Here is a 72,089-nt window from a genome sequence, read left to right on the forward strand (position 1 = left end):
CGGCCTCCATATGACATGAGTTTGCCATTCCAGCAACTGAGTTTCTTCTCAAATCGATCCTCAATGCACTACCATTCTCTGTTTGTTAGCTTACGATGGTGAATTGGTATGCCCAAATAAGTGAAAGGCAAAGCCCCCAATTCGCATCCGAACAATTGCTTAGATGCCTCTTGTTCCTCATTGGCTCTTCCAAAATTGTATAATTCGCTCTTGTGGAAATTAATTTTTAGTCCGGTCAATTGTTCGAATAAGCATAACACCAGCTTCATATTTCTCGTTTTTGCCAAGTCATGGTCCATGAAAATGATAGTATCATCGGCGTACTGTAGGACAGACACACCTCCATCCACTGGATGAGGTACCACAGGAGAGCACGTGCGATAATTATATCATGCCACACGAGTACAAAGGATGAAGCATCTTAGACGTTTGGAATAGATTTGGGCATCACATACGATTTATTTTTCCAAAAACGTATGCATGATTGGGCTCTATCGCAGCCGGTTAACTTGCGTTGTGTGTGATGGACACCCTTTTCGCACACCTTCACACAGCGATGCATCAAAGGTACGTGAGCAAAAGGGGTTTTTAACCGTTTGTGTTGGACTTGCGTGCACTAGTGTGACATGCGTTACTTAACCTAGCTTTTGTTTAGTTTAGTTAAATTTCAAGTAGTTTTTTATGTAACTTGTTAAATTTTATCATATATGCATATATGTAATATATCGTACTAGGTTTATTTTCATTCGTAATTCATTTGAAATGTGTTCCGAACCGGGGGGGGGGGGTGGTAGTTAAATGCAGAAAAAACACCACAATAGCCATCTCATTAGCAAAAACAACCACTTTACAATTTGTGGCAAAAAGGACGACACGCAACAACGGACAGTGGCAAAAGAGCCGGTCGGGACCGGCTCTTTGGGTCCCACTCACCCACTCACTCTCTCACTCACCAGCTCTCGCTCACACTCGACGCCGGTGCCGCTCCTGCTTGACGCTGCCACACAATGCATTCATGGAATGACGAAGAGGAGAGCAGCAAGGATGCCCTCAAGTACAGCAGCATGGATATGGATTTGTGGGTAAGTTTCAGCGCTCAATAACTAGACGTTTGGATTAGGGTTAGTGTTTGGATTTGGGGATTTAGGGTTTGTGCTCGTTTCCAGCCTTATTGAAAGGATTTGTTAGCTAATTTAGATATTGTCAATGCAGGAGAACCCTGAGACCATTGTGAATTCATTTTACTATGGGACAGTGGCATTTTCGGCCATCAAATCCAAGCTTTACCAGGCAAGAGCCAAAAAATCTGTTGGTTTTGGTGACAGACACTAGGAGGAAACTTTATGGCTGCACTGCACAAGTACTCCCTCCGTCCTATATTAATTGAGCTAAAATGGATGTATCTAGTACATCTGGATACTTTCATTTCAACAACAATTAATATGGGACGGGGCAGTAATTTTAACTTGCCTTGCTGTTTCACCACTTTGCTCTGTAGCTGTTTGATTTCGCTGTGTAGTTATCTATGTAGTGACGAGTCATCAGAACTTAGTTGTATCTTGTTCATTTTGACTGGATTAAACTTAGTCTTGCTGCTATTAAAGGTTAGTCTGTAATTTAGTAAATCGAAATTTAACTGAATTTTGTTGTTCAAGTTCAGTATGTAGTTTAGTGAATCAGAATTTAACGGAATATTGTTTTTCAAGTCCAGTCTGTAGCTTGCTGAATATGTATTGTACTGATTGTTGCTACTCAAGTTCAGTATGTAGTTAAGTCAATCTAAATTGTAGTGTCATCATGTAGTAAAATAGGTAGTATATGTGAAAGAAATAGGCTTGATTTATTGTTGTGTAGTTTTGGAAACAATAAATTTTGAGATACTTTTGTCTGTCTGAACAATATGTCTCTAGTAGAAAACAGGGCTTTGGTTCGGCCAGAAAAGAGCATTAATCCCGGTTGCATTACGAACCGGGACTAATGTGAGCATTAGTCCCGGTTCGAGTGGCTAGGGCACCGTACAGGCATTAGTCCCGGTTGGTGCCACGAACCGGGACTAAAGGGTGCGATGCCCATTAGTACCGGTTCGTGGCACCAACCGGTACTAAAGGTTAGACCTTTAGTCCCGGTTCGAGCCACCAACCGGTACTAATGGGGTTTGAGGCATTAGTACCTGTTCATGGCACGAACCAGTACTAAAGGTCCCATTGTCAAACTCTACCCCCTACCCAGGATCGCCTTTTCAGTTTTGTAAAAAGCAAAGAAAATGATAAAAACTTCAAAAATTAAAATCCTTCCAGATGTATAGTTATGTTACTACATGTACTAGTTAGGAAAATTTAAAAACTTAAATTTGGACATGTTTTGCAAAAAGTGTAGGAAAAATGTAAAACGGCTATAACTTTTGCATACGATGTCAGAAAAAAAAGTATAATATATCAAAATGTTCAGCACGAAAATCCGAATCCGATTTTGACCGCATACGACCTGTTTCAAATTTTTAGAATCCTCAAATTCTAAAAGGAAAAAAAGTTATGCTCAAATTTCTGTTTTTTTTAATTTTTGTTAAATCTGGTCAAACTATGGTCAAACTACTTATTCAAGAAGTATTAATGTTAGTAAATAATTATTCAAGAATATTAGTGTTACTAAATAATTATTTCAGTTTTTTTGAATTTTCGTCAAATCTGGTCAAACTATGGTCAAACTAATTATTCAAGAAATATTAGTGTTACTAAATAATTATTTCAGTTGTTTTGAATTTTGGTCAAATCTGGTCAAACTGTGGTCAAACTGTGGTCGAACTATGGTCAAACTACTTATTCAAGAAATATTAGTGTTACTAAATAATTATTGTTTTTTAGAACAATAGTTTCAAACTCAAACAGTGAAATGTGTGACTTCATGCTCAAGCTAAGTTCCAGGGGGTTAATAGGATTGACATCTTACTATTGTCAGGAAAACAACAAGTGCATACTTGGAAACGAGGGAGAATAGAACCCGGAAGTTAAGCGTGCTCATGCTGGAGTAGTGAGAGGATGGGTGACCGTCCGGGAAGTTAGATGATGAGGGGTGATTAGGGGTGACAAGTTTTTGATTACTTGTCCGGTAAGTATACGAATTAGAAACCGAGTCGGTTTGGGATTGTGGTCGCGACACAATACCGCCTCTGGTCCTAATATATATACAGCTACCGGCTGCGGCCAGAGACACACCGAAAAACACCTAGGGTTTTGCCTCATCTCACAACCTGCGCCGCCATCGTAGTCTACTCCATCCCAAACGCCGGCGTGCATCGACGCGTGGGAGAGCAGGTCTCCGGAACCGTTCGTCTTTGCGATCCTTCACCGGGAGAGGACGAATTAGGTTTTTGGGAAGCGCTGTGGGCGACTGCTCAAATTCGTCATCACGGGTCGTCTTCCGTCCAAGTCGGGCGGTGCTACTCATCGTCGTATTCATCGCCGTCAGCAGCAGATCGTCGCCAACATCGTCATCAACACTGTCGCACCCATAATAGCTAACGATCAGTACGTCCGACATCCTCTGTTCATGTCTGCTTCTACAACTATTGTTACGTGTTTGCTGCTGTTATGCATGTCTTGCTGTTCTTCTAGTTTGCTAGATTATTGCATGCTAGTATCTCTTCTAGTCATGAATTATTTACTGGAATTAATCATGAACTTGCCTAATATTCCAACAATCCAAAAACCTAATTATAGGCAATTTCCTGAGTTAACTATGGCTAGATTCGCTGATGCACTGAGGCCGGATAAGTTTACCGGTGTGCACTTTAAGAGGTGGCAGGTGAAGACCACGCTCTGGCTTACTGCTCTGAAAGTTTTCCACGCTAGTGTTGGTGCTGCAGAGGGAATGACCGACGAAGATCGGAGAAAATTCCAGGAAGCCAATACTATGTTTGTGGGATGCATTCTGAGTGTTCTTGCTGACCGTCTGTGTGATGTGTACATGCACATAAATGACGGAAAGATTCTGTGGGATGCACTGAATGCAAAATTCGGTGCAACAGATGCAGGCAGTGAACTGTACATCATGGAGAGTTTTCATGACTACAAGATGGTGAATAACCGTTCTGTGGTTGAACAAGCTCATGAGATACAGTGCATTGTGAAGGAACTTGAACTCCTTAAATGTGTTCTACCCGACAAATTCGTGGCTGGGTGCATGATTGCAAAGTTGCCTCCTTCATGGAGGAATTTCGCCACAACTGTGAAGCATAAGAGACAGGAGATATCAGTTGAAAATCTGATTGCATCTCTTGATGTTGAAGAAAAAGCTTGGGCTAAAGATACTACTGAAAAAGGAGGTGAGGTTCAGCCTACTGCTAACATGGTGCAGAGGTACCCACAGAACAAGAACAAAGGGAAGAACAAACCTGTTTTCAACAAGCCTACCAAGACTACTACCTTCAAGAAGAAGAAGTTCAACAAGGCTGAGCTAGAGTGCTACGCCTGTGGGAAGCCTGGACACTTTTCCAAGGAATGCCCTGAACGTGCAGACCGCAGAGGGAAAACAAGCTCCAAGACTGTCAACATGGTGACCGCTAGCAATACTGATGGGTATGGTAAGTTACCTATTGTGCTTTCAGTATTTCAATCATCTTCGTGGTGGATTGATTCGGGTGCTAACATTCATGTGTGCTGACATCTCCCTATTTACTTCTTATCAGGTCGCAAGGGATTCTTCCGTCCTAATGGGGAATGGGTCACATGCTTCTGTTCGTGGCATTGGCACGGTAGATCTGAAGTTTACTTCGGGAAAGATCGTGCAACTAAGGAACGTGCAGCATGTCCCTACTATGAACAAGAATCTAGTTAGCGGCTCCCTTCTATGTCGAGATGGATTTAAGGTAGTTTTAGAGTCCAATAAAGTAATCGTGTCAAGATTTGGACAATTTATAGGAAAAGGCTATGAGTGCGGAGGCTTGTTCCACTTTTCTCTTTCAGATTTTTGCAATAAGTCAATAAACCAAATTTGTGCTAGTGATAATGATGATGCAAGTATTTGGCACTCTCGTTTATGTCATATTAATTTTGGTTTAATGTCTCGGCTATCCAGCATGAGTTTAATTCCGAACTTCACAGTTGCCAAAGGTTCTAAGTGCCATAGTTGTGTGCAATCTAAGCAACCTCGAAAGCCTCATAAGGCCGCCGAGGAGAGAAACTTGGCACCTCAAGAACTCATACATTCTGATCTTTGTGAGATGAATGGTGTGTTGACAAAAGGTGGAAAGAGATATTTCATGACTTTGATTGATGATGCGACTAGATTTTGCTATGTTTATTTGTTGCAAACTAAAGATGAAGCATTAGACTACTTTAAAATCTATAAAGCTGAAGTTGAAAATCAACTAGAGAGAAAGATCAAGCGTCTTAGGTCCGATCATGGTGGAGAGTATTTTCCAAAAGTTTTTGATGAATTTTGTGAGGAACATGGTATTATTCATGAGAGGACACCTCCCTATTCACCTCAATCAAATGGAGTGGCCGAGAGGAAAAACCGCACATTGACTGACTTGGTGAATGCCATGTTAGACACTGCTGGTTTATCTAAGGCATGGTGGGGGGAGGCTCTATTGACTTCATGTCATGTCCTGAATAGAGTTCCCAACAATAATAAGGAGAAAACCCCTTATGAGGAGTGGGTTGGGAGAAAACCATCACTTTCTTATTTGCGCACTTGGGGATGTTTGGCAAAGGTCAATATTCCTATTCCTAAGAAACGCAAACTTGGACCAAAGACAGTGGATTGTGTCTTTCTAGGGTATGCTCAACGGAGCATTGCTTATAGGGTTTTAGTGGTAAAATCTGAAGTTCCTGATATGCATGTTCATACTATAATGGAATCTCGTGATGCAACATTTTTTGAGAACATATTTCCTATGAAAGATATGCATAGCATTGCTAGATTTTCTTCTGAGATAATTCCTGAATCTAGTACAAATGATGAATATTTCGAACAATCACATGAGGAAGTCCTTGAGAAGGATAACAATGAAGTTCCTAGAAGGAACAAGAGACAAAGGATTGCAAAATCCTTTGGTGATGATTTCATTGTATACCTTGTGGACGACACACCCAAGACGATTGCAGAAGCATATGCATCTCCGGATGTAGATGATTGGAAAGAAGCTGTTCATAATGAGATGGACTCAATTCTTTCTAATGGAACTTGGGAACTAACTGATAGACCATATGGTTGTAAACCTGTGGGCTGTAAGTGGGTGTTCAAAAAGAAGCTAAAGCCTGATGGTACTATTGATAAGTACAAGGCGCGGCTAGTGGCCAAGGGCTACACTCAGAAAGAAGGCGAAGATTACTTTGACACCTATTCACCCGTTGCTAGAATGACCACCATTCGAGTGTTACTTTCCTTGGCTGCCTCTTATGGTCTTATCATTCATCAAATGGATGTAAAGATAGCTTTTCTCAATGGAGAGTTGGAAGAGGAGATCTATATGGATCAGCCTGGCGGGTTTGTGGTTAAGGGTGAAGAGAGAAAGGTGTGCAAGTTGTTAAAATCTTTGTATGGTCTGAAACAGGCACCTAAGCAATGGCATGAGAAGTTTGAAAGAACTCTGACTTCTGCAGGATTTGTCATTAACGAGGCTGATAGGTGTGTTTACTATCGCCATGGTGGGGGCAATAGTGTCATATTATGTTTGTATGTGGACGACATACTGATCTTTGGTACAAACATTAATGCAATTAACGAGGTCAAGTCTTTTCTATCAAACAGTTTTGACATGAAAGATCTGGGAGAAGCCGATGTAATTCTAAACATCAAACTTATTAAGGATGAGAGTGGGATTACATTAACGCAATCGCACTATGTTGAGAAGGTCTTGAACCAATTCGGTTTTATGGATAGCAAGCCTTCTCCAACACCTTATGATCCCAGCGTGACACTCAGAAAGAACAAGAAAGAAACGAGAGATCAATTAAGATACTCTCAAATTGTCGGTTCACTCATGTACTTAGCTAGCGCTACAAGACCAGATATCTCTTTTGCTGTGAGCAAACTGAGTAGGTTCATGTCCAACCCGGGTGATGATCATTGGCATGCACTAGAAAGGGTCTTGCGCTATCTGAGAGGTACTATGAGTTACGGAATTACTTATTCAGGGCATCCTGATGTGCTAGAAGGATATAGTGATTCAAATTGGATCTCCGATGTTGATGTAGTTTACGCAACAAGTGGGTATGTATTTACTCATGGTGGTGGCGCGGTGTCATGGAGGTCTTGCAAGCAAACCATATTGACGAGGTCAACTATGGAAGCAGAATTAACTGCTTTGGACACAGCTACTGTTGAGGCAGAATGGCTGCGTGAGCTCTTGATGGACTTGCCGGTTGTTGAAAAACCTGTACCGGCTATTCTTATGAATTGTGATAACCAAACGGTTATCGCTAAAGTGAACAATTCTAATGATAATGCAAAGTCATCAAGACACGTGAAAAGACGTTTGAAGTCTGTCAGGAAGTTGAGAAACTCCGGAGTAATAACTGTTACATATATACCAACAGACAAAAACCTGGCAGATCCCTTTACAAAGGGACTATCACGAAATGTGATAGATATTGCATCGAGGGAGATGGGTATGAGACCCATAGATGTTACACCATAGTAGTAACCCAACCTTTGTGATCGGAGATCCCGTGAATTAGGATCTGGGAAGAACAAGCTATTGGTTAACTGAGGAGAGTAATAACTTATGATCGTCTCCAAGTGAAGATGCAAAACTCTCAGAGCTGTAAAGCTCAGATCTGTAAGGCAGGTTGGCAACATGCCTTAATGTGGTTCTATTGGCTATAATTAGCAAAGATGCTGTCCTACAGAGCAGTCTTGAAAGAACACACCTATATGAGTTCTGACTGTAAACGTCGCAGTCTATGGGATTTGGGTGATCTCTAGTAAGCTCACGAAGAGACCAGGGAGTATGACGTATAAGCTCCAAACCGCGGGGTAGCCTACTGGCGGTCAAGTACTGGTTAAGACTTTGAGTGAAACCTGTTCACACAAAACTAGCAATTCAAGGCATAGTCCATTGTCAAGTTGTGAATGGATGTAGCTTAAAGTTCTAGGCAGAAGTTCAACTTAACAGTCTCTGCTGAAACACTGGTATATTAAACAAGTGGTGAGAGAAGGCAAATCTCTAAATGGGTATTTGAGATCTGGTGGGGGATTGTTAGATTTAATGGGCTAGGCCCATAGCAATTTCTGAAATCTCAAAGCCCATGTGTAAAATGGCAAGTGGTGGTGCTAAGTTTAGTCCCACCCCGGAAGTTGAAGAAGAGCTGGACCTCTTTATATAGTGGGTTCTCTCCACCACTCTAAGTTGTGTGTTAGAAGAGAAAGGGAAAACCACACGCGCGCGCTCGCTTGCCTCGCCTCGCCTCGCTGGGCCGGGCCGGGGCGTGGCGTGGCGTGGCGAGGCGAGGCGAGGCGAGGCCGCGCGTACATGCGACATGCGCGTGAATGGTCTGCCGAAATCCGGTCCGTCTCCTTGCAGGAGCGCAGCTTCCTTTTGCCGTTTTATTTTTATGTCTTGGCATACAAGTTTTTGATTACTTGTCCGGTAAGTATACGAATTAGAAACCGAGTCGGTTTGGGATTGTGGTCGCGACACAATACCGCCTCTGGTCCTAATATATATACAGCTACCGGCTGCGGCCAGAGACACACCGAAAAACACCTAGGGTTTTGCCTCATCTCACAACTTGCGCCGCCATCGTAGTCTACTCCATCCCAAACGCCGGCGTGCATCGGCGCGTGGGAGAGCAGGTCTCCGGAACCATTCGTCTTTGTGATCCTGCACCGGGAGAGGACGAATTAGGTTTTTGGGAAGCGCTGTGCGCGACTGCTCAAATTCGTCATCACGGGTCGTCTTCCGTCCAAGTCGGGCGGTGCTACTCATCGTCGTATTCATCGCCGTCAGCAGCAGATCGTCGCCAATATCGTCATCAACACTGTCGCACCCATATAGCTAACGATCATTACGTCCGACATCCTCTGTTCATGTCTGCTTCTACAGCTATTGTTACGTGTTTGCTGCTGTTATGCATGTCTTGCTGTTCTTCTAGTTTGCTAGATTATTGCATGCTAGTATCTCTTCTAGTCATGAATTATTTACTGGAATTAATCATGAACTTGCCTAATATTCCAACGGACGCAATAATTGTTCTCGGGATTTTGAATAAATCAGAAAATGATTTGTTTAATTCCGAAAATACTCCAAAATTTGGAAAATCATGGAAAATAATCTGTAACTCAGATGGAGATAATTTATATATGAAAAATTATCAGAAAAATATGAAGAATCTATTTATAGCATTTTCATGTATGTTTGAACAAGTTAAGTTTTCTGTATAAGACAATTTGAATAAATGTCATTTTAAATTCTTATGTGGAGTTTGAATTTGAACCTTTGGTTCAGACCAACTTTATTTAAATTGTTGCTAGTTGCATTAGTCCAAACACCAGCATGCCATGTCATGATCATGCATCATACTGCTGCATTGCATTGATTGTGTTCCCTCTCTGTTGCCGGTGTTTGTTCCTTCTCGATAGAAGACGATTCGGACGTTGTGATCATTGACACCGATGAAGAGCTACTATCTTCAAAGTGTCAGGCAAGCAAATCCCCTTTGAGCATTCTGATACAATCCCACTCTCTAACTCTTGCTCTCTTTTACTGCATTAGGACAACAATGATTCAACTGTTACATGTTGTGGTAGTTGAACCCATTCCTCTGCATGATCTGTCTTTGCCACAGTAAATAGTAAAACCCACTAGCATGAGTAGGAGTATTTTGAGCCATGATGTGCCTACTCATTCATGCTTGCTTGTTATACCTGCTATGCTTAGAGTTGTGTCAGGTTTGATTCATCTGGGTTGGCTTGGAATGGTGATGAACATGTCCTACTGCTGAGCTCTAAGTGTGTGAACACGATTTGGTAAAGGTAGCGATGAGAGGCAATGTAGGAGTACATGGTGGGTTGTCTCGTTGAAATCGTCCTTAGGAACTGAGTTCCGTGTTTGTGATCCAAGACAGTTACTACCACACATCGGGTTTTGATAACTTGACCCCTCTCGACTTACTAATCGCCTTGATCTCTATCTAGGAGTTGCAACTAGTTTCTGGTGTTTGTAGGATGTGCTGGGGGCTGTACCTAGCGCTGACCGGAGGGGTAGGCTTTGTTACGGTAGGCACCATGGCACGGTGTATCAAGCGCAGTACTATTGGTCGAGGTGGACATGGGAATCCTGCACACATCGTTTGACGCCGTGATGGAAACTTCGGCCGAACATCCGTTACGGGTCAGTTCTCAGATAGGCGATAAACCTAGACTAGAGTCTTGCGTGGTTAGTCAGGTTGTGTCTGACACCCTTGCTAGGCTTCCGCTTGAAGGTTTCCGAGATACATGACGTGTATATGGTGTTAAGTGGTGAGAGCGTGTGTGAAGAAATACACCCCTGCAGGGTAATATAATCTATTCGGATAGCCGCGTCCTCGGATATGGACTACTTGGAAAGCTTGTATGGTCCATAGATAACCTGAAGTGGATACTCTAAATGCGCAAAATAAGTGTGAGTGCTATGGATGGCCTTCTCATGGGGAGACGGGAGCGGATCCATAGTGGTGTATTGATATGGTGAATATGTGGACTCACGTGCGCTTTCTCACCTCAAAGAAGTTATTGGTAGTCATAGTACATGAAAGCCACTGAGTCAAAGCTGGCTTGCTGTAGTTAAACTCCACAACCCCATTGTTGATACTGATGCATAAGTAGATAGTTCTGATGTAAGTCTTGCTGAGTACATTTGTACTCACGTTTGCTTAATTTATGTTTTTGCAGAGGAGATTTCAATCTCGCTAGTAGTTTCACATGGGCTTTGACGGTTAGCTTGGGAATCCCAGACAGAGGTATGGCTCCTATGGAGGGTATTGTAGACAGACATGCTTCCTAGCCTTCTTTCTTTTCAGCTGTCTATATTCAGACAGGTTTATGCTTCCGCTTGTTGCTTGTATGACTTTGTATGTTGGGTCATGAGACCAATGTTCGTAATATCATGTTATGTGTGGCTCTTCAGAGCCTCTTAAATAAATACTTGAGTCGTAGAGTTATATTGTGACGAAATGTTGTATCCACACATATTTGCATGTTCTACATACATATGATGTGTGTTGCAATGTGTTGGGTCACGATAAATCTTCTATTGGATTGCTTGAATCTTTTGATCTTTTGGTCCAACAAAATTATACTGTAATAATTAGGTCCAACAGAACAAATCAGAAAACTTTGCTTGTACCAGACATGGTTAGGTCCAATAGAACAAATGAATCATCTCTTCTTGGAGGATTGTTTAACTTATCTTAGATGTACCAAAAATGATCATTGTGTTGGTCACCAGGAAGCATCACAAGATAATTTAACATCCAATATGAAAGAACATAGATCTCAATTCAAACATCATGTAGTAACTAACAGACTTCTCAAGTGTAAATGGAATCATCACCACTATAGCAGCTATATTTTGAACACCACGGAAACTCCAATTTGAAACTGCATCCTCATTAATAGAAACTGGAAATTAGCTTGTCTAGTTCCAGTTTGATTTGTTCATCAACTAAAGAGTTATAGTTTAAATGACAAATTTCACATCCAAACTACATATCACATCACAAATTTAGGGTAATTCATACATAGTATAAATATAGGTAGCATAGTACAGAAGATCAGTTCCCATCAATCAAATATAGCAATAGTCTTTGCAACAAAATATATAATATAGACTTTCTTCTTGAGCTCAGCCACTTAGATCAATGACATCATCCTCTTCAAAATTCCCTTTGATATTTTTCGGCTTGCCCTTGTGAATTTCCCCAATTTTAAGAAGCTCAGCTATGACATACTCTACCTTCTTAATATCTTTCCGGATAACATCCATGTCCTTCATCATAGTCTCGAGCTCATATATGTCCTTCTTCAGAACATCCCTCTTCTTCATCATTTCATCCGAAGGGAAAGCTAGCTCCTTCCTATCCTTTTTTAGGTCAAGGGTCTCCCTCATGATCAGAACCATCTCCTTCTTGAGCCCATCTTTGTCCACTTTCAGCTTATCATTATCCTTCCTAGTGTTCTTGGTCACTTCTTGCTGAACAACATGAATGGCCTTGAGATCACTGATTACATACTGCTTGTTCTCTAGCTGCTTCTGCAGGTCTATAGAGTCCTCTGACATCATTTTTGGTAATTCTCTTGCCACACCTTTTGGCATTGCCTGACCCAGTGCTTGTTCCCATCACTAGCAAACTCAGTGAATTGGAAGTCCAACTACTTAATCTTATCTTTGAGATTGAGCACTTCCTCTGCAGGATCAAGCCCTTCCTGGGTTCTAGCAACCCTACACTTTTCATATTTTTTCCAGAGCATGTGAAGTGCCTTTTTCAGGGCTTCAGGCCAGTCCTTCACTACTAGGGAAAACCTTATACACAGAGGTATAGCAGTAGCGCTGGTCAAAATATGGCGCTATTGCTACTTATTAGTTGCGCTTGTTACAAAAGCATGCTACAACCATTGTTGTAGCAGCAGCGCGTCTGCGTGGAAAAGCGCTACTACTATAATTCCCTCGTTGGTGCCGGTAGGCTAGGAATAGTAGTGGCGGTTCTTCCAGAAGCACGCTACTGCTAAAAACTTTGTAGCAGCGCGTTTATGCTGTAGAGCGCTACTGCTATGAAAAGGAAAATAAATAGAAAAATAAGTAGAAAAGTAAATGAAAATGAAAGAAATAGAAAAAGGAGAAATGAAAAAAAGAAAATGTAAAGAAAACAAAAGAAAAAGAAAAAGAAAACAGAAAGGAATAGCTGTAGCGCGTTTCGCTGGAAAACGCTATAGCTAACTTAGCTATAGCGTGTTTCGGTAAAACGCACTACTGCTAGTTTGACTTAACCCCCAGCCGCGCGGGCTCAAAATTTTGCTAAGTCCTTCCCCCTCCACTCCCCCCTCTCCCCCAACTGCTCCATCGCCGTTGTCGCCCTGCCGCCTTCAACCACACCGCCGCCGCCCAAGGCCGTCTTCGACCACACCGCCGCCGCCCGAGGCCGCCCTCGACTTCACCGCCGCCGCCCGAGCCAGAGCCTGCCCGAGCCGTCGACCGTAAAGCTCTGCCTCTCCTCTCCCCTACCCTCCTATCTCTCTTTGCTGGGGCAATTCATATATATGTTGACGTTGTGTTGATGTTCATATGAACCCTAGGTGTTCATATGAACCCTAGATTTGTTCAGGGCAGTAGGCATTTTTTGGCATTTAGGAAAAATGATTGGCAATTTTTTTAGGAAATTAGCTAGGGAAATTTTTTATGAAAATGCCTAAACAGTAATTCCATTTAGCTTTCAATTAATAGAGGGTATGTAAATAATAGTAGCATTTTGATTTAGATTAATAGAGGCTATAAACAAAAAACACTTAGATATAAAAATTTATTTGGACTATGGACTTGAATCTGTTCCAAATTTCATTCAAATGAAATTTGAATTATTTGGACTATGGACCTGAATCTGTTCCAAATTTCATTCAAATGAAATTTGAATTATTTGGACTATGGACCTGAATATTTCTGAAGAAATTGGGTTTTGGTACTAAGCTCTTGCTGTGGAATTTTTGGTGAGGTCAGAAGGGTTAGAGAAAATGGAGTTCCTAGACTTTTAGCTTTAGACAAAAAACAAAAGTATTTAGCTATAAATAAAAAACAGTAGCTATGGCATTTAGCTATAAACAAAAAACATAATTGTTTTTCTTTTCAAAAACTTGGTTAAACTAATCGTTGCTATGTAAACAAAAAACAAGATTTTTGTTATATCATATATGTCATTGATGTTCATTTGCACATTACATTATTGTTGATTATATCTTTTCATTGAAGTGGCTATGTTATATGCAAATTCCTCAATAGTGTTTGCTCATGTTATATCTTTTCATTGAAGTGGTTCGATTGTGCCCAAAGTGGCTTCGTTGTTTCCAGGGAATGAAGCCGAGTGGCCTATGTTTTTCCGGAATGTTGATTCATTTCCGTTCCGGCAAATTTCAGGCTCTCGATTTGTCCACTTTTTAGCAAAAGTCATGCCGAAATTTTCCGTAAATTTCGGCATGACTTGTGCTACAAACTAGGACATATCGAGTGCCCGGGATTTGCCGCACAGGGAAGGAGTCAACGTTCCTGCAGAGCATAGACCTTTTTTTATGTCATTATTCATTTTATTAGGTCTAGAATTAATTGACTAAATTTAATCGTAGGAAACATGGCTAGCAACGATGAAGGACAGGGTTCTGGTGACTGCGACAACGTCTACCTGGCAGCAGAAGAATTTTTTAGGGAAGATGACGATCAAGAGTTGATGTTGCTGGGTCCACCTGTCACATCGGAGATTGAGACCGACATCGAGACCGGCGCTGAGAGTGATACCGGCACTGAGAGTGAGACCGGCATCGAGACCGGCACTGAGACTGAGACCGGCGCCGAGACCGGCGCCGAGACTAGCGGAGCCGGTATAGACCCGAAAGCAAAGAGGCAACTGCTTCCTAACAAGCTCAGGTCTAATAGACTGGTGGTCACGGAGGTGGACGACGGCAATTTTGAACCAAACGCGCCCTAGGAAGCGCGCGCGTGCTACGACAATCAAATAGGATGCATCATACGGACAACCGCCACCATCAAAGATGAGAAACTAAAGAAGATAGATAATATGAGGCCCTCCCTCCTAAAGAAGCTGCACCTGATATTCTTGTTCCCGGGCCGGAATGAAAAGGATTATAAAGATCCAGAAAAGGACCTGGCAATGAAGAAGAAAAACAAACACGTCATGACCAAGTTTAGCGACGCGTTGGCCGCCTGGAAATCAAGGGTGAAATATCGGATCGTTGACAAAAAGGAACCCTACTCCGAGATTGTAAAGGATAATCCGACAACCATGGCAGAGCACTTTCAAATATTCAAGGCAGCTTGCGAGGCCGAAGCTGCCAAAAAATAGTCGAAGTACATGAAGGGGCTTCAATAGAGGAACATTGGGTGCCCCCACCTCGGAAGCCGTGGTTACGGCAGGAAGAGGTCCATATGGGCAATGGAGGACGCGGAAGCCGCGAGTCCGGGCATCCCAGACCCCTTGGCGGAGTTCACCGTCCCGCAGGAGCGTGACATCCTCAGGGCCCGGCACCGTTGGGATCCAGTGAAGAAGGTTTTCGAGACGAACGCGGTCACGGCGGAGTTCATGTGACTGCTGGCAATTTTAGTTTCTAATCAATTCGACTGCACATTAGTCATATTTGTAAACGATCCTTGTGCCATTTGCAGAGAGAGCAGCGCAGGATTGCGGCCGAAAGCGACTCGCCGTCTGAGGCGTTGGCGAGGCCCAAGTGGGACACTCCATTCAACCGGGCGTTGAACATATTGAAAGGACTCCCGGTGGAGACTCGACCGTCGTATGGACGCGTGCACGGTGTCGGAGACGGCGCCACGTGGAAGAAGTACTACCGTGGGACCACGGAGGAGAGAAAGGAAAGACGGAGGTTAACTGAAGAAAACATTGACAAGAAGGTTGAGATTGCGGTTGAGAAGAAATCATCTAAGACAGTCGCAATAGCGGTAGCTGCCGCAAAACAGGAGCTTGTACATATGTCTACTACCTTGGTTCCGACCGTTTTCAATTGGAGCAGGCAAAATCTAGAAAAAAATGCAGCGGACTTTCCCCTTGCTGACTTCTTTGGGAGCAGCTCGACTAGCGTTGCACCAGCACCCGCAGCTGCACATGCTCCCGCACCGGCTCCTGCACCTGCTCCCGCACCGGCTCGTGCACCTGCTCCCGCACCGGCTCCCGAACCTGCTCCAGCACCGGCTCCGGCACCGAACGTGCTCGGCGGTGCTTCGTCTTTGGCTGAGCTCGACGCCCTCACGGTGTCTGTCACACCGGCCCCCATCAATAAATGTATTATCTCCCGTTTTCGTTGCCTTTCGGATGTCTCACGTCGCAGACTTTTCTTTGCAGGCCGACGAAACCCCGTGCACCATATTGTACACCATCGGCGACAAGAAGGTGGACGTGGGGAAGGCGACGATAATGGAGCCGAAGGAACCATTGTTCCACAGCGGCCGATCCCCCAGGACGTCTTCAAGGTTTCCGTGGCCAGTGTCAAACCGGGCCACGAGAATTTGGCTCCTCTGGTACTAGTGGGGGATGACAACGAGACCCCGCGGCGGCTTGGTAATTGTTGCAATGGGTGGGTCCTGTTGTGGCCAAAGAGTCTGCTTCGTCTGGAGGTGGCCGGGAGCACACCCACGAGCACACAGTTAGGTATGAACATCAACACCTCACCTACCCAATTAGCGTCGGCTGTCGTGCTAGGTGATAGCGGAGGGGGTGAGGAAGAGGCTCCATTAGTCACTGGTGATGTCGGCATAGATGAGGATGAGGATGACGATGACACTCAACAGTATGTCAATACTGGTGCCTACTTAGGGTTTGAGCGTCATGAGTCGGTGCCTGAATTGCCGCCTCCGAAGTCTGAACGTATTATGGACAACCTTCCGGTAGTAAAGAAGTCTAGGAAGAGACCGAGGAAAGGCAAAAAAGCTGCTTCTATGATCCAGCCGCCTCAGCAGCCTCGGGTTCAAGACTGTATAGATATCCCCGGTGCGGCAAAATGGCATATCCATGGTCAACCAATCCTACCTAAAGCAGCGCTAGGGGCTAGATTCGGCGATTTAAGGAGACTTCATGACGATGTGCTGCGGATAGAGAAATGGCTCATCGCCTCAAAAAATCCAGGATACCCACTCTACATGGTTAACGTGCCGCGGCAATTCTCGTACGTCGACACATTCCCCGCGGAGAAGTTCTTCCTTCGATTCGATTACATCTTCGACATGTTTCACTTAAAGAAACTAGATTTTAGTTTTGTCCGCCTTTATGTCTTGCACATGAACTACCTCATCAGGGTTGAGCAGATACCTCGTATTTGTGTCGCTGGCCCGTACTTCATGCATGAGGGCTTCTTGGGAGTCTGCGCAGAGCACCGTGAATAAGCGAGGGAATACATCGCCAATTTCATGCTCACCAATAAGGACAAGGAGGCGATTCTCGTGCCTTATCATCCCCTGTAAGTCATCTGCGCGGATATCCTTCCTTTGATTTCAATCATTCATTTGCACAGTGGAGGCTAATTAATTTGAGGTGTACTTATTTTGCGCAGCGGCGGGCGCGTCGTCCTCATCATCCTCTACCCCCGATACTCCCACGCTCTTTACTTGGACTCGTCGAAGAACATTAACAAAAAGGATTACACCCACATGAAGTCTGTTCTCGACAGTGCTATGTTTTACTACGGCGCACGGGGTGGAGAGGTCAAGGACAAGAAGAAAAGGGACGGCAGGCCCGCCTTTGGCCATAAGACCGACTTCTGCTGCATCCACCAACCGAGTTATTCTCTTAATGATGGATTCTATGTCCTACACCACATGCTGGAGTACAGACGGGATCACCAGAACCTTCGCATGTCACCTAGATCCGGCAATGCCCATATTCTGCAATGGGCAAAGAACTTAGGAGATATCGAGGATCATCGACTTCGAGCTGAGTTCTATCACATCCAGCGCAAACTTGCCCAAATCATCATGAAGGAGGTCGTCGAAAAAACAGGGATTTTCTATGAAGAAGGACAAATGTCGCGGGAAGACATCCGAACACGCGTAGCGGCTCAGCTTCTCGACCTGAAGCCTTTCACTAAGCTTGGGGACTATCTCCCTGACTTGGATGCATGGCACGACATGTTGGAGTGATTGTCGATATATGACAATGTGTCTGTTTAGTCCATACTATCTGTATCACGAAACTTTGAGTTATGCATGACGAAACTTTATTTGTTATGTAATTAAACCGTCCTCCTCGACTAGTGAAGATCACTCTAGTTAGGGCTTTTTGGGTACGATGAATTTTGTTATATATGCTTATGGTATGTTGCTTCTATTTTTGCCAAGTCTGTCTCTTTCTGTTGCTCAACTATATATGTTGCATATCATCGACTCATGTGACGATGCAGGTGTATAGATCATCGATGGCGAAGAAGTGCTACGCCAGGAGTATACGACGAGTGGCCGGAATGTCAGGCCCAGGTGTACCGGTTTCCGGTTTCCGAGCGACAGCCAGTAGTTAGTTTAGGTTCACGCTAATGCGAGAGAGGGATACGAACTCATGTACTGCATAGTTCCGCTCTCACTCAAAGTGATAGCTCTTCTCGCGTATATCATTGTTTAGATGGATGACGATGTAGTTGCAAGTAATCGAGACTTGTATCGCTATTTTTGAGATGATGACGAGAGACCACTTGTTGTTGGATGATGATTATGATGATGGCATGATTTGATGAGACTATTTGTATGTATATGCTATGATTACATTTGTATGTGTATGATATGCTAAAGATTATTGTATAAAGCCTATTCAAATACAAAACAAATATGCATAAAAAAACAAAAACTAATAAAACTAGCAGTAGCGAGGGGAACAAAGTTAGCAGTAGCGCTCCCTTACCAGTAGCGCTTCGTGCTAAAAAGCGCTGCAGATATTAGCAGCAGCGCTCTGCACTAATGCGCGCTACTGCTAGCCATGTATAGCAGTAGCATGGGATGACAGGTGCTACTGCTACACGTTAGCTGTAGCGCCTTATCAGTAGCACGTCGTCCCGAGCTACTGATAGGCAAAATACCCGCGCTACTGCTAGGGTTTTCCGTAGTAGTGCTTGTCAACCCAATGAATAAATCTACCGTTTCCTAGTTGCAATAAGAAACAATTAGCATTTAATTAATGGACACACATTAGTCAATATATTTTGAAATGAGCAAAGTATAGCATAACTAGATGAAAACCAGATATAGCATAAGTGAGCTAGAATGTTCCACAAACACGACATGTCACAACTAAGTTACAATGTTCTACCAACACAGCTTAGCAGCCAAACAAAACATAGCTATAAGACATCCAAATATAGCACAATATAGTTGAATTGTTCCACAAAAGCTGTGCATGGGATAACTGAAATATACAATGGGTATTGTCACAGAACACTAACTCTAGTTTATACCATTTACATATACTTTTTCCAGACAACCATCACTTACTGAACAAGCATCCCATCATTAGAGTCTGAGAAGAAATGCAGCCTTCTCAGGGCGTCGAGATCTGGGCCGTTGGATTAAGCTTTCAAAAGAATTGCGACCATCAGATCTTCAGATGGATCGATCCGGGCCGTCGGATCATAGCAAACACTGCTACAGTGAATAGTGTTGTTTCTTTTTTATTTTGGTCTATTATTACTATCTCGCTGACTGATGGGCCACGCAGTAAGTGGTCCATTGCTGTTAGTGAGAGCAGAGCACTAAGCGATCGGTGCTGGTTCGTACAGGCTCAGGGGTCAGGCCAATGCCTGTGAAATTGGGTAGCCGCTGAGGGCAAATTCAACATTTCACGTCATCGCCCCTGCGTGACGCTCCGTGGATGGCTAGTCAGCAAGTAATGGCGAGGGAGCGACCCATTGGCTAGAAACCTAGCCGCCTCTTCCCCGTCGTGTTCCTATCTGTGTCGTTTGAGCTGCGGTCGCCATCGAGGACGTGTCACTCGCACCACCACTTCCCTGTCGAGCTCATGCGTCCACCAGCCACACCGTCTCTTTTCCATGCCTTCTCATCCTCCGTTCCTCTTCGATCACCGAGCTCGCCGTCGCTATCGTCGGGAGGTAGCGATTGGTGGACCTAGCCCACCGCCATCGACGGGTGGAGCGCAGGAACCCGCGATGCCCCTCCAGCGACCAGCACTTATCCCTCGCCCAGCGACGAGGCCCCATCGAACTCGCGTGTGGTCGCAGCTGGGAATCCTCCTGTCCGCTCCTTGCTCCCCGCCGAGAGCCTTGATTGGATCTAGATCCTGAGCTCTCCGTGCCCGCATCGCCCCACCATTCATGGTGCACCACCAGCACGAGCTGCACATCATCATGTCGTCAGAGGGAGAGCGAGAGGAAGTTGGCGCTGTTTATCCCCACGAGGTGTGCCGTCGACGGTAGGAAGCCAGGCAGGGCGACGGGGAAACACCGACGTAGTTCAAGCCGCATCAAAAGGAATTTCTGGCGCAGTTGCCAGGGAGACATCATCAACATCTATGAGGTTCCTAATCACAAATCCCATCTCCTTGCAATTTACATTATTTGCCATTTGCCTCTCTTTTTCATCTCCCCCACTTCACAAAAAATTGCCGTTTTATTCGCCCTCTTTTTCGTTTGCCTTTTTCTGGTTCGATCTTATGTTTGTTTGTGTCTCCATGTGCCTTCTATTTTGCTTGCATCTTTTCTTGCTAAAACCTATTGTTATGGATCCACTCAAAGTTTTGTACCTGGATCTTCTCGACCCATATGTGCTCGTGCTGAAACCCCAACTAGTTTAGTTGAGGGAAAATCATTAGATGAGCATGCTCTTTTTGCCCGTCATCGTTTGTCTGAAAAAGGGAAGCTCTTATGGAATCAAATAAATTGTTTGCTATGATATGCTTGGAATCATTATGAAATTTGTGATTTTACTTGTTGCTCTAAGAACCCCAAAAAACACTTCCCCTATCTATGTGAGTTTAATGACAATGAAGTCTTATCTTCTTATGCCAAGGAGGTTTATAGTTACTATGATATCGAACAAATTGAACAATTTGTTGCTTTTAAGGGTGCTTATGAAGTTGCTTATTTGATTGAAAAGTATGATATTACTCTCTACAAATCTGAAAATTTTGACATACTTAAATATTGCTATGAAAACTATGCTCATAATGCCTATGTTAAAGAATTTATTGAGAGAATGTCCTATGCTTTGAAAGAAAATAGTGATATGCATGAAGCTACGGATAATCATGATTCCGTTGATTTGATTGAATTATCCCCTCTTGATGAACACGTTGCTAGCTATTCTTGTGGCCATGATGCCAATATTAATGATGCTTATGAAGATGAACTTGCTATAGTTCTTTATGTTAAACATGAAATTATTGCTATTGCACGCACGCTGGATAGCTCCTTTAATGAAAAGCATGATTGCAATGATATTATTATAGATTCTATTAATCTCAAGTTTGTTAGTGATATGCAAAACCCCAAGCTTGGGGATGCTTGTTTTGTTATGTCCGCTACTTATTGCAATGATCATGATTGGGGTGATGATGACTTTTATGATCTTGATAGTCTATTTAAGCCTCATGATGAATATGTTTGCAATAATATTAAAAGTGGGTTTGGAAGAGTGTCAAATATTGATAAAAATAATCCCACAAATTTGGAGAGTGTTCAATCTTATGATTTTTTTTATAAAAGTGGGCTTGGAAAGGTCATGACTTTATTTTATGGTAATCCCACTATTTTGGAAGAGTGTCAACTTTGCATGCATGTGGATCATGTAGAGAATATGTTATGTGATATCTATATTATTGAATTTGAACATGATTCCACATGTAATTATTATGAGAGAGGGAAATATGGTTGTAGACATTTCTTGTTACTAAGTCGCCTCTCGTTATGTTGAATTGTCAAAGTTTTATTTGTTTCCTATGTATATGCTAGATATTTCTTGTTTTGATAATTTGTTTGCCTGTAAAATTCCTATGCATAGGAAATATGTTAGACTTAAATGTGTTTATCACATGTTTTATGATCCTCTCTTTGTGTTTCAATTATTATCTTTCATGTGAGCATCATTGAAATCGCAAAGCCTATCTTAATGGCTATAAAGAAAGAGCTTGTTGGGAGGCAACCCAACGAATAAATTTTATGTTTGCCTTTTTGTTTCTGTACAATTATGCCTCTGTTATGATTATGTTTTTTATGTTTTAATTAGTGTTTGTGCGAAGCAAAGCCTTTTAGGATCATGTTGGGTGATAGTTGATTTGATCTTGCTGAAAAACAGAAAATTATGAGTCCAGTAACACAATTATTAAAATTCACAGAAGCGTGATAAAATTCTGATTTTTTTACAGAAGATTAATACAAATAGCGTATGTTGTCCTAATTTTTCAGAATTTTTGGAGTTACATAAGTATACGAAGTTTTCAGATTGCTACAGACTATTCTGTTTTTGACAGATTATATTTTCTTTTTGTTGTGTGCTTATTTTGATGAATATATGGACTTTATTGGAGGGTATAAGCTATAGTAAAGTTCGAATACAGTACATATAATGCAAAAATAAAATATGAATGGGTTTGCAACAGTACTTAGACTAGTGATTTGCTTTGTTATACTAACGGATCTCACGATGGTTTTGTTGAGTTTTGTGTGATTGATGATTTTCAAGTTTTGGGTGAGATCATGATGGATGAAGGAATAAGGAGTATGAAGAGACTAATCTCGGGGAGGCCCATGGCACCCCAAGTTATTATCCAAAGAGGAACAAGCAACTAAGATTGGGGATGCCCCCGAATGGCATCCCCTCTTTCTTCTAATGACCATCGGTATTTTACTTGGAGCTATATTTTTATTCGTCACATATCATGAGTTTTGCTTGGAGCATCTTGTATATATGAGTCTTTGCTTATTTTGCTTTTTTATTTTGTGTCATCTATCCTTGCTGGACACACCTATTTGAGAGGGCCCAAATTATGCTATGGAATCTTTTTGCTTCACTTAAATCTTTTTGAGCTATGGAATTGATCTTTGTGCTTCACTTAAATCTTTTTGAGCTATGAAATTGCTCTAGTGCTTCACTTATATCTTTTTGAGAACGGTGTGCTTTGGTATTTTTGAAGAAATGCTCTCATACTTCACGTAGATTTATTTGAGAGTTAGTAAATTTTTTAAGAAATCCTCTCATGCTTCACATAAATTAATTTGAGAGAAGAAATTTTTTATGCTCGTGTTCTTCACTTAGATTTGTTTGAGCTATCAAAAGCAACATATGAAATTAGTCCCAAAGTGATAGATATTCAAGAGGGATATAATAAAAACTTTCATGAAGATCGTTAGACAAAATAAACTTGATTCTTTGTAATAGTTTTGCGGTATGACGATATAATATGTGAGTCATGTTGATGAGTTATTATGCTTTAGTGAGAATATTGATGTTAAGGTTTGTGATTCTCTATGTAAGCACGAAAGTCAATAGTTATGCAATGAAATTACATCCTACTTGTCGTGCATTATTCGGTGTTAGTTCTGCTTAATTCTTGCTTATGAGATTTTTTGTTTCTTGGTTGGATGCTTCTCAATATTTTGCTAGCCTTCAATTGTACTAAGTGGGATTACTACTTGTGCATCCAAAATCCTTGAACCCAGTTTTTGCCATATGAGTCCACTATACCTACCTATATGCGGTATTCATTTGCCGTTCTAAGAAAATTTGTATGTGCCATCTCTAATCTTCAAAATAACTTCCTTTTTGTGTGCTCGTACCGCTCATGAAACGGTAGGGGGTGGCTGATATTTTTCCATGCTAGATGTGTTATTCTCAAGATGAGTGTTTATTCACTTGTCACTGCACGAGAGTATGGCAAAGTTATTAGGGATGCCCAGTCCCGAAATGAAAAATGAATTTACTTTATGTTGTCAAATAATAAACTCCTTGGAAAGTGTTGGTATGGACGGTACCCGTGGATTCGGTTCGCCGTGGAATGTGAAAGTATGGTCGAAAAAGGAATAAACTTTATTTTCTGTTTGGGAACCACCTATGATATATCTAGCATGGAAAGTATTGGGAACTACTCGATCGTTTTCATTGACAGGAAAGGCATGCCACCCAAAATGTCTTATCTCTATCTTTTTCCGCATTTAGCTCTGGAACCTCTACAAATCCCTACTTCCCTCTGCGAAGGGCCTGTCTATTTACTTTGTGAAATTTTTATTTTTATTTCGAGTCTCCATCTTCTCTTACAAAGCACCAACTAAGGGGCACTACGATCGTACCATAGCATTGGGTGTAACTAATATGCGAGTGTGTTTCATGAATGGATCAATGATTGAGCATAATGGGCTAGGGATAAATTGCTTTAGTGTTGATATTTTGAAAGACATGGTTGTTTGTTGATATGCTTGAGTATTGAAGTCTTCATATCAACACTAGACTATTCCTTTGAATCATATAAAAGTCCAAATGTCCATGCTACAAAAGAAAAATAATATGTGATGAACATGATAGGCAACATTCCACATCAAAAATTCTGTTTTTATCATTTACCTACTCGAGGAGGAGCAGGAATTAAGCGTGGGGATGCTGATACGTCTCCAACGCATCTATAATTTTTCATTGTCCCATGTTGTTATATTATCATTTTTGGATGTTTTACAATCATTTTATAACAACTTTATATCTTTTTTGGGACTAGCCTATTGACATAGTGCCTAGTGCCAGTTGCTGTTTTTTGCTTGTTTTTACACTGCAGAAAATCAATACCAAATGGAGTCCAAATGCAGCGAAACATTTTGCAGAATTTATTTGGACCAGAAGACACACGATGGGCCAATAGAGTACTAGAGGGGGGCTCCGAGGGAAGCACAACCCACCTGGGCGCGCCCTGGTGGGTTGTGCACACATCGGCTCGCTATCGTGCCGCCTCTTTGCTCCATAAATACCCCGAAAATCCAAAAACCCTAGGAGTCGACGAACACAATTCCAGCTGCCGCAAGTTCCACAAAGCACAGATCCAATCTAAACACTGATACGTCTCCAATGTATCTATAAGTTTTTATTATTCCACGCTATTATATTATCTGTTTTGGATGTTTTATATGCATTAATATGCTATTTTATATTATTTTTGGGACTAACCTATTAACCTAGAACCCAGTGCTAGTTCCTGTTTTTTCTTGTTTTAGAGTTTCGCAGAAAAGGAATATCAAACAGAGTCCAAACGGAATGAAACTTTGGCGATGATTTATCTTTGACCAAACGATAACCAGAGGACTTGGAGTACACGTCAGGGAAACCACAAGGAATCCCAAGGGGGTAGGGCGGGCCCCCCACCCTTGCGGACCCCTAGTGACACCACCGACCAATTTCTTCCGCCTATATATTCTCAAATACCCCAAAACCTTCCAGGAGAGCCACGAAACCACTTTTCCACCGCTGCAACCTTCTGTACCCGTGAGATCCCATCTAGGGGCCTTTTCCGGCATCCTGCCAGACGGGGATTCGATCACAGAGCGCTCCTACATCAACATTGCCTCTCCGATTAAGCGTGCATATTTTACCACAAACCTACGGGTCCATAGCTAGTAGCTAGATGGCTTCTTCTCTCTCTTTGATTCTCAATACCATGTTCTCCTCGACGTTCTTGGAGATCTATTCGATGTAATACTTTTTTGCGGTGGGTTTGCCGAGATCCGATGAATTGTGTATTTATGATCAGCTTATCTATGAATATTATTTGAATCTCCTCTGAATTATTATATGCATGATTTGATATGTTTGCAAGTCTCTTCGAACTATCGATTTGGTTTTGCCACCTAGATTTGTTTTTCTTGCAATGGGAGAAGTGCTTAGCTTTGGGTCAATATTGCGGTGCTCGATCCTAGTGATAGAAGGGGAACCGACACGTATTGTATTGTTGCCAATGAGGATAACAAGATGGGGTTTTCATCATATTGCTTGAGTTTATCCCGCTACATCATGTCATCTTACTTAATGTGTTACTCTTTTATTCATGAACTTAATACTCTAGATGTAGGCAGGAGTCGGTCGATGTGTGGAGTAATAGTAGTAGATGCAGGAAGGAGTCGCTCTACTTGATACAGATGTGGTGCCTATATTCATGATCATTGCCTTAGATATCGTCATAACTTTGCGCTTTTCTATCAATTGCTCGGCACTAATTTTTTCACCCAACGTAATATTTTCTATCTTAAGAGAAGCCTCTAGTGAAACCTATGTTCCCGAGTCTATTTTCCATCATATAATCTTCTAATTTCCATCATATAAGTTTCCGATCTACAATTTTAGTTTCCTATTTACTTTCTTTGCAATATTTTGCATTCCGATCTATAAACCAAAAATACCAAAAATATTACTTTACCGTTTATCCATCTATATCAGATCTCACTTTGCAAATAATTGTGAAGGGATTGACAACCCGTTTATCGCGTTGGGTGCAAGTTGGTGTTTGTTTGTGCAGGTATTCGGTGGCTTGTACATTGTCTCCTACCAGATCGATACCTTGGTTCTCAAAACTGAGAGAAGTACTAGGAAGAATTTTTGGCGCCATTGCCGGGGAGATCTACGCCAAGCCGAGGCATACCAAGTACCCATCATAAACTCTCATCCCTCGCATTACATTATTTGCCATTCGCTTCTCGTTTTCCTCTCCCGCACCTCTCACTACTAGGAAAAGGGCTATAGACAATATGCACACTAATGGCGCACCAGACATGCGGTGCGCCACTACTATATAGCAGTGGCGCACCGTGTGCTGGTGCGCCATTAGTGTGATAGACACTAATGGCGCACCACAACCATGGTGCGCCACTACTAATAAATTTTCTTTTTCTTTTTAAAAAAATACTAATGGCGCACCGTGTGCTGGTGCGCCGTTAGTGTCTATCACACTAATGGCGCACCGCAACCATGGTGCGCCACTACTAATTTTTTTCCTTTTTTCCAAAAATACTTATGGCGCTACTTGGCACAGTGCGCCATTACTAGTTTTAACTAGTAATGGCGCACCAGTCACCCCATGCGCCACTACTATCATTTTTTTGCAAAACTACTAATGGCGCACCGCCAGCTGGTGCGCCATTAGTAACCAGGGTTACTAATGGCGCATTTGTTGGTGGTGCGCCATTAGTAACCTGGGACCAGCTAGATATTTTGGACAGCCACCTACACACTCACTTTCCCCACTTCATTCTCTCCACCTCCTCCTCCAAGCTTGTCTCGGCTGCCTCCTCCTCCTCACCTCATTTGCACCATAGATTCATCCAAATTAAGTGGTTAAATTACCTTTTTTGATAGGTAAGTAAGGGGAAAGCTTTCTTTATGTTGTAGATCTACTTTTTTCTCCCTCCAACAACGTGCACATGCACTTTTTATGGCCTAGCTAGATCTATGTATGTTTGTGGTGTTGCATATATGTTTGTGTTTGCACGTACCGGTATTTGAAATGCGATAGTTGCCAATATTTTGCCGGAATGTTGATTCATTTCCGTTTCGTCAAGAATTTTGGCACTATGCATTCTTTTTTGTCCTATTTTTAGGCAAAGTCATGCCAAATTTTTTCTTGGTTCTAAAATATCGTTTTGCTCTACCCTGCAGGCGACCATGGTCTGCATGATGACCGAAGGCATCGTGAATAGGTTTTTGAGCTCCGCGAAGGCCGAGATGCTTCAAAAGAACGAGACGGAGATAAGATGTCCGTGTCGAAGATGCAAGCTGAGTAGCCTTATGGACCCGGATTCCGTACAGGTGCGGGACCACCTGCTCTTGCGTGGTTTCATGGATGGCTATCGGTGGCAAGGTGATGAAGATGATTATGAAGTCGTCCATGGGGGACGGCCGGCAAGAAATGAGGAAGGGCAGCAAGACAACCGCGGCGAGGGCGGGCGAGAAGACGAAGAATCTCCAGGACATGATCACGAAGTAGATGCAGTACGCAGTCATCATGTAGAAGATGCCGGACATGATGATGAGGAAGATGCCGGAGCAGACGAAGGGCATGATCATGAAGATGAAGATGCCGGAGCGGACGACGATGGACCATCGATGGGCTGGGTGCAGGACCCTCATATTCAAGAGCTGCTTCTCAAGCAGACGGATAACGCAAGAGCTGCCGCCCGAGAGAAAGCCAAGCTGGATCAACTGGAGATAGACGCGGTTACTCCATTGTATGAAGGATGCAGGCCCGAGGATACCCGCCTGAAAGTAACGCTCATGGCTCTGGAGATGAAGGTAAAACACAAAATGACCGACGCATGCTTCGACGAGAACATGTCATTCTGGCACGAACGTCTTCCCAAGGGGAACAAGTGCCCGACCAGTTTTGAGGAGGCGAAGAAAATCGTGTGTCCTCTGGATTTACCGCACGTGAAATACCATGTGTGCATGAACAATTGCATCATTTATCGGGACGAGCATGCGGAGTCTACCATATGTCCGGTGTGCGGCGTCACTCGATACAAGAAGAGGAAGAAAGCTCCTCGAAAAGCGGTGTGGTACTTTCCGATCGCTCCTCGTGTGCAGCGGTATTTCGCGGACCCTAAGGTAGCAAAGCTCTTGCGTTGGCACGCGGATAGGGAGGAGAAGAAGCGAGAAGATGACGCAAATGATCCGGAGATAAATAAAAAAGACAAGATGCTGAGTCACCCTAAGGATGGGAGCCAGTGGCAAGCGTTGAACTTCGAACACCCAGAATTTGGGAACGATCCAAGGAACATCGTGCTGGGCGCGAGCACCGATGGAGTCAATCCGTTTGGCAGCCAGAGAAGCACACATAGCACCTGGCCTGTGTTTGTGGATGTACAACCTTCCCCGCTGGTTGTGCATGAAGAGGAAGTACATTCACATGAGTATGCTAATTGAAGGGCCGAAACAACCAGGGAACGACATCAATCTGTATCTGGGGCTGCTGAAAGAGGAGCTAGACACGCTGTGGAAAACGCCAGCCAATACGTGGGACGCCGCAGAGAAAGAATATTTCCCTATGAGAGCCGCACTGCTCACGACGGTGCACGACTATCTCGATTACGGATATGTCGCAGGGCAGGTGGTCCACGGATTTTCTGGATGCGTCAGGTGCATGGATGACACAACATATCGCCAGCTAGATAGAGATCTCAGGTCTTCGAAAACCGTGTTCATGGGACATCGAAGGTGGCTTCGCGACGATGACTTGTGGAGGAAACGCAAGGATCTGTTCGATGGTGAAACCGAAACCCGAAGACGCCCGCGTACGAGGAGCGACGAGGAAATAGACGAGTTGTTGAAAAATTGGAAAGATTGCCCACTGCCGGGAAAGAAGCAAAAGGCGCCAGAGCCGGGAAAGAAGCGAAAGGCGCAAGAGCCGCTGCTGAAGGTATGGAAAATGAGGTCTGTTTTCTGGGACTTGCTGTACTGGAAGATCCACCGTGTGCCTCACAGCCTTGATGTCATGCATATCACGAAGAACGTGTGCGAGAGTCTGCTTGGTACCCTGCTCAACATGCCGGAGAGGACCAAAGATGGGCCGAAAGCAAGGGCAGACTTGAAATCAATGGGCATCAGGGAGGAGCTTCACGCTAATGATGATGATGATGATGAGGCGAAGCAGGACACGGAAAGTCGTCGCAAAGGCAAAAAGGCCAAGAAGACCGAAAATGACTTCCCTCCCGCGTGCTTCACTCTAAGTCAGGAGGAGATCGATCAGTTTTTCACCTGCCTCGTAGGAGTAAAACTTCCTTACGGTTACGCGGGGAAGATAAGCAGATACCTAGACTCAGCGAAGCAGAAGTTCAGCGGGATGAAGTCTCATGACTGTCACGTGCTGATGACGCAAATACTTCCAGTTGCAATCCGTGGGATCATGGACGCGCACGTCCGTGAAACGCTATTTGGCCTATGCAACTTTTTCGACGTCATCTCTCGGAAGTCGGTTGGTGTGAGGCAACTCAGAAGGCTACATGAAGAGATCGTAGTGATACTATGCGAGCTTGAGATGTACTTCCCGCCCGCATTCTTCGACGTTATGGTGCATCTGCTGGTCCATATCGTGGAGGATATCATCCAACTCGGGCCGACGTTCCTGCACAGAATGATGCCGTTCGAAAGGATGAATGGTGTCATCAAAGGATACGTTCGCAACATGTCACGTCCAGTGGGAAGCATAGCCAGGGGCTTTCTGACCGAAGAGTGCATCTCCAACTGCACGAATTATCTAGGCATCCAGAACCCCGTTGGTCTGCCCGCCAACAGGCACCTCGGCAGGCTCGCTGGATGGGGTCATCGTGAGGGTTGCCGCGAAATGCATGTCGACTTCGAGGGTCGACTCGCCGACTTTGAAAGAGCAAACCTAGTCGCGCTACAACACATAGACGTGGTCGATCCTTGGGTGGTAGAGCACAAAACCTTTATTGAGAAGACGTACAATGACCAAGGCCAACAGAGGACGGACGGAGATATAATCAAAGAGCACAACTCATGTTTCACGCGTTGGTTCAAGCAGCATGAGGATTCTTCCGCGGAAGAACAACTTAAATTCGCCTTGTCACAGGGCGCCGAGCACAACCTGATGACGTATGAGGCGTACAATATCAACGGCTACACATTCTACACCGAGGGAAAGGACATGAAGAGCGATGGTTATCAGAACTCTGGGGTAACGATGGAATCCTACACCGGTAACGACAAGGACAGATACTACGGAAGGATCGAGGAGATCTGGGAGCTGAGCTACGCTGGAGAGAAGGTCCCGATGTTCCGTGTCAGATGGGCCAAGAGCGTCCTAAAAGAAGACTGGTATTTCACCACCATGGTTATACCCGAAGCCAAATCCAAGACCGCGGGCGCAAACGACACCGCGAAAAATGAGCCATGGGTACTGGCTTCCCAAGTGGACCAATGCTTCTTCATTACCGACCCGTCAAAGCCCAGTCGTGTTGTCGTGAGGAGAGGCAAAAGGAAGATCATCAAAATGGATGGAGTCGCCAATGAGCAAGACTTCGACAAGTACGGCGACCCGAAGATGGAACATGACGACGATGATGAAGTACCAGCATACACCACAAGAAGAAGCAGGACCACCCTACCTAAAGGACGTCCGTTCAAGAGAAGAACTCCATTTACGAAAAATAAGGGCAAGAAGATTGTGAACAGATAGCTAGCTAAGATCGATTGTATTTAAATTGTAGCCTTCATTTCTCGATTGTATTTCATGGGCACTTTTTGAACTCATGAATATTTTTAAATTTCATGGGCACTTTTTGAACTCATGAATATTTTTTTCAAATTTCACCGCCGCCGCCGACCCCCCGCACCCTCCCCCGCTCCACCGCCACCGACAACCCACCGCACCCTCCCCCGCTCCACCGCCGCCGACGACCCCCCGCACCCTCCCCCGCTCCACCGCCGCCGACGACCCCCCGCACCCTCCCCCGCTCCACCGCCGCCGACGACCCCCCGCACCCTCCCCTCTGCCCTCTATCACAGCGGGGACAACAGGAAGCCGCCGTCGCGCCCCTCTGCACCGGCTGCCCACGGCACCTCCGTCCCGAAGCCGCAGCCCAAGTGCCCACCAGTCTCTGTCCACGGTGAGCCATCCTCTCTGTCCCAACTCTCTGTTCTTCTTTTTTAGCTATCCTTTGTTGAAACAGTAGTTGTTGTGCAGCAAATCTTTGGGATTAGTGTTCAGTACTTTGTTGGGTGAGCGGCCATCTGAGACATCCTGCTTACATAGTCTCCTTTTTAAAACTCGTCAAATTGGTTTTAGATAGAAATGATCAACACTCAATTGGCCAACTGCATGTGGAATGATTTCGAAGGGCGCCATAACTTATTGTAGATGCTGACTACAATAACAATACTAAACTCAGTGTAGTCTGTTGTAAAGACACTTGTGCTTCTTTCATCTGGAAAGGGGTCATCTGGCCTCCAAAACTGTCAGATTAGGTTGTGCTGTAACTCCTCACATGGCCATGTTTTTGGAAGATTGGTCGTTTGTCACCGGCCCTTTGGTCACCCAGCAATGGGACTTGTATCATATTGCCAATGAGGTTAATAAAACAGTAGTGCATCAATACTTTGTTGGAACAGAAAGTCAGAAAATCAGAAAATCCACGGTACTTTGTTTAGATCTTCACTGTTGACAAACGCAGTCAACTAAAAATCCAGTTCAGTGCATAATTAGTGTTGACAAATACACTGATCTTTATCTGCAGTAATTCAGTTTAAACTGAAAATTCAGTGTTGTAGTACAGAAAATTTAAACTGAAAATTCATAGTCTCCTGGTGCATATTGATCTCAGTGTATGAATTCATAGTGTTTCAAATTACTGCTGCTATGGTCCAGGAGTAGAAAAATTTGTACTCCAAGATCAATATGGTTCAATTTCTACTGTACTGTAATCAAAGTGGATATAAATTGCAGAGTGTTTATGTTGGCATTCGACAACATCTGAATTTACCAAATGATTGTGAACTCAGTTTATGTTTGCAACCAAATGCTTAGTTCATTGTTTACTCCAAATGATTGTGAACTTATTCAAAGTTTCCAATATTGTTCAGACACTACTTGTACTGGAACTGGAACTACTACTACTGATGCAGCACCCCATGTAGTTTAAGTTTTCTTTATCTTAAACTCAGACAGCTCTCTAATTATTGGAGTTTATATCATATATATTGCTGGCATGTATTTCATATGTTCTGTAGCATTAAGGCTACATAGCATTGCTTTTGTCTCTGACCATCGTGTCGTGATGATATTGTGGGGTGTTGTGGGGTTGCAGAGGCCCTTGAGTTTCATCGCGATGATGCTAATCGTGATGACCATAGCTCTCTTCTATGTGATGGTAGTTTAGATGATCGATATCGACTTGTAATGTGAAGACAAACTCGCTACTCGCGGTTTCGAGACTTGTAGTGTTCTAACTTTGTTCGGTCTTTTGAATTCGGAGACTAATATGATGAATTGTATTCGGAGACTAATCTTCTATTGTATTCGATAACTCTGCTGTTTATATGTTGTGTTGTCTATATTCTGTGCAGTAATATGTTTTGTAACCTGTGCAAATATTAGAAAAGAAAAAAAAATCCCTAATATTCATACTAGTGGCGCACCACCCAGAACTTTAGTGGCGCACTGCAAAATGCATACTAGTGGTGCATCAGCAAGCAGTGCGCCATTAGTAAGCCAGAGACATGGTTAAATATGGCCCCCTGGGAGGCATTCTAATGGCGCATCATAGGGTGTACTAATAGCGCACTACATGGTGCGCCATTAGTATCTGATGTACTAATGGCACACTTGTGGTGCGCCATTAGTAATAAAATCTAATGGCATGGTGCTAGTGGCGCACCTATAGTGCGCCATTAGTAGGCAAAATAGGTGCGCCACTAGCAGCCCTTTTCCTAGTAGTGTCTAAAACGATTTTCGAAAAATTTGCCTTTTCTTCGCCCCTCTTTCGTGCGTCTTCTTCTTTTGCTCTTTGTTCGCTTGTCCGTTTGATCTTTTATCTTGCTGTCATGGCTAGTCCTTTCATCCTTGTTAGCAGTCCCAATAATAAGGTCCTCAACTTCAAACAAAGGGAAGGAGAAAATTTAAAAGATGCTTGGTATAGAATTTATAATGCTCAAATTTGATGATTACTGCTGGAGATGACTAACATCCTAGATGTTACTCGCTACGTCTAGATACATTCGTTTGAGTGTCAACTAATTCTGAACATCTTAGGTGTTACTCCCAAGTCTAGATACATTTTTTTGAGTGGCAACTAATTCTGAATGGAGGAAGTACACAAAGCTAAGCCACAGCCATGAAATATATATAGGGCGGGGGCGCTCGTTCCACAAGGAGCGGCGGGTAGCTTAGCTATAGCTCGATCGATGAATATGGCTGTAGATGGGTTTGGTGAGCTGGGCATTCGTGTGGTGAGTCGCCGGCTGGTGCTCTGCCTGCCAGCTACTGCTCTGCCTGCCGCTCCACCTCCTTGTCGATCGCGCCCACCCAAACGGACGTCCATGACACATACACCGACAATGTGCTCCTCCACGGCCACGACTACCCAAGTAGTGGCCACGGCACCTCCTCCACAGGCTCGGGCGTGGGCGGTGCTGGTGGCGGTGGGGGCACGTTGGCCTCCACTCCGGCCGCCAATTGGGCCAGCGCCTGCGCAAGGCCAGGCCACCTGGCCTTGCTCCTCGCGCTCGGCCTCCATGATGGCCCTCCATGTGGCCTCCTCGAGGGACACAACGCAGGCCTCCTCGGCATCCTAATCCTCCTCCTTCACCACTCCCGGAAGTGGTGGTGGAGTGGCAAGAACGCGTGGTGCACCGGGCGCACACTTGACGCACTACCGGCAATGTTGGTCGTGCTCGGTGGCAAACCACGCGTCCCAGTTACCGCATACGTTGGGTCACGGCGGAGGTTGGCTAGGAGTAGAGCATGGGATCTCCGTCAGCTGTGCGTGGCCTGAGGCCGGCACCGGAACCCTAGCAAGGTTGAGGTCCCACCCGTGCGGTAGGTTCACACTGGGCTATGGCGCAGGCACGCCATACTCCCAAAAGTACTGGTAGCGGTGCATCGGCATGTAGTGCCGAAACCATGGCTGCCGACTCAAGGTCGATTTATCTGTTCTTATAAACTAGCGAATTAGCAACTATATTACCCAAGAGTAACAACCAAGTCATATATACAATGTACGCTTGCAACCATTGAATAAATTGTACAGAATACCAAACAAAGAAGATTGAACGAGGTCGTGGAACAACTCACATGCACCATCCACAGGTCAAGTGGATGATCCCAATGATGAGCGAATGATCCTAATGACGAGCAGTTGGCGAGATTATGTTGCTCTTGTGATGGTTAGTGATGTCTGCGCTAGAGCTTGCTTACAACCCTGCTGAGGTAAGGAGCTACGGCTACATGCGTATTAGGTTTTATAAGCCGTGAAACCTCGATAAAAGTTGCCGCTATAAGTTTTTTCTTCATGTCATTATAAACCTTATCTTAGGAAAAGGAAGTCTGTAAGATCAATTATGTGTGTGTCTATATATATATATATATAGGACGTCAGTTTGGGACACCTAGGTGCCTGGGCACCTTGCCTCTTCATCGTTGGATCGTGTTCAACGATTGATTTGGAAACCAATAGAAATGCATCAATTGCTAGTTAATTTGGCAGGCTTTAATTCGTGGACCATCCTATGCATGCATGTCGCGTGATAAAAAGGCAGGGTAGTAAGTCGACATTTATTACTTTTTTATATAGCATGTATTATGTCTTTGTATAACAGATCAAATTAGCAATGGGTACGTATGACGCAAGATTTCATTGGATATATACGCACCCTGAGAATGCACATAATTTTGGTAGTAGGTATTGCATACCCGTATTTTGATATATATATATATATACACACATATACATATACACACACACACACACACACACACACACACACACACACATATATATATATATATATATATATATATATATATATATATATATATATATATAAGCACACACATATATATATGTATATATATATGGGGCATGAAACTGCAAACTACCACTATTGTTGCCGGTCGACCTCCGGGCTCCGGTGCACATCCCAACGTCGCCCTCGTGAAGCAAGCGAATGGCCCCGCGAGCATGTGGACGTTGTCCATGTGGCATTGGGTTCCCGCTTCTTGAGTGAACCGGAAAAAGAAACCAAAGGCGGTCAATCTTCGGCTCGAAAGGAAGCATGGCTTATGGTTTTGTGTTTTTGCGGCGGCGTAGCCGGTCTCCGTCGTGGTGAGCGAGTGGTGGAGGACCGCCGCGATGGAGGAGATGGTGGTCCTTGGGCCCTGATGCCTTTCGTGGCATGTGGGCCGCGTCTTGTATTCGATGGCCGGGGACGCCATCCGGAGCAGCTTGAGAAGGCACCGTCGGGGCTTTGCGCTTGCACCCCTATGCAGCCATGCCCGGCGCAGCGGGCTGTCCGCTGTGTGTCTTGCGGAGTCTGAGTGCATCCATCGGCTGATTTTTATTTTATTCTTTCGATGAGGATTAGTAGTCGGAGAGTAGATAGGTCCTTCCTTCGTCCCATAATATAAGAGCGTGTGTGTTTGTTGACGCTAGCAATGTCAAAAACGCTCTTATAAAATGGGAGGGAGTCCCTCGCAGAGAAAAAAAGAGAGTAGATAGCTACTTTATCTTTTATTTTGAAGGTGGGAGTATATTGATAACTACTTAGTGCACGTACGAAAAGAAAGACACGATCGCCTAAAAAAAAGAAATACTATATTGAGATATATATAGGGCGTGCGGGCGCTAGCAGTTCCACAACGAGCGGCGGGTAGCTAGGTTCAACATCGATATAGGTTGAATATGGCTGTAGATGGGTTTGGCGAGGTGGGCATTCGTGTGGTGAGTCGCCGGCTGGTGAAGGCATCCGACCCCTCCATCCAACCGCAGGTGGTGCCCCTCTCCAACCTCGACCTGTACGTCGGCAACGTACAAGTCGCCATACTATGCCTCTATCCCAAGCCTCCGGCGGGCAGGGATTTCGCCGGCGTGGTGGCCACCTTCGAGTCCTTGCTGCCGGCTTTACTCAACGAGTTCTACCCTTTCGCCGGCCGCATCGGCACCAACCCAAGCTCAGGCCTCCCCGAGCTGCTCTGCCAGAACCAGGGTGCAGAGCTGATCGTGGGAGAGGTCGGCGTCGCTCTGGGGAGCCTGGACTACGGCCTGGCGGACAAGTCCCTGAAGAAGCTGATGCTCCCGTACGCGGAGGACGTCACCTTCTCGGTGCAGCTGCTATCCTTCGCCTGCGGCAGCTTCTCCGTGCTGTGGGCAACCAACCACCTCGTCGGCGACGGCCATGACAACATCAGGTTCCTGCGGATGTGGTCTGAGCTCGCACGAACGGGCAAAATCGTCGCCGACGGCGGGGACGGAAAGCTAAGCCACGACCGCTCGGTGTTCCGCCCTCGCAACCCGCCGTCATACAGAGCCTCGCTCGCCACCGACCTAACGACGTTCGACCCGCGCCGGCTGGTAAACGTCCTGACGGCCCACGACAGCTTCGTCGACCGCCTCTACTACATCGACACGGCCGACATCGCCAGGCTGCGCGAGATGGCGAGCACCAAGCTGCAGCGCTCGTCACGCGTCCAGGCCGTGTCCGCGTACCTGTGGAAGGTCCTCGCCGGCGTGGTTGCCGCTTCCCGCGTGCCCGAGGAGCGCTGCCGCATGGGGTGGTGGGTGAGCGCGCGCCGTCGTCTCACGTCGCCTCACCTCGCCTCTGCGATGCGCAACTACTTCGGCAACGTCACGACCTATGCCTACGGGGACGCGAAGCTGGAGGAGATCCAGCGCAAGTCGCTCGCGGAGGTGGCGGCCATGGCGCGGGAGCCGGTCGCCTCCGTCAACTACGACGAGTACATCCAGGATCTGGTGGACTTCGTGGAGGTGCACAAGGGACAAGGGCTGATGGAGACGGCCGTCGTCGGGCTGGGCAGCCCGACCCTAAGCCAGTCCGTGTTCGACTCATTCCCGCTCGACACCGACTTCGGCTTCGGCCAAGCTGCTCTCGCCATGCCCATCTCCGACTTCGCCAACCTCTGCTCAGCCTACCTGTCCATCAGCGCGCGGCCGGCAGGCGACGGCTCCTGGCTCGTCAGTGCCTACATATGGCCGCGTCTCGCCGCCGCTCTCGAGGCCGATGAGCAGCACATCTTCAAGCCTCTCACGGCGGACTACCTTGGCCTCACAGCCTGCTAGACAGCACACACGCTATTCTGTGTGTTCTTTTAGCCAACAATAAAATTCCTTTGGTGTTTTGCTCTTCTTCCAACAATAAAATCCTTGTGTTGTGTTGTGTGGTGCTATGTACTTTGGTTTTTTTCTTCATCCAACAATAAAGTTAGGAAGCGTTACTTTTTGAAAAATAGCACACCTTATATATACATTTACTTTGAAAGTTAGAGAGGATTTACTTTGAAAGTCACAGGTTTGCCAAGCACCTGAGGAAAAACACTCGGCAAAGCCAGCCCTTGGTTTCCGTCAGCCAATAAAAGATAGATCACACGCGTGGCCGCCTGCTTAGCTATAACCTAGGGCTCGCCGCCGCCATACCCCCTTCACCTCCCCACTGCCCCCATCGGCCTCCTAATTCCGACCACAGCCGCCTCGCTGCCACCTCGCGACATCTCCTATCCCCCACTAGCCGTCCAACTTTCTCCTCTCCATAGATCTAAAACTAGGAATGGGTTGGAGGGCTCAATGAACTAGATCTACTATATAGTCATCTTCGACCTCAGCTATTGGGCATCATTGCTAGTTGCAAGCTCCCAATTGGTCACATCACTGCTATTCATATACCAGCGGGATCAAATTGGCCTCTACACGGGTAAGTTGGTCCCTACGGTGAAGTACAACAGTGGGCCCATATTGGCACCCACCACTGATAGGTGGCAAAGTAAAATTGGCATGTGAAAAGAATTGCCCGGTACTGATAAAAATTTACCAGCGCGGTCCCACTTTGCACACACCACTAGGAAAAAAATGAGACCAATACAAGGGATAACCCTCGTTGGCATTTTTTTATAGGAGAAACTCCGCGAGCACCACATGTCCAAGCCGAAGCTCGAACTCGCGTGGGCTGGCAGCTACCCCAGCTACCGAGCCGACGGGTCGACGCCCCGTCCTCGCACACACCACTGAGATTTGGCTATATTATGAGTTGGTGGGCCATTAGTGTTTTATGCATATTCCAAAAAATCACATTGTTTTACCAATATTCTGCGGCAGAAGCTTATCCTCAAAGTGCACATATCCCATATTTACGAAAAATACTCGTTTATTCGTTTTTCTGCAGACCGCTCGGCGTTAAGGTTGGTTTACAGCCGAGCAAGCCGACTGCTCGGCGGGATGAAGATGAAAAGGCAGTGGGCTAAGCCGCGTGTGTTTTATCAACTACATAGGCTACATTTAGGTATTTCAAAACCAAAGGGCAATATATAAGCCGAGTAAGGCGTTAGAGGACACTCGGCCAATACCAAGACGTCGTCATGGATCCGTCAAGCACGTGGCAATAGAAACACTGCAGTTGCTTGCGTGAGCCACACGTGTATGCCATGGTTTTTCTACATAATATATCGTGTTCTTTCTGTAGGCCATGCGCCGTGTGTTTTCAAGATGGTACTCGGCTTACGGTCTCTTTGATTCAAAGGATTTTGATAGGATCTTTGAAGGATTAGAATCCTGAGGAATTTTCCTACATTGGTCGTTTGATTCGTAGGATTGAATCTCGTAGGATATTTTTTTAAGGATTCATTTGTACTACATTTTACAGGAATTCTAACAACCACTGCAACCTCTTGGAAGAAATCTTTTGTTTTTTCCATGACACAATCAAACAAACTCAAATCCCATAGGAATCCAATGGACATGTCATTCCAATCCTACGTTTTTCCTATTCATGTGTTTTTGCAATCCTATGAGTCAAAGAGGCACTTATAATTGTCTAAGACGAGTATGCGAGAAATTACACCCGGCTTACCAAAAAGCACTAGGCAATCCTATGAATCAAAGGGACCCACATGTAAGTTTTTTTAAAGCAATCGGGTCCCTGTAAGTTTTCTAAAAAGCAATCGGGTCCATGTGAGTTTTCTATAAGCTCCCTAAAAGTCTTTGCAAAAAGCAATCAGGTCTCCAGAGGAGCCGCGCCCGCGGCAGCCTGCTTGATCCCGAGTGCTCTGCCCGAACCACGACGCTGCCTGCACCGGCCGGCAAGCCGCGCCCGCAACGGCCGGATCCACGCCGTGCCTCGCCTGTCGCCACATCGTGACTCACATGCCGCCACGTCATGCCTCGCTTGCGGCCGCCGCCATGCCATGCCTCACATGTGGCCGCCGCCATCCCCTGCCGCGAGCTCCTCAAGCTAGACGTGGACGGCCTGCGCCGCTGCTGGAGTGCGCACCTCCCATTGCCGCGGACGAGGTCGCCATCCGCTATGCCTCCTCAAAGCCACCGTCACCACCAGGAGCTATGGCTAGCACCTACCACGACCATGGGGAGGGTGGGAAGGAGAGGGAGGGTCGCTGCCAACCAGGCCTGGCCCAGATGGGGGGGGGTGGGGGGGGGGGGGGTAGGGGGCGGCCGCCCCAGGCCCCCAAAATTGAGGGGGCCCCACGTTCGTGTGCTCTTTGTATCCAGCCGATGAGAAAAAATGATTCCGGGCTAATTTTGATGCAACAGACCTGTACATGTAGTGTACCGCGAACATTAGGTGTCGGCAAGTAAATCAGCGATTAGCTAAAATTGTGGAACTTGTGTTTCCCTCCCGTAGGTCCGCGCATGACGACATGAGCGATCAACCTAGCGACATATCCCACAAGCCCGAGGGATACCCCGCCGCCGACACAGCCTCCTCCCGCGGAGGCCTCCCCGATGGTTTTTCGTCCAATGGCGGATCGAGTAATTTCCTGTTCATCGCCCTGGACAGGAGTAACACCACCACCGGCCCTGGCAGGCAGTTTTAAACTACAGAGATCAGGTTAGCATCTTCCTGATGCATCATCCAACGGAGCTAGCTAGATTGATATGTGCCTAGTTGGTGGCAGAATTGTTAGATCTAGTGACTTCGCGGAGAGGAGTAGGACGTAGTTGTCCTTCTGACTAATTTTTTAATGCAATCCTTCCGATTAATTAATCTGGTCGTAACCCTCAAAAAAAATTAATCTGGTCGTGTTGGAGATCGATGAAAGATGAGGGGAGAGTATGTGTAGAATCCATGGGATAATGATAATAGGCAAGCTGAAATTAATTGGAGGATTCATGGTCAATTCAATATGATTAGGTGGCAAAATTAATTTTTAGTACCTAAAAAATTTAACTTTTAGTGTTGCAAACTATGAAGCTATTCTACCTGCATGCCACCAAGAGCAGTTCAAATTACTTTTTGTTTGCCAAACTATGAAATATACAATGCATGAAACTTCCCTATCAAAATCTTAGCAAAAGTGAGAAATAATTATTATAATAATGTATAATTAGAACCCGTAACTAGGTCGACCAGCTGGTTTTGCACGCCATGATAAAAAATTAACAACAATTCATGTTTAAAATTTATCTAGACATGCACATAATGATTATAATTTTGGATATATAAAGGGCCTCCGATTGTATATTTGCCCCGGGCCCCTGGAATCTCAGGACCGGCCCTGCCGCCAGTTTGGGAGGGGAGGGAACAGTCGTCGGCTTGGGAGGGGAGGGGAGGGTCGCTGGCTTGGGAGGGGAGAGGGCCTGCTCGGGAGACACCAGAAGAGAGAAGAGAAGAGACAGAGAGGAAGAAGAAAGAGAAGAGCAAGACGAGACTCACATGTGGGCCCAACATGTAAGTTAATGGCCAAACTAAGGTCAAACTGACGGTTTTGTTTAGGTGCGGGCCCAACCTGTCATGACCGTGATCAACTGAGAAGTACTTAGAGATTTGGGTTTTTTGAAACATCCGACACCCCGACTTGGTAGTTATCAGCGGAAAAAAATTTGGTAGTGTTTTGTAACCCTAACCTGAATTGTAGTAGTTTTATGCTATTTACTCACACGATCTCTATGAGCATTTTCGAGATACTGAACCGGCACATCATTTTGAGATTGGCGAACACCACAGACGTTTTCATAGTTGGCGGAAGCATCTCCTCCCAATAAACAAACATCGCAAAAGTCTGAAATAAATCCAAAAAAATGCCAGCACCATTACCAAGTTTAGAACTTCAACCCTGATAGGGATGGTTTCACCACAAGGAATCTAACTATTTGAGCCATGCACATCTCATAGTTTTCCCTGTGGCCATGGAGGGTGCCACATATGTACACCCATTAATATGGGAACCCATACCTGTAAGCTTGTCAGCATTTATAGGCTATATATGCTAATCAATTATAATAAAAAAACTGGGATAACAAGTTTGAACTACACCCATTCCTCCGCCTATATATTGTCGTGCATGCATGCCGGTGGCATATACGGTAACAATCGACTGAGAAGACTCTTAATTTTGAGATACTGAACCGGCACATCATTTTGAGATTGACGAACACCATAGACGTCTTCATAGTTGAAGGAAATGTCTCATCCCAATGAACAAACATCGCAAAAAGCCTGAAATAAATCAAAAAAATGTCAGCAACATTACCAAGTTTAGAACTTGAACCCTGATGGGGCTGGTTCCACCCATGGTTTTGGGTACCGGGCGGTAAATTCGGATACCGCCCGGTAACCGCATTTCCCGCTGCCCCACGATAATTAGGTATCTCGAGCAAACAAATTCGAAGTTTCTGAATATTTTGAATTTAAACTCCTAACGTCTAGTTAAATGAGGTATATCTCTAACACAGATGCAAGTTTACTCTTGTCCTAGTGGTAAGGGCACTTATAGGCGCCGGCGCGCCGGCCGAAAGTTTCGGCCGGTCCAGCCAGGGCAGTTCGATTTGAGCCACGCAGCCGCTGGATCTGAGAAAAAAAAAATGAATCGCCCCAGCTCTCTTCTTCCTCGGGGGAGCGCGGCGCCGCGCCTCCTGTCCCCTCCGGTGGTCGCCGGTCCCCATCCTCGCCGGTCTTCCTCGTCGCCGCCGGACCCCGCCCTCGCCGCCCGTCCTCGCCGCCCGTCCCCACCCTCGCCGCCCGTCCTTGTCGCCAGTCCCCGCCCTCGCCGGCTGTCCTTTGTCGCCAGTTCCCATGCAACAAATCCCCCTGCGTTGCAGCTCTTGACGGCGATGGTTGTGGCTCGGCCGCCGCCCCTCGCCATTGATGCTCGCTGCAGGAAATTATGTCGACGGCGGCCGTCAGTCAATCAACACCGTTTTAAATGGATGTAGCAAAAAACTTCACCCGTAGTAGCAAAAAAACTACGGTTGCAGCAAAAATCAAACACCGTCGCCGTCTTTCGCGAGGTCGCGACACCGTTTTAAAATGGATGTAGCAAAAAACTTCACCGGTAGAGCAAAAATCTACTACGGTTGCAGCAAAAATCAAACACCGTCGCCGTCTTTCGCGAGGTCGCAACTCCGTCTTACATGGATGTAGCAAAAACTTTAGCGGTAGTAGCAAAATTCTACTACGGTTGCAACAAAAATCGTCATTGTGATCGTCGCGAGGTCGCAGCTCCGCCTGATGGATGTAGCAAAAAACTTCGTGAGTAGTAACAAAAAACAACTGCGGTTGCAGCTTCCCCTTATTGTGCAGTTCCATTGAAGCTTTTCTGTCTATGGTTGAAGCTCTTTTCAACAGCTGTTGAAGCTGTTCTAGGTAACGGTTGCAACACTAGTATACGCGGGCTGCATCTAGCCATGGCGGCCGGCAGGGAGCGCCTGGCCGTTGGCGATGGAGGTCGTGGTCGCCCAGTCGCAGCCCGGGGGAGGGGGAAGGGGGGAGGGGATGCGCCCGCGTGAAGGCTTGAGGTAGGGGATGGATCTGGCCATGGCGGCAGGCAGCCATGGCAGTCGGCGAGGGGAGCCTGGCCGCCGGCGATGGAGGTCGTGGTGGCCCAGTCGCAGCTCGGGAAGAGGGGGGATGGGGAAGGGGTGGGGAGGAGGGGGCAGAAGAAGAAGAAGGCGGCGCGCGCCCCGGCAAGCTGCGCGAGATGTGGGGGAGCTGCGAGCTGCGCGAGGAAGAGGGAGACCGGCCCAATGTTTTCGCCGGTGCCCCGGCCCCAAATGTTTCCCTAGTGGTAAGGATCCTCGTCCAGCAGCAGCGCGTCATGTTTTCGAGGACAGCCGGGTGAACTTTTTCCTTTTTGATTTTTGAAAGAATGCACGCCACACTGTATGCTGTAATTTCTATAAAAAAAATGTCCGTGCGAGGGTCCAACTTGCGACCTCCCCGTGGCCGTGGAGCAGATTTGTTAACGCTGCGCTAGTACTAGAGCAGAGTACATTTGGTGTTCCATACTTGTGTATTCCGGTCTCCATAAATTTGAATTCAAATGTTGCTCGAAATTTTTTCGGTATTTCGTGGTTACCGTGGTAACCGAGTTTACCGCCCCCCTCGAGAAAAATGTTCCATTCAGAATCCAAAACCTTGATTCCACCACAACGAATCTAACTATTTGAGCCATGCACATCTCATAGTTTTCCCCGTGGCCATGGAGGGTGCCACATATGTACACCCATTAATATGGGAACCATAACTGCAAGGTTGTCAGCATTTATAGTCTATATATGCTAATCAATTATAAAAAAAAACTGGGATAACAAGTTTGAACTACACCCATTCCTCCGCCTATATATTGTCGTGCATGCATGCCAGTGCCATATACGGAAACAAACCGACCGAGAAGACCCTTAATTAACAGCTAGCTAGCTCTCTTGGTCGAATATGGTAACTGCTAATGCTATTGGCTCCGGCGACCTGAGCATCCGTGTCCTGAGTCGCCGCCTTGTCAAGGCCTCCGACCCATCTACCAAGCCGCACGTAGCCGCCTTCTCGAACCTCGACCTCTACCCTGGCAACGAGCAGGCCTCGATAGTATGCCTCTACCCCAAGCTCCCAAACGCCGGCGACTTCCCGGCGGTTGTAGCCACCTTCGACTCCATCCTCCCGTCGTTGCTCAACGACTTCTACCATTTCGCCGGGCGCATCCGCACCAACCCAAGCTCCGGCCTCCCCGAGCTGCTCTGCGACAACCAAGGCGCAGAGCTGGTGGTCGGCGAGGCCGGTGTCGCCATGGCCAGCCTGGACTACGGCCTGGCGGAGCAGTCGTTGAAGAAGATAATGCTTCCGTACGCCGAGGACGTCACGCTCTCGGTTCAGCTGCTCTCCTTCACCTGTGGCGGCTTCTCCGTCGTGTGGGCGACCAACAACCTTGTGTGTGACGGCCAAGCCTTCACCATGTTCGTCAGGAGGTGGTCCGAGCTCGCCCGAACTGGGCGCATCGTCGACGGACCGCCCAACCATGACCGCTCGGTGTTCAGCCCTCGCAGGCCGCCGTCGTACGGAGCCTCGATCAGGGACATGTTCGCGACGTACGACCATGACCGGCTGGTGAACGTGCTGACGGCGCACGACAGCTTCGTCGAGCGCCTCTACTACATCGAGGCGAGCGACATCGCCGCCCTGCGGGAGGCGGCAAGCAGCAAGCTCCAGCGCCCGTCGCGCGTCCAGGCGGTGTCCGCGTACCTGTGGAAGGCCCTCGCCCGCGTGGTGGCCGCGTCCCGCGTGCCGGAGGAGCGCTGCTGCATGGGGTGGATGGTGGACGCGCGGCGGCGGGTGAAGGCGCCGGAGCTCGTCCGGGCGATGGGCAACTACTTCGGCAACGTTACGGCCTACGCTCTCGGGGAGGCAGCCGTTGAGGAGATACAGGAGAAGGAGCTGTCGGAGGTGGCGGCCATGGTGCGGGAGACCATCACGTCTATCGACTACGATGAGTACACCCAGGAGCTGGTGGACTGGGTGGAGGAGCACAAGACAGAGAGGCTGATGGAGAAGGGCGTCATCGGGCTCGGTACGCCCACCTTGAACCAGACGGTGTTCGCGTCGTTCCCGCTCGACACCGACTTCGGCTTCGGCCATGCCGTGCTGGCAATGCCCATGTGCGACTACGGGAGGCTCAGCTCGGGGTACCTGTCGATCGGAGCTCGGCCGGGAGGCGACGGCTCCTGGCTGGTCAACGCCTACATATGGCCTCGCCTCGCGGCGGCGCTTGAGTCGGACCAGCAGCGCATCTTCAAGCCTCTCACGGCGGAGTATCTAGGGCTCGTCTAGGCGTACCACTCTGCTGTCTGCCCGGTTTCTTCTTCAATAAGTCTTTGCTTCGTCTTTTGAGGCATGAAAGCAGCTCGTGCTTGTTTTACTTCCACCTATTTTGCAATACCCCAAATAAAGCCCTTCTGTGTGGAGGGTAGTTTGTTTGATCAATAAATGTTTGAGTCGTTCATAAGGTTTCCTTGATTAGTATACAAATCAGTTGATGACTACGTTTCACAACTCATGTGCATGGAGATGCTAAACCGATAGTATGGACTCGGGGATGGAGACCACGCAGTCGGACATACCAACTCTGAGACGCAGCGAGATGTTGTCATATGTTAGTGTCAAGTACAATGTTTATGCCATGTCCTAGACCTAAGGTCCTCGCATGTTCTCGGGATGAGTATCGACTCACTTAAGGTCTATCAAACGCTACTCCATAACTGGCTAGATATAAATGTAGCTTTTGGGTGGGTGGTGAGATATGCCGCGAGACATGGCCGACCAAGATGGGATTTACCCCTCCTATTTGAAGAGATATTTTCTGGACCCTCTCGAGGGATCAGATTCGGAAAGCATGACCATGCGACTTGGTTAAGTGTTAACCCAGTGCGGGAATCTATATCACGGTGTCAAGAAGAGAGGTCGAGCTACCACAAGGGTGACAAGTACTCACCTTGAGCTTGACAACATATATCGTGAGGCAAAAGGAATGTTGCAGATGATACATTGTCGAGGTTCTTCGAACGACTTTACACGCACATGAGAGTTGGCACGTTCAGCGAGGAGCTGCTACCAACTATCGACTCTGGTCGTGTCCATGTGTACGTAAACCTATAGGGTCGCACACTTAAGGGGCTGCAGGCCATTCGGATTGGATTCGAGTGGAAATGGTTTTACTCCTAGTGGGCCTCAAGTATTGAGCCTATCTCGGAGGTCTATATATAGGGGAGTGGCCGCACAACTGAGGTTGATCTTTTTCCACCATGGACAGCCTCCATCGCAACTCCCCACGCCCATCCCGCGCGACCTAACCTAGATGCCTACCGCCCGACGCTGCTCCCCGTACGTGTGGATACCTTGCAGGCATCGCATCCGTGGTGCTTGGATGAACTGTTCGAGGGAACCGCGAGGTGCCGTTCGCGGGAGATCAACGTTCACAGGTCTTTGTTGTTCGCGGGAGATCGACGACGCGAGGAGGAGACGCCTCGGGAGATCGTCTACATGCATCTCCAACTCTATTTTCTGCTGCGGTTACTGCGCGTCTAGTGGTAAACTCGATCTCATGATCTATTTCCAGCAACTTGATCTTGGGTGCGTGGTAGAATTTTTTTTATTTGGCTCTAGCTTAGCATACCACGTGTTTCTACAGTCGTATCAGAGCCTATGCTACGTGGTATTAGATTCAAGGTAGAATTTTCAAATGATGATATGTAGATTGCTTTATGTACTGGCCGATGAGATCGGTTGTCAATATGATTGACTATACATGGTGTCAGGCGTTCGAAATTGTGATCTAATTTTCCGTGATGATGTTGTGGAGGTCGTGGCACAAATTACCTATACCGGTCGGTTTCGGCCATCGGGTAAGACAGTGGAACGTAAAGTCGGTCACAACACGCGAAGACCAATGAGATTGGTTGAATCAGATAGATGGTCAAAATAGGATAAATATGATTTGCCGGTGAAAATTCCCATGCAAAAATGCATAGATATTGCAAGGGCGCTGCCAGTTGACCCCACAGGGGGCAAAGCCCCATCGACCCCCATCCTGTTAATCTCTTAGGGCGGTGGATAACTTGTTTTTGCAGGTAATGCTTGTGATTTGGTACAACCCGGGTATGTTGCATGTACGTAATTATATCATGACCTGCGTGTCGAGAGTACAATAACTGGTTGGAGCCATATGGTTGTCCCATTATTGTATTAATGACCTTCATGTCAACATGAGAAGCATTGTATTGTTATTTACTTTCAATAGCTATTAGTTTGTAATAGCGTAGTATCTTATGTAACACTTGGCGGTTGACACCATGGCGTGGAGATGAAGATCTCCACGAGGACAACCATGCATGGAGATGGAGATCACCATGGGCAGGCCGTGCAGGTGGAGACGAAGATCACCATGCGATATCAAAAGGGGCTAAACCATATCACACATATAAACTGCCTGTGAAAGTTTATATCTGTTATGCACCCTTCTTTTGCATGGTAGACGTTTCAAGTAGGGTGATCCCTCAAAGAATGTCAAGTAAAAATGCCTCTCCAAATGTTGCACCATCACACATCAAGTATACTTAGTGGTGGGATTATAAAATTAAGGTGCCATTTGGTGTCCTTGAAGTGATGGGTTCGGTTCGGACACTTACATGCATAGCATTGGTTATCTTGTCGTGGCTATCAAAACAGTTTTGGGCCTCGAGGCGTAGGAGTTGGTGCGACATGAGATGTCCCCAACAACAAGAGTCGTATGGAGACACGATTAGCAAGAAATACTTATGGAGTGATCTCGTCTTCTAGCAGTGATGCAAATGCTCACTAGTTAACATGTTGATCTTGGATCTTGAATCACTAAGTATCATCTGAGGGATGTTGATTTTATTTGGAGTGATGATCTTATTAAAATGTTTAATATGAATTACTCTTCATGAATACATGTCTTAGTGTTTTGCATCTTTCTGTTGGAGATCAGAGGCACCACCTGCTCAAGTTACTCCTTTTGCGCTGAAAACAATCCTAGAAAAAGATAAATGGAATGGGACAAACTTTACCACCTGGTATAGAAATCTGGGAATTGTTCTTAGGCATGAGAAAAAGGACCAAGTTCTAGAAAATCCGCTTCCAGATGTACCTGCCAAGAATGCTAATGCCACAACCAGGAGTGCCTACCAGAAACCCATTGATGAATAAAATGAGATCATCTATCTCATGCCGGCTTCAATGGAGCCCGATCTACAGCAGCAGTTCGAAAACATTAAGGCTTTCGATATGATCGAGAACCTCAAAAGCATGTTTCTGATGTAGGCTAGGACCGAAAGGTTCAACGTCTGGCTATCCTTGATGGATTGTAAGTTGAATGAAAGTGATCAAGATGACTAGGTACATGCAAGCTTTGGATTGGTTGGGCTTCCCACTTGGGAACGTTCAACTCGAACTACCATATGCATGGGATGGAAAAGAAGCTCACTGAATTGCATGGGATGCTCAAGGTGGCAGAGCAGGATATAAAGAAAGTTACGCATCGTCAAGTGTTGATGGTGCAGAACTGGGCTAAGTTCAAGAAGAGATGTTCCAAGAAAAAGCATAAGGCAAACGGCCAGGAGGAGAAGGCAACTCCAACTTCTGCCGTTGCGCCTAAGTCAGGGCCAGCCGGGGACCGTTTTCTTTCACTGTAAGGAACACGGACACTAGAAAATGAACTGCAACAAGTGGCTTGTCGAGAAGGGCAAGAAGACTGGAAGTGTCACTTCTTCAAGTACACTTATTGTATATGTTATAGACATTTATCTTGCTGATGTTTCTAGTAGCTCTTAGGTATATGTTACCGGATCGGATGTTCACATATGCATCTCGATGCAGAGTCTAAGAAGAACTAGGAATGTTGGAAGAGAAGTTGACATACACATCGTGAATAAAGCAAGAGTTGATGCATTGGCCGTCAGCACTATGCAACTTAATTTACCTTCAGGATTTGGAATGGAACTTGATAATTGTAATTATGTTCCTGCTTTGAGTCAAAACATTATTTCTGCCTCATGTTTGATGATACAAGTTTATGAAATAAGTATTAAGGACAATGGTTGTTCTATGTACTTGAATAAAATGTTTCATGGCTTTCCACCTATTGTGAACGGGTTATTAATCCTAGATCTTGAAGGTGAGTCAGTCTATAACATAAATGTCAAGAGGCATAAGCCTAACGAAATAAACCCGACTTACATCTGGCATTGTCGACTAGTACACATTAGTAAAAGTGCATGAGGAAGCTCAATGATGATGGAATTCTAACTTCATTTGATTTTGAATCATTCGAGACATGTGAGTGTTGCCTTCTTGGCAAGATGACTCAGACTCCTTTTGCAAGGAGTTGCGAAAGGACGTCCGAGTTATCGAAACTCATCATAGTGATGTATGTGGACCAATGAGCACGACAGCCAGAGGTGGTTTCCAATATTTCGTGACGTTTACAGAAAACTTGAGTAGATTTGGATATGTCTACTTGATGAGGCACAAGTTAGAAACTTTTGGAAAGTTCAAGGAGTTTGAGAGCGAAGTGGAGAATCAACTCGGCAAGAGAATCAAACTTCTACGATCTGATCGTGGCGGTGAGTATATGAGCCAGGAGTTTGATGATTATCTAAAGAGTCGTGGAATAGTTCCACAACTGTATCCTCGGGGTATGCCACAGAGAAATGGCGTGTTGGAACGAAGGAATCGGACTCTGTTAGACATGGTCCAATCAATGACGAGTCGGTCGGATTTACCTTTGTTATTTTGGCGATACGCTCTAGAAACTGCGTATTTCACACTAAATAGGGTACCATCCAAGTTTGTAGATAAGACTGCATATGAGATATGGACTGCGAAGAGTCACAGTTTGTCTTCTCTAAAAATTTGGGGTTGTGAAGCATACGTCAAGCGACTCCAGTCAGACAAGCGCACACCCAAGTCGGACAAGTGCATATTCGTGGGGTATCCAAGGGAAACCTTGGGATCTTACTCCTACATCCGTGAAGACTGCAAAGCGTTTGTCGCTCGACATGGAGTTTTCCTTGAGAAAGAGTTTCTCAATCAGAAGGCTAGTGGGAGGATGATCCGACTCGAGGAAATTCGAGAACCACATGGAGTTAGTCAGGGAACCCATGGTGGAGTCGACGCCAATTCCATGGAGGTCAGAAAGGTTGCGCAATATGCATGACTGCAATGTGTTGTTCTTGGAGAACAACGAGCCGGCAACGTATGCGGAAGCGATAGAGAGCCCTGATTCCGAGTTATTGCTTGAGGCCATGAGATCCGGATTAAAGTCCATGGATGGCAATCAAGCTTGGAACTTGGTTGATCTGCCAGATGGCGCTCGAGGCATTGAGTGCAAACTGGTAGTGATGCCTAAATAAATTAGGACCATTCTTGCTATATCTGCATATTTCGACTATGTTACTATTATGTTCTTCAACAGAAGGTCCCAAATGTTGTTGTGCCTCTGCTGATGGACGCCGAAAGTGAGATGACAATTGTTTGCCCTTTGAAGATCAGATTCAAATATACATACTCGACCGAGCGTTAATCAAATGGATGCCTCAAAATTGAGTGATGGAGGCAAATAGTCAATGAGCTCGGGCCACAAATTGGAGACCGGGGATCTCTGTGGTCCATCATGGAGATGTAGTTTTTTTTCTCTGTTTTATTCTATTTTACCTAAGACACTGGAGTAGGTCATAGTACTTGTCATGTGCTTGAAAGTTACTTACCTAGGATGATGACAATTAGTTAGTAGTGGTTAACTTATGATGATGATGATGGTGATGATGGTGATGATGATGATGATGAGACATTTTTATATAATTATGATCATGATGAGCTGTTATATCACTACGATGATGATGAGTTATATCATTTTGATAATGATGAGTTGTTACATGATGATGATGATGATGATGATGATGATGATGATGATGATGATGATGATGATGAGTTGTTATATAGTTGCTTGTGTATAAAAATCTGTATAATTATTGTATAAATATAGTATAATATGTAGAAAGGAAATACATAGAGTTAGTAGTGGCGGGGGGCCTCGCGCTATAGCTAGTTATTAGTAGCACGGGCCAAACACCGCGCTGCTCCTAATGTAAGTAGTATTAGAGCCGAGCCTGGCCCGTCTTACTAGGAACCAGTTAGCTACACGCTGATGAGTTGTTATATGATGATGATGATGATGATGAGTTTTTATATAGTTGCTAATGTAAGTAGCGAGGCAACCCGCACTACTCCTATGCCTTTAAACCGCGCCACTACTAGCCTTATCCCTTGTAGTGACGGGCAGATGGAGCGATGAAATGCGCATGTCCTCAATGGGCTCCAAACGAGAACATTCGCCTAACTCAAGAAGTGTGGCCGGTGATGGATCGATGAGCTTCCCTATGTTCTATTTAGTGTAGATATCACTCTTAATTAACTTGTTTTTCTGCGGATAGTAACTAACGCTTTGAGCCTTTGTGGTTTATCTCACAATTTTTGTCTTCACAACTGGAGTAGGCCACAATGTTGAGATGCAAAAAAAGGTCCATAAACTAATTAAATGGAATATCATTTAGATACGACACTTATAAGATACACTAAATATTAAGAGACGTGTTGAGTATATAATGAATAGGGGTCATTGTCTCTAAATAGTTTTCACTAAATAGGATGATGTGTTAAGAGACACTGCGTTGTGAGTTCCCTTTCGCTAAATTAATTTGCCCTGGTTCGATTGCAGAGATGTGTGCGGAGTTTCTTGGGGGAGTTTGGCAGCCAATCGATGATAACTAGTTCTAGGACGCTACTAGGTCAGATTCAAAACTGAACATATGGCTTGGTCCAAGAGTTTCGGCTCTCACAACCTGAAAATCTGCAGCTTTCACACTAAATATTAAGAGATTCGAAACTGAACATATCTGTCATTGGTTTGATGCTGTGGGTCCGTTTCATTATCTTTTTTTTTATCAGGTAGTTGGACGGCCACACCATGCCCTGAAAATCTGTCTAGATCTTGATCGGGAGGCATAAGATTTCTTATTCTGACAACCCTGAAACTGTTTGCCATGCATGCATTATCCTTCGCAAAGCGAATTAAGTTGCCCCTAGACAAGGGCGGATGGAGTATAGTTCACTGTAGCTTCATGATTCTTTTGTCAGCTTATTTTTTAGAGCTGCGGCTATTATATTTACACCTGCTGTTATATCTGTTTCCAGAACCATGTGTCAGCAGCTTCTGTTATCATAGCCAATAAAACTATCACGAAGCTACAGTGTGAGCAATGAAGACGTTATATAAACAGGGATAAAATATATTGTGCTAAACTGCTCTATCCAAAACCATGTGTCTGCTCCTCTTGTTTGTTTCTTTACTATTTTTTCATATTGTGGATGATCATGACGATACATACTAAAGAGTTTTGCATAGCATATGTAATTTCATGCATACAGACAATGTTTTTTTATTGGTGTATTATTTCACTCTGTTAAGACAAAATTATATTTTGGAATATTGAAATAATAATATTAGGTAAATCATACATGTGCACTATGAAGCTAACTTTGTGCAAGAGAAATGAGTAAAATTAAGGACAAGATTTATACCTATGCAATACAAAAAAAAACTATCTGCAGCAGTAAATTCATGTAGCTGGCAACATTACTGGTACAAATTAGATCTAATTATAGTGCATACATGTACCTTTTTTAGAAAACAAATCTTGAAACTTCGATAGAAAATTTTACGATTTATGAAATTTGAATGGGAAAAATAAACCAAAACCAAAAGGCCGGGAGTTAAATGTGAGTGAAAATAAATGTCAGGAGGTATTTGTCAGTGAAAATAAATATGAGTGACACTTCTCCATGCAAAAATGTTAGTGAAAAAACTTGAATTTTCACTGTAAAAACAACCCCAAAATAAAGGAGGAAGCAGAACCATCGAAATGTTTATGAAACGAACAACCACCAACATAAGAGAGAAGTCACCATACTCATTAAGACGCCCATGTTCATCTGAGTAGTTAAGCCACTGCATAGCAATTAATAGAAAGAAAACTGCATAGAAATTAATTTTGATGGGCTCGTGGATCACGGCAGAAGCATGCATGAATGCATATGTCTATCGTTGCAGGTCATTCATGAGAGCAATGCATTCATATCTATCTTTGCACGGATGGAAAAATTAGTCTGGCGCCATATATCTTCTATTTGTTATACTACAGAAAGACATATTAAAATAAAGTTGCCCCTAAACAAGGTGGATGGACGACCACTCATTTTGGCAGACTGTACTCGCACAATTCGTTTTCCCAATAATAATGTGAATGGAGAGAGTATAATTCACACTGTCGCTTCATGATTCTTTTGTCAGCTTATTTTTTAGAGCTGCCTTTTTTTTGCGGGAATATTTTTTAGAGCTGTCAGCTATTATATTTACCCCTACTGCCATAACTATTTCCAGAGCCATGTGTCGGCAGCTTTTGTTATCATAGCCGACAAAACTATAACGAAGCTACAGTGTGAGCCAGGAAGACGTTATATTTTCAGGGATAACATATATATATTGTGCCAAACTCCTCTATCCAAAACTATTTGCCGGCACCTCTTGTTTTGTTTATTTACAATTTTAATATTGTGGATGATCATGACGATACGAAGTAAAGAGTTTTGCATAGCATATGTAATTTCATGCAGGCAGACAACACTTTTTTATCAGTGTATAATTTTGCTCTGTAAAGACAAGATTTTATCTTGTGATATTGAAAACATAGTGTTAGATAAATCATAGATGTGATCTTTGTGGATAAATTTGTGCAAGAGAATTGAATAAAATTAAGAACAAGTTGTATACCTGTGCAATAAAGAAAACTATCTGCAGTAGTAAATACATGTAGGTGGCAACACTCACATTTTGGTTATTCCTGTACAAACATTGCTGGTGCAAATTGGATCCTATATATTGTGCACACGGTGTTCCCGTCCTCGGATGGTTTCCCCTTGTTCGGTCTTGCTCATTCTCGTTGCTCACAAGCTCATGCAATTGAGAACCTGAGATCTTCAATCTGGCCATCTGGGATTTCCGGACTTCTCCTTCGAAGGAAAACAAGGACTGGCACATATGGCGCTCTTTGGACACCTTGACTAGATAGGGGCCTGTCGTGTGCACCCGCAACATCAGCATAACCAGCTTTACCGGGGTATCGTGCAGCTCTGTTTTTGTTGGCACCTTGGGACATGTCTGCACCAAGATTCCCATGGGATCAACACATGTGGAGAATGTCATGGCGTGATTGAAGGACTTGCAAGTGGCAAAGGCGGGGTCTTGGATGCGATGAAGACTTTGCTTCATAGGCAGTTGTTTAGACATGGCTTACGGGATATGTTCCCATCCAGACGGGACGTGAATTCCTGTGAGCCTAATGGTGCGTGACTTGCAGTAGTAGCCTCCGCAAGTGGGGGTGGCGGCATTGGAGGACTTCTTTGTTATTCGGTGCTCCTCTGAGTACCCAATCAGGATTTCCAAGGTGAAAACCCAAGGTCTGGCCTTTATTGGTTGTGCCTGGCAGTAGTCTTGTTGAAGGCATTATTGTTGGGAACCTGATCTTTCTCCAGGGTGAAAACGTAATATCTTTGATCAGGCAACGACAACGCTTGTGCTTTGTTTCCTTCCTGGAGGCATTGCTTTTGGAGAACCTATTTTGTAGTCCGGGTGCCATCTTTGGTGGTGGTTAGAGTGCGGCTACTTCGGGTATTGATCACCGTGGTGGGATATTTTTTCTTCTCTTTTTATTTTGATTTTTAGTTGTGTGCATCCTGGATGTTTTTAGGCATCTTGTTGTTGCAGAGTCTGGGAGTAATTGGTATCTGCTTGATATTAATACATTCTCCTTTACAAAAAAAAATTACATATGCCTTTTCTAGAATTTTTTTCCTAAAACTTCCAGGGATGATTCTATCATTTGTGAAATTTTAATGGAAAAATTAAACCAAAACCAAAACGTCAGGAGGTAAATGTGAGTGAATATTAAGGTCAAGAGGTAAATGTGTTTGAAATAAATATGAGTGACACTTCTCCATGTGAAATTGTTAGGGAGAAAACTAGACTTCTCTCTGTAAAAATAACCCCAAAATTATGGAGGAAACAAAACCATCCAAATAAACAATATATTGAGATGTCTATGAAACGAACAACCACCAAGATAAAAGAGAATTCGCCATACTCATCAAGACGCCCACATGTCAATAGCTCAGTCAGTCAACATTATAGCAATTAATTTTGATAGGCTCAAGGATCATAGTAGAAGCATGCATGAATCGTTGCAGGTCATTGATGAGAGCAATGCAGATCACTATCTTTGCATGGTCAGAAAAATTATTCTGGCGCCACCTATCTTCTATTTGTTAAACCATATGAAGGCGCATATCTCATCACGAACGATTAATCAACAATATATACTACACAATGACACATTAAAATTATTGCACATGGGCGAGATTGATGGCTTTATCCTTCATATGATCCAAATAATCGTATTTATTGTTCACACTGTAACAACATAATGGTTTTGTTGGCTATCTACCCCTGCTACCATTCCTATCTCTTGAGCAACATGCTAGTATCTTTTGTTTAGTTTAGCTAAAAAGATTGGAATGAGAGATTTCCTTTTTTTGTGCAATAACATGATAGTACAAACTACTGAACTTTACATATTTAGGTACTCAATAAAATACTGTTAAAGATAGCTATAGACATTAGTCATATTAATTCAACCATAAGAGATTATCATGTACCATATTAGCATGATTACTGGTCCTGTTCAAGAATTCGTCCGATTAACCAGTTAACTTGGAAATTAATCCCTACTTGTAAGGTCATCGTGTAGCCAATAAACTGATAAATCCTCCGTTTAATTTCTTAACAGGACAATTAACTTGCCGATTACCCTATTAATCCCCTACTCCCTAGCCAACCAAGCAGCTACCAGTTAACAATTTCCTCAACAAATTTACTGGTATGTTCCTGTTTAGATGGTTCACCAATACACTTCCAAAGTTATTTTTGAGAATGATGCACCCTTTTTACATTTTTTTGGTATTATTCCATCAATGCTGCACTACATCATAGCATCTTCTTCTTTTTGGAATGGCTATGAAAGGACACGATAGGTATGTCTGGTGAACTTTTTGTGGAGATACTTGGGCTCATGTGTCTGAGAATAAGAGGATGTCCTCCCATAGGATTTACATATACCAACAACTATTAACCATGTCTCAATGTGAGATTGGAGACTAAAGAGTCTAGATTTTATAAGATTAACCGGAAGTGTTGACTTCAACCGTGTATTACTAATCCACTGCAGTTGAATTTTTGCAGTTGAATTTTGCATATGGCTAATTTATTAATCAACACCTAGGAGGAATAGTTTGTAGGAGTTACCTATAGCGTTGCCCTGGCAAAAGGAAATGTGATTGTTTATCAAAATTGTTTCTACTTATATTGTTTTATCCCGTTACTACTGCAGCACTAATTTTTAGTTAACTAATGAAAGAAAGGCATCATATTGTTTTATCCCATTGATACCAGAGCACCAATTTTTAGTTCATTAATTATGTTGCTATCTTCAAGTATTTTTAATCTGGAGGAAGTTCCACAAAACAAAAATGTGAGAGTCAAAAAGGTGAGGGGAAAACGAGCTGAATACCACCTTCTTTATCCTGTCTTGCTTAATCCACTTGAAGCCAGATTACCACTTCGGCAGGGTATGCTGATGGAACTCGAACTAGGAACCTCAGTGACATTTGTAGCCATACATTCAAAACACCTCCAGGCACATGATTTCAAAAGATATTTTTGAAGCAACAGGTCACCAAGCGTCTAATTGAGTGTTGTAGACATGACAATGTCTAAAATGGCGACTTTGAGGAAGCGTAATGGAACAAACATTGTGTCATGCATGTGCTCTCTACCACACCCTCGACAAAAATCAAGATCCCAGTCCAGTGGAATGACGAGGACTAGGATATGGACGACGAAGGGCCCAGCAACTAGATAGAGACAACTTAGGAGTGAGCCATAGGAAGATCATCTAGTGCACTGGGTGTGTGGATTTGAGGGCCCACTTGTAAGAGAGTGCGTATGCGTTTAAAAGGGGCAAGTGAATCAGACATGTGCCGTAACTTATCGATGAAATAATAATTGTTTGAACTCTCACCTACTCTGTTCTGCATCTCACCCTCTTCATCTGTTCTTCAACTTCTTCTCATCCCCTACTCCATATTATCCTCTCCAATATGTGATTCTTCCACCAACACTAGTTGGACATCACAGTTTGACAATGGAAATCTTGGTAAATTTTTCTCTTTGACAGCACTCGGAAACAATTGATGCAGGCGCAAATCCATGATATAAGGGATATTTTCTGTAGCATTGTTTGAAAATACATCAGTTACGCAAGGGCCCTTTTGCTTCTTTACTTCTTGTTCTGTGTGCACTCTGATGTTCGAAGGTGCAGTGATGGTAGACAGATATTTAGTTGGAAGAAAAATAGATAAACTCAGATTTCGTGTAACCCGGGCTCACTCTTTTCAGTGAATAAATTATTGTCACAAAAAACCAGCCTTTTGCTTCTCTTGATGACATTATTCTTAGAAGTAAGAATGTGCATTTCTGCAGCCCATGCTCATGTGCTATTTTTTCTTTTTAACTAGTGTAACAAATGGGGTAGATGTTTTTTTTTCTGTGCCAATAATGGTGTTAAGACTGCTAAAATCTTGTAAGGGAAGAAAACATTGAAGAGCAGAAAGAAGAAGAAAATCATTTATTTATATAGAACTGACATGCATTTGAACATCAACAGTCATTTATTATTAATAATTCCGCATTTTGTGAATTCCTTTCTCCAATGTTTTCTTCCAGGTTTATTTACTATGATAGGCTCACCAGGAAAGGAACCTGAAAATTTAAATCGTGTCAATTTCCTTTTCACACAATTCTCTCATGATGCAATGGTTTCAGAGAACGCTGTTGTTATTTGCCAGACAAGTGATGTTTAGTATGACTTGAACTAACATAACATGCATAATACGTTCATTGAGTACATGAAGGTTGGTTTCTTTGAATCATTTTGGATTAGCCTGTTTGCAAAGGCTATTATCATTCCACCACTCAGTGATTTATGAATATCTCCCATTCATTTGATGTGAGTTCCCTGCAACCACACACGATATTTCCCTTACTCCGTTTTCGGTAAGATATGGGAAACTAAACATTCAAGGATATTGTTCCCACAAGTGGAGAGACTGAAAAAGTCGCGCGCGTTGCTCTCCGGGGGGGGGGGGGGGGGGGGGGGGGGAGTGTATGGGAGAACCCTAGCCGCTGCCACCGCCTCGTCCCTCGCCCTCGCAGGCCACGGCCGGACGCTGTCGGAGGAGGCCGAACAGGTGAAGCCCGCCTCGGTGGGCGGCGGCATCAGGGCAGTCTATTCCCCACGGCAACTCATCGCCCTGGACGGCGGAGCCCGCTCGCGGCACGGTGGCGAAAGTCGGCGCGTTGGATCCCACGGTGGACCCCTCGTCAGCGTGGAGAGATGCTTGTGTGTGGCTGACCGGAGTCGAGCACGAGGGATTCGGGCCTTGTTCGCCGTATCAATCTCGCGACGACACCTATGTCTTCAGCTGGTGCGGTCAGGGTGGTGACCCGGGCTGGCGGCGGCGACCGGTTCCTCCATGGCTGGTGGGTTAAGTCCTTGACCTGGACGACCATGTGACGATGGGTGGTGGCAGAGGCCGCGGAACTAGCGTGCCATCCAGATCCATCTCGGCGTGGCCTTGGCCGGCAGGCGATGCGTGCAGGGACCGATCTGGGGCGGCTGGAGGCCCTATGCCGACGTTCCAGCGATAGCTTACGTCTCCATGGCGACGCAACTTCTAGTGAAAATGTGCTGACTGCGGTCATGGAAGATGGTGGCATCTCTAATGTCGTTTCCTTCTTCGAGGCATCGTCGTTTGTAAGCTGTGTCACTACGCTCGGGATGTTCCGGGGGGAACTCTATTTCTGGGTATCCCGGATCGGACGATGACGGTGCCTTCAGCGCCATTCTCCCTCCTAGGGGCATTGTTCTGGAGCAGGTGCCGACTGGAAGAGACAAGTGGAGGAGCGGTGTTACATCTACCGCAAGGATGACGCAGGGTCTCGGTGGCGTGGCAAGGCAGAGTGTCGGCGACGAGCGCCCACGCTAGATGGTTGAGCTATCTGGTGTCGAGATGGCCTGGCGAGATGAATACGTTGATCGCTCCTGAAGGTGGGACAGCAGAACATGGCGGTGGCTTAATCTAAAGTGTGTGCATGCTGTGCGCGCAAAGGGTCTAGCTAGACCAGTTGGTGCTCTCGAATTGCCGGCAGACATCTTGGTGAGGTGACCGGAATATATGATGTGTGTTGATAAGTGGTCAGGGCACGGCATTAAAGCTTGTAGGTGTAACGACAATAGTTTCTAGGGAGGTGGCTTTGCCTTGATCCATATATTTGTTTCGTTTGGTTCCGTTGAATAATATAATAAAATGGTTGTGTGCATGGCCCGATGCAGAGACTAGGGGTAATCGTCTTTTTCGAAAAAAAGTAGAATGGTACAGTCACACCATTTTGCCAGTGACATGCTAAAAATGGCATGATAAACAATTCCTGAATGATAAATCACATGGTGACAGTATATCTATTTTATAGGAAGAGCTGGATAGATTAGAGTATACTGCCCCAGGATTTTAAAGTGAGTGCGAGAGTTCAGATTTATTTACATGTTTAGCTTCAGAGCTTCAGAACGTCTTTTTTTTCACGAATACACAAAGCTTGAATATCTTTTATTGATAGAAGAAAGAGAATGAGTACAACAGAGGATACAACACATGGCATGAACCCAAAGAGGCATGATCATGGAACCCGGAGTAGAGAGACAAGGGGTGCTCAGCCCGAATAGGGAAATGACACAACTACACCCACAAATCCTAAACAGAGAGGCAGGCCGAACAAGCACGGCGTCGAACATCTCAAAATCCAACACCAGGGACACCACGAGCGAACAAGATAGCGCCTTCAGGAAGGGGTGCGACGTCGTGACACCGCCGCCATCCGATCCGAGGAACCGGATCTAGGGTTTCCCCCAGCGCTCAAAGAGGGGCACGGATAAAAGCCATGGCAAATAACTCACGAGTGTCGCCTCTGCCAACATCGGCAAGAAGAGCATGGATTTCGCCTGGCCCAAGTCCGAGCAATCCCATAGCTGCCAAATCAGGATCCGAAGATGAGGAAGACAATCCGCTAGTCAACCACCGTCCCAGTACGGAGGTGGTGGGGCTGCACCTGCTGCCAAAAGAACACGAGCTTTGGAAATGACATGCCGTGGGTGTCGACGGGGTCGGGAAGGCAGCGTGGTAGACAGCTTGCATGGAGGGTGGGATGGTGACCGGCGCCGCTGACGAGATGGAGCCGGAAGGGAGCACAAGTCCGAGCTGCCGGAGGTGAAGCCGCCAGAACACCGGCAAACCGAAGATGCCGGAATGGGACGCAGCGACCGGGGTGTTGGGGCTGAAATTGAAGGAAATATGCTCTAGAGGCAATAATAAAGTTATTATTTATTTCCTTATATCATGATAAATGTTTATTATTCATGCTAGAATTGTATTAGCCGGAAACATAATACATGTGTGAATACATAGACAAACAGAGTGTCACTAGTATGCCTCTACTTGACTAGCTCGTTAATTAAAGATGGTTATGTTTCCTAACCATAGACATGAGTTGTCATTTGATTAACGGGATCACATCATTAGGAGAATGATGTGATTGACTTGACCCATTCCGTTAGCTTAGCGCACGATTGTTTAGTATTCTGCTATTGATTTCTTCATGACTTATACATGTTCCTATGACTATGAGATTATGCAACTCCCGTTTACCGGAGGAACACTTTGTGTGCTATCAAACGTCACAACGTAACTGGGTGATTATAAAGGTGCTCTACAGGTGTCTCCACAGGTACTTGTTGGGTTGGCGTATTTCGAGATTAGGATTTGTCACTCCGATTGTCGGATAGGTATCTCTGGGCCCACTCGGTAATGCACATCACTTAAGCCTTGCAAGCATTGCAACTAATGAGTTAGTTGCGAGATGATGTATTACGGAACGAGTAAAGAGACTTGCCGGTAACGAGATTGAACTAGGTATTGAGACACCGACGATCGATTCTCGGGCAAGTAACATACCGATGACAAAGGGAACAACGTATGTTGTTATGCGGTTTGACCGATAAAGATCTTCATAGAATATGTGGGAGCCAATATGAGCATCCAGGTTCCGCTATTGGTTATTGACCGAAGACGTGTCTCGGTCATGTCTACATAGTTCTCGAACCCGTAGGGTCCGCACGCTTAAAGTTTCGATGACAGTTATATTATGAGTTTATATGTTTTGATGTACCGAAGGTAGTTCGGAGTCCCAGATGAGATCACGGACATCACGAGGAGTCCCGAAATGGTCGAGACATGAAGATTGATATATTGGACGACTATATTCGGACACCGGAATGGTTCCGGTGGTTATCGGATATATACCGGAGTACCGGGAGGTTACCGGAACCCCCCGGGGGTTTAATGGGCCTACATGGGCCTTAGTGGAGAAGAGGAGAGGCGGCTAGGGCAGGCCGCGCGCCCCCTCCCCCTCTAGTCCGAATTGGACAAGGAGGGGGGCGGCGCCCCCCTTTCCTTCCTCTCTCTCTCCTCTTTCCCCCTTCTCCTAATCCAACAAGGAAGGGAAGGGAGTCCTACTCCCGGTGGGAGTAGGACTCCTCCTGGCGCGCCCCTCTCCTGGCCGGCCGCCTCTCCCCCTTACTCCTTTATATAAGGGGGCAGGGGGGCACCCCAAAGACACAACAATTGATCATTGATCTTTTAGCCGTGTGCGGTGCCCCCCTCCACCATAGTCCACCTCGATAATATCGTAGCGGTGCTTAGGCGAATCCCTGCGTCGGTAGAACATCATCATCGTCACCACGCCGTCGTGCTGACAAAACTCTCCCTCAACACTCGGCTGGATCGGAGTTCGAGGGACGTCATCGGGTTGAACGTGTGCGGAACTCGGAGGTGCCGTGCGTTCGGTACTTGATCGGTCGGATCGTGAAGACGTACGACTACGTCAACCGCGTTGTGCTAACGCTTCCGCGTTCGGTCTACGAGGGTACGTGGACACACTCTCCCCTCTCGTTGCTATGCATCACCATGATCTTGCGTGTGCGTAGGAATTTTTTTGAAATTACTACGTTCCCCAACAGTGGCATCCGAGCCAGGTTTTATGCCTAGATGTTATATGCATGAGTAGAACACAAGTGAGTTGTGGGCGATACAAGTCATACTGCTTACCAGCATGTCATTCTTTGGTTCGGCGGTATTGTTGGATGAAGCGGCCCGGACCGACATTACGCGTACGCTTACGCGAGACTGGTTCTACCGACGTGCTTTGCACACAGGTGGTTGGCAGGTGTCAGTTTCTCCAACTTTAGTTGAACCGAGTGTGGCTACGCGCGGTCCTTGAGAAGGTTAAAACAGCACTAACTTGACGACTATCGTTCTGGTTTTGATGCGTAGGTAAGAATGGTTCTTGCTCAGCCCGTAGCAGCCATGTAAAACTTGCGACAACAAAGTAGAGGACGTCTAACTTGTTTTTGCAGGGCATGTTGTGATGTGATATGGTCAAGACATGATGCTATATTTTATTGTATGAGATGATCATGTTTTGTAACAGAGTTATCAACATCTGGCAGGAGCCATATGGTTGTCGCTTTATTGTATGCAATGCAATCGCCCTGTAATGCTTTACTTTATCACTAAGCGGTAGCGATAGTCGTAGAAGCATAAGTTGGCGAGACGACAACGATGCTATGATGGAGATCAAGGTGTCGCGCCGGTGACGATGGTGATCATGACGGTGCTTCGGAGATGGAGACCACAAGCACAAGATGATGATGGCCATATCATATCACTTATATTGATTGCATGTGATGTTTATCTTTTATGCATCTTATCTTGCTTTGATTGACAGTAGTATTATAGGATGATCTCTCACTAAATTATCAAGGTATAAGTGTTCTCCCTGAGTATGCACCGTTGCGAAAGTTCTTCGTGCTGAGACACCACGTGATGATCGGGTGTGATAGGCTCTACGTTCAAACACAACGGGTGCAAAACAGTTGCACACGCGAAATACTCAGGTTAAACTTGACGAGCCTAGCATATAACAGATATGGCCTCGGAACACTGAGACCGAAAGGTCGAGCGTGAATCATATAGTAGATATGATCAACATAAATGATGTTCACCATTGAAACTACTAAATCTCACGTGATGATCGGACATGGTTTAGTTGATATGGATCACGTGATCACTTAGAGGATTAGAGGGATGTCTATCTAAGTGGGAGTTCTTAAGTAATATGATTAATTGAACTTTAATTTATCATGAACTTAGTCCTGGTAGTATTAGCATATCTATGTTGTAGATCAATAGCTCGCGATATTGCTCCCCGTTTAATTTTTATATGTTCCTAGAGAAAACTAAGTTGAAAGATGTTAGTAGCAATGATGTGGATTGGATCCGTGATATGAGGTTTATCCTCATTGCTGCACAGAACAATTATGTCCTTGATGCAGCGCTAGGTGACAGACGTATTGCAGGAGGACATGCAGACGTTATGAACGTTTGGCTAGCTCAATATGATGACTACTTGATAGTTTAGTGCACCATGCTTAACGGCTTAGAATCGGGACTTCAAAGATGTTTTGAACATCATGGACCATATGAGATGTTCCAGGAGTTGAAGTTAATATTTCAAGCAAATACCCTAGTTGAGAGATATGAAGTCTCCAACAAGTTCTATAGCTAAAAGATGGAGGAGAATAGCTCAAGAAGTGAGCATGTGCTCAGATTGTCTGGGTACTACAATCACTTGAATCAAGTGGGAGTTAATCTTCCAGATAAAGATAGTGATTGACAGAATTCTCTAGTCACCATCACAAAGTTAGTATAACTTCGTGATGAACTATAGTATGCAAGGGATAACGTAAACGATTCCCGAGCTTTTCATGCTGGTGAAATCAGAAATCAAGAAAGAGCATCAAGTGTTGATGATTAACAAGACCACTAGTTTCAAGAAAAGGGCAAAGGGAAAGAAAGGGAACTTCATGTAGAACGGCAAGCAAGTTGCTGCTCAAGTGAAGAAGCCCAAGTTTGGACCTAAGCCTGAGACTGAGTGCTTCTACTGCAAAAGGACTGGTCACTGGAAGCAGAACTACCCGAAATAATTGGCGTATAAGAAGGATGGCAAAGTGAACAAAAGTATATTTGATATACATGTTATTGATGTGTACTTTACTAGTGTTTATAGCAACCCCTCAGTATTTTATACTGGTTGGCAACCTCTGCTTGCCTCTGCGAAGGGCCTATCTTTTACTTTTATGCAAGAGTCATGGTGATCTTCACCTTTCCTTTTTTTCATTTTATCCTTTGGCAAGTACCTCGTGTTGGAAAGATTCTGATATATCCAATTGGATGTAAGGCATCATGAACTATTATTGTTAACATTACCCTTGAGGTAAAAGGTTGGGAGGCGAATCTATAAGCCCCTATCTTTCTCTGTGTCTGATTAAAACTTTGAACCCATAAATATCGCGTGAGTGTTAGCAATTGTGAAAGACTAAATGATAGTTGAGTATGTGGAGTTTGCTAAATCAAAGCTCTGACATAGACTCTTCCTGAAAATAAGATGAATTGTAATTGTTTGATGACTAATAACACGGCTTGTTAGTTTTCAAGAAAGTTTATGATCTATACTTTAACATGTGAATAGCTTGTTACTTGATCATGAAAAGTTCTATGAGTTGAGCTACTGTTATGACATATGATGATGCTAGAAAAAGTGATTGAAATTATCATTGATCAAACTTGTGCACCTGCTAGCATTCACACTTCATAAATTCTTTCTTTTATCATTTACCTACTCGAGGATGAGCAGGAATTAAGCTTGGGGATGCTGATACGTCTCCAACGTATCTATAATTTATGAAGTATTCATGCTATTATATTATCTGTTTTGGATGTTTATGGGCTTTATTAAACACTTTTATATTATTTTTGGGACTAACCTATTAACCTAGAGCCCATTGCCAGTTTCTGTTTTTTGCTTGTTTTTGAGTTCTACAGAAAAGGAATACCAAACGGAGTCCAATGGACGTCCCAATTTTTGACGATTTTTTATGGACCAAAAGGAGACCCCGGAGCAAAAGAGTTGGGCCAGGAGAGTCCCGGGCTGCCCACGAGGGTGGGGGGCGCGCCCTCCCCCCCTGGGCGTGGGCCCCTGCCTCGTGGACAACCCGGAGACCCCCCCTGACATGAGACCTACGCCAAAAAATCCTATAAATACTGAAACCTCCAGAAAGCAGAATAGATCGGGAGTTCCGCCGCCGCAAGCCTCTGTAGCCACCAAAAACCAATCGGGACCCTGTTCCGGCACCCTGCCCGAGGGGGTATGTCGGTGTCAAAACCGGCGGATCTCGGGTAGGGGGTCCCGAACTGTGCGTCTAAGGCGGATGGTAACAGGAGGCGGGGGACACGATGTTTACCCAGGTTCGGGCCCTCTCGATGGAGGTAATACCCTACTTCCTGCTTGATTGATCTTGATGATATGAGTATTACAAGAGTTGATCTACCACGAGATCGTAGAGGCTAAACCCTAGAAGCTAGCCTATGGTATGATTGTTTTTGTCCTACGGACTAAACCCTCCGGTTTATATAGACACCGGAGGGGGCTAGGGTTACACAGAGTCGGTTACAAGGGAGGAGATCTGCATATCCGTATTGCCAAGCTTGCCTTCCATGCCAAGGAGAGTCCCATCCGGACACGGGATGAAGTCTTCAATCTTTTGTCTTCATAGTCCAACAGTTCGGCTAAAGTATATAGTCCGGCTGTCCGAGGACCCCCTAATCCAGGACTCCCTCAGTAGCCCCTGAACGAGGCTTCAACGACGATGGGTCCGACGCGCAGATTGTCTTCGGCATTGCAAGGCGGGTTCCTCCTCCGAATATTCCATAGAAGATTTTGAACACAAGGATAGTGTCCGGCTCTGCAAAACAAATTCCACATACCACCATAGAGAGAATAATATTTCCACAAATCTAATCTACTGACACATTCTGCAGCATGACATCACACCATGGCCCGGTCATTATTCGGACCGTTTTTCTTAACCAGCCACTGCACATATCGCGAGGCGGTTTTCTTGGCACGTCTTGTCGAAGCAGAGATCGTGTCCCCCTATCACGGGATTGTCATCAATACGGGTGTGGGTAACCTAACCGCGCCATCAATTACAGCGCTTGGGGAATAAGCGAGTTTACCAGGCAGGTGGGGAGGCGCATAGTTCCTTCCGCCCTTATAAAGAGACAAGGATTCATCTTTTTCACCCACGCCCTCTTCCTCCTTGCTCATCCGTTCTTGCGCACTTGAGCTCCAACACCCAAGTTCGCATTCTCTATTCAAACCACTCCAAGCATGTCCGGAGCGGGAGGCAGGTGGATGGTCTCCTCCGTTACGAAGGAGGACATCACAAGGCTACGGGGAGCCGGATACCTGGCCGCGGATATCGCGCACCGGCTACCAGATGCGGGGCAGATCGTCCCTACTCCAGAACCCCATGAGAGGGTGATATTTCTTACCCACTTTGTCCACGGACTGGGATTTCCCCTCCACCCGTTTGTCCGCGGGCTCATGTTCTACTACGGGCTGGACTATCACGATCTGGCCCCCAATTTCATCCTCAACATCTCGGCGTTTATCGTCGTGTGCGAGGCCTTCCTCCGCATCAAGCCCCACTTCGGCCTGTGGCTGAAGACCTTCAACGTTAAACCGAAGGTGGTGGCCGGCCAGCAAGCGGAGTGCGGAGGCGCCATGGTGGGCAAAATGCCCAACGTCACCTGGCTAGAAGGCTCCAATGTGGAGACCGTAAAGGGGTGGCAATCGGGGTGGTTCTACATCACCGAGCCGCGCGACACCAACTGGGTGGCGGCCCCCGAATTTTGATCCGGAATCCCCATGCGGCTCACCTCCTAGAAAGAGAAGGGCCTATCCTGGGGTTCCTCGGTAGAGCTGACCGGACCCCAGACCTGCGTCAAAAACATGATGAGCAAGAAAATCAAGCTTGTCAACGTGGTCCAAGTCATGCTCTTCCGCCCGATCCTCCCGTGTCAAAGACGGGCATTCAATTTGTGGGAGTTCGACCCGGCCGAGCACCAGACGCTGCGAGAGCTCTTCGACACGGCGCACAAGGACGTCTGGAAGGTGATGTTCAAGGGCGCTGAGGTACCTCCTCCCCTTACCAAGGACCGCGGACTCAGCGCAAAGTGCCCTGCCAATCCGGTATGTCTTTTATATCTCATAATATGTTCTTTTCCCCAGTATAACCACACACGGGATCTAAGCCCCCACGCCATTTAACAGGACTGGGTAGCGACAGCGGAGCAGATCGATTGTCCAGCCCCCCTGCCTGAAGATCCAGCGGATGCTCTCCTAACGGAGATCCTGGTTTCGGCGCCTTATGAGGTGCCGGAGAAGAAGGCCACGGGGACCAGGAAGGGTCTCCGGCGCAAGGTTATATCGGACTCATCGTCCGAAAACACCGAGGCGCACTCCTCCCACGAAAACGGGGAGGAAGAGGAAAGTTCTCCCCCCCAGCCAGGGGGGACAGGACAAGGAAGGCTGCCCCATCAGGGGAGGCCGAAGGGTCCAAGAAGGGAAGGACCCTCCTCCCGGACTGCTCCACAAAGGCCGCTTTTAGCGACGAGGAGTGGTTACCCAGGGACAAGCCCCTGGCAAAGTCGTGAGTATCCGGATACCATAATAATTCTTGGTACGTCTTATTGTACTGTTTCTTATCACGCCGCGCATGATTATGCAGTCCGTCCCGAGCCCATATCAACGTATCTTCGTCGGATGATTCTTTGGGCCCGTCAGATATGAATAGCGATTCACTCCCGACTGCCTCCTCCCCCCGCCCTACGGACGACGCCGAGGTGTTGTCTCAAAGGGAACTAAACCAAGGGGAGACAGTTCCGGAGGCGCCCCAAGGCGACATTCCAGGCGCTAGGCGCACGAGGGGCAAGACTCCCCTGGGCCCTAACACCGGGGGCAGTAAGTCTAGCCCCAAGCCGAATACGGCGCCGGAACCTCCAGTGGTTCCGGATTCTGTCAGGCAACCCCTCGCTAAGGGGGGTAAGCCGTCTGTGCCGATGGCCTCTGTCCATCCAGAGGCATCGGACAACTTGCTAGAAGTGCTTCGCGGCGCTTCCATTGACGAAGAGCACCGCACTATTATGAGTGCGGTAGTTAAGAAGGTTCAGTCCGCTAAGAGCGGACTGACTGAAGCCTGTGCCAACCTCCTAACCGGCTTTGAGGTAAGTAATCAAATTGTAAGAAAATGTTACAGCATAGACAGTAGCCCCTGATGCTCTGTTTGGCGTTCGCGGAGAAAGGCCGAATAGAGGATCAAATAATAATCGCAGGAGTCTAATCAGAATGTGTCTATGTGAATAAGCGGGCTTCACTGCTGGCCGCCGCCGCTCGTACTGCGGAGGTCACCGCACTGAAGCGGGACCTTGAGCGGTCCAAGGAAGAGCTCGGCCTTACCAAGAGGCAGCTCGAAGAGAACAAAGGTAAGTGACACCCCGTCTGAATATTGGTAAAGAAAAATTTGGTTTTGGAATAATAGGATCCTCATGAATTTTGCTAGGGGCCACGACCGAAGTGGCGGCCCTGCAGAAGGCGCTATCTGAGGCCGAAGACAAAGCGGCCAAGGAGCACATCGAGCGAGAGAAGCAAGAGGCCCGAGTAGGCGAGGTGCAGCAAGAGCTCCAGGCTCTCGTCAAGAAACACGAGTCCTTGGAGCTTGACTCTATGACGCAAGGGTCCGAGCTTGCGAAGGCCCTCGAAAGCGCACAACATGCCAAGGCCAAAGCCCAAAAGGCCCTCCAGGAAATTTAGGCGGTTAAGAAGATAGCGGCGGGTAAGGCATTCATTATGCAAAGCAAGCATGTGAAGGAAACTTTCTTTTTACTTACCCGAGTTCGGAGTTCTCCAGAAGCGTTCGCAGATCTACCCCGCAGTGTGTCGGATGCCACGGAGTTCTACCGGGCCGAGGAGGGGAGCTCGGCGGAGAAGTTGTTCTGGTCTCAGTATACTGGGACCGAACATCCAATGCCCTTGAGCGACCAGTTGAAGCAACTGGTCGAGCTTCACAAGGCGGCCGAACAGGCCATGAAGGGTCTTATGGTCTGGATGTGGCATGGCGACCCCTGCCTGGTAGCTACTTCGGTCTGGTGAGGCGGCTTGTGAATGCCTGCACACGGTTTGAAGTCATAAAGCGGTCCGTCTGCATTGAGGGTGCGCGCAGGGCTTTTGCCCGGGCGAAGGTGCACAGGGCGAAGCTGGACGCCGAAAAGCTGGTGAAGGAAGGGCCGCCGGAGGGCAAGGAGCATCGCCACCCCGAAAAGTATTATGACAGTGTCCTGAAGGGTGCTCGCCTTGTGGCGGAGGAATGTGCTAAGGATGTAATATTTGAATGAATGTACTCATGTGATCCTGTAATATGAAACGAGTTCATTTGCGTATGCAATGCTTGTTAATTTAAAATATTACCTTCTGTGCGGCCGTTTATAAAATCTGAGAGTTGGCCAGTCGTCGGCTTCTGCCCCCATGTAACTAGTACTAAGGTGTTCGGGGTAAACCTGAGCACTCTTTATCCCAATTTTGGGTCCTTCGAAGGAGGTGTTTAGCACAATGAACCAGGCAATCGGACTATAAAGCTTTATCACTCTCACTTAGCCATAGAAGTCTACAATTTTAAATTTTGGCGAAGCCCCTAGTATTCCGAAGGCCGAATTTGGGACACTATATACGCCTAAGTCGGGCAAGCCGACTCCTTGCCCGAAGCGGAAAGAGACTTTAAGGACTTGAGACCTCTCGAACAGCGACCAGCTCTCGCCTCATTATGACAGTCAGTTTTCGGCTTTCTCTACTGAGGTGCTCGTCCGGAAGAACCGGGACACAATCGCAGTAGTTCTCCCAAGGCTACCTTAGCCGATATTGCGGAACGTAAGGTACCAAAACATGGGAGCCGGGCAAACCCAACTATTGACCCAAGACATGATTCGGAGCTGGTGCATATAATTCTATAAGTTCGGGGTGCCGCACTGTCGAAAGTGTTCGGACTTCTCACACTGTATTATGGGGTATACTAAAGCCCCTGGCGCACTGGTCATACCAGGATGTACGGGTGCAATTTGTCGTAAATAAGCAGACAAGGAAAAAAAAGAAAGGGGAATGCAATAATAGACTAACGATATGCATTGTTATTAAATAATACGTCAAAGCGACGGATACAAGTAGTGCAATAAGCAAAAAATAGGACTATTTGACATGTCCTATCCAAGGGCAAGCTGCGTATGGGTATGTAAAACAGGTATTTCGATCGTTATCAGAGACCACCTAGGGATTCCCTTGTACGTCAGAGCGTCTTGCTTCCTTGGTATTTCCTTACCGCGATGGGTCCAACAATTAGATTGCCGAAAAGGGCTTCCAGAGAGTAAGGTCCTGAAAGAGAGAAAATGATAAAGGTATATGGCCCCTAGGGCGGTTGAGCCACCTTGTGGGACGTGCCGTAGCTGTGCCTCCGCCTATGCCCATGGTATCTTGAGTGCGTAGTTATGTACGCGCGGCGCAAATTTCGCCACTTGACTGGGACTAGGACGGAGGCCGAATTGCTAGGCGAGCTCAAAACGTGCATGGCGATCCTCCTGCGGGGTACCCCGGACTCGCTTGAAGGTGTCCGGGGTCTTTTTCGCCGAATTGGCGGTTTGCCTATTAAGGCTGCTTTGCGCTTCTGCTGCGAGGGCTGCAGTGTGCTCCTCCGTGCGGAGCGAGCGCTCTGTGTTTCCATTAACTGTTATAACCCCGCGTGGTCCTGGCATTTTGAGTTTGAGGTATGCATAATGCGGTACCGCATTGAATCTGGGAAATGCGGTTCGTCCGAGCAGTGCGTGATAGCCGCTGCGAAAGGGGACGATGCCGAAGATTAACTCCTCGCGTCGAAAATTGTCCGGAGATCCGAAGACCACTTCCAGTGTGATTGAGTCCGTGCAACAGGCCTCTACACCTGGGATTACACCTTCAAAGGTGGTTTTGGTGGGTTTGATCCTCGAGGGGTCTATGCCCATTTTGCACACTGTATCCTGATAGAGCAGGTTCAGGCTGCTGCCACCGTCCATAAGGACGCGAGTGAGGTGAAATCCGTCAATGATGGGGTCAAGGACCAATGCGGCAGATCCGCCATGACGGATACTAGTGGGGTGGTCCCTGCGATCGAAGGTGATCGGACAAGAGGACCATGGGTTCAACTTTGGGGCGACTGGCTCCATAGCATAGACGTCCCTTAGTGCACGCTTCCGTTCCCTCTTGGGAATATGGGTTGCGTATATCATGTTCACCGTTTTCACTTGTGGAGGGAACCTCTTCTGTCCTCCAATGTTCGGCGGCCGAGGCTCCTCCTCGTCGTCGCTATGGAGCCCCTTGTCCTTGTTTTTGGCATTTAACTTGTCGGCCTGCTTGAATACCCAGCATTCTCTGTTGGTGTGATTGGCTGGCTTATCGGGGGTGCCATGAATTTTAACGAGCAATCGAGTATACGGTCCAAACTGGACGGGACCGGATTGCTTGTTTTGAACGGCTTCTTCCGCTGACCGGATTTAGAGCCACTGAATCCGGCATTGACTGTCGTGTCTTCGGCGTTGTCGCCGTTGTTGTGGCGCTTGT

General features: G+C 45.7%; 2 protein-coding genes across 2 annotated transcripts; both read left to right on the plus strand.

The window, feature by feature from the left end:
* The first annotated feature begins 36,030 nt into the window (after positions 1 to 36,030).
* On the plus strand, positions 36,031 to 37,646 carry LOC109745982 (coniferyl alcohol acyltransferase). The gene has a single exon (XM_020305098.4). It carries the CDS (start codon positions 36,085 to 36,087, stop codon positions 37,477 to 37,479), a length of 1,395 nt encoding a protein of 464 aa, XP_020160687.1. The 5' UTR covers positions 36,031 to 36,084; the 3' UTR covers positions 37,480 to 37,646.
* A 6,355-nt stretch (positions 37,647 to 44,001) lies between these two features.
* On the plus strand, positions 44,002 to 45,661 carry LOC109745981 (coniferyl alcohol acyltransferase-like). The gene has a single exon (XM_020305097.4). It carries the CDS (start codon positions 44,078 to 44,080, stop codon positions 45,461 to 45,463), a length of 1,386 nt encoding a protein of 461 aa, XP_020160686.1. The 5' UTR covers positions 44,002 to 44,077; the 3' UTR covers positions 45,464 to 45,661.
* The last annotated feature ends 26,428 nt before the right edge of the window (positions 45,662 to 72,089 follow it).

This window comes from Aegilops tauschii, chromosome 1, assembly GCF_002575655.3.
Source record: "Aegilops tauschii subsp. strangulata cultivar AL8/78 chromosome 1, Aet v6.0, whole genome shotgun sequence".
In the NCBI taxonomy this organism is placed as follows: domain Eukaryota; kingdom Viridiplantae; phylum Streptophyta; class Magnoliopsida; order Poales; family Poaceae; genus Aegilops; species Aegilops tauschii.

What these genes read in the sequence shown, in the direction of transcription:
- LOC109745982 (XM_020305098.4), top strand. Translation starts at nt 36,085, where the DNA reads ATGGCTGTAGATGGGTTTGGCGAGGTGGGCATTCGTGTGGTGAGTCGC.
- LOC109745981 (XM_020305097.4), top strand. Translation starts at nt 44,078, where the DNA reads ATGGTAACTGCTAATGCTATTGGCTCCGGCGACCTGAGCATCCGTGTC.